The sequence below is a fragment of the Cyrtonyx montezumae genome, unplaced genomic scaffold, assembly GCF_038088225.1.
Source record: "Cyrtonyx montezumae isolate F1298 unplaced genomic scaffold, pur_monq_1.0 scaffold_5, whole genome shotgun sequence".
In the NCBI taxonomy this organism is placed as follows: Eukaryota; Metazoa; Chordata; class Aves; order Galliformes; family Odontophoridae; genus Cyrtonyx; species Cyrtonyx montezumae.
In genome coordinates this window covers 3,696,382-3,766,408 of record NW_027072056.1, presented here as the reverse complement: position 1 = coordinate 3,766,408, position 70,027 = coordinate 3,696,382, and the positions used below count along the sequence as shown (strand labels likewise).

The window sequence follows — 70,027 nt, the reverse complement described above, 5'->3', positions numbered from 1 at the left end:
AATTTATGAGGGGAAGTTTCTCAGCTCTGTTCCTCCATTCAGCCACCCCTCCTCATTCTGCCCCCCCTTGTGATGCAGCCCTGTCCTGGCAGGGTGGCTGGCAGAGGAGGGGGACATCACTTTTTACTGTGGGGTGGCGTCAGCTCACATGGGTGAAGGATGTGGTGCAAGACTCACAGCATCTATTTGCTGCTTCTGAGCTGAAAGTGACAACGCTCCCAGACTGTGAGCAGCCTTCTCCTTCAGCTGATGTGAGTCTGTGAGTTATCTGTCTATTGCTTTCTTGTTACCTCATGTCTAACTCAGGCAGTCCCTGCCCACCTGATAGATTTCCAGGCTTTGTTTCACCTTAAGTACGAATGTTGCAGAGTATTTAAGCTTAAGGTGTGATACCTTGCACTTTACCTTAACAAATCCTGTATATCCCTTTGTAGCTGTCATTCACAGCTGCTTCTCTTTTGACTTGAGCACTTCCAGAAGAAGTGTCTTAAACACCTTCAAATCATCAGTGAAGATGAGAGACTTGCCCCTCTTGTGCTCCTTTGCATGTATTCCAAGTTTGAATTCTTGTTAGTAATCAAGAGTTACTTCTTTGTGGTGGTACCAGCCAGTTTGAGATGTACACTGCAAGAATTCCTCCTAGCTCTCCCTTCAATCCACTGCTCATCAGAGTCCTTGAGGGGGTTGTTTTCCTTTAGCTTTCCTCCTCAGGTTTTCTGCACTAAGAACTCACAAGGTGGTCCTCCAGGCATTTCTCTCTACGTGTGGGAGGTGGTGATGCCCAGGTTTCCTTTAGATAGCCGTGCCCAGTCTTGCTGGGTGGTAGTGCCAAGCTTTCCTATGGTTGCTGATGCCCAGCTTTGCCATGAGTGGTGATACCCAGTCATCCCCACAGGTGGTGATGATGCTCAACCTTCCCATGAATGGTGATGCCCTTACTGCCTCCCAGGATGGCAGCATCTGAGAACAGGCATTGCTGTCAACATCAGAAGTTTGTCTGGTCCTCTCCACTGCAGAGATGGGCAGCAGATGGTTTGCAAAATTGCTGCCTCTGCATCTGGACCTTGACCATGAGAAGCAGGAGAAAAAGCATATGAGAGTTTGTGCGACCTCTCTTCCTTTCCCATCCCTGTCTGAAGCCACTGATCATTGGCTTAACCTATCGTCCACACTGGTGTGAGTTCAGCCAACCTTTCCTCATTCAATGGGGTTACAATTTATTGGCGGGCTTCCACTCTCTGATGAGATGCTACTTTGCTGCCAGATCCTCCTGACAGAGGACCCATTCCTTCACACGTAGCCAAGCTGGCTCTGCCAGGCTTCCCATTGCTTTGTGTGGATCCTTGTGTTGTCCTCAGCTTTGACACCACAAAAGATTAAAGATAATACTAATACTAATCATATAAAAACGCCCTTCTGAGAATGGCCTGCTGGCTGATATTATGCCATATAAAGACTCTGTGAAATAGCTAGGGTAATTTACACTCATTAGGAGGAGAATGCAGTAGATTAAAGGTAGCAAGGGTGAATAGCTTCCCATTTTTGTCAAACTTGCCTAAGCTTTTATTCACCTGCTGAAGCCATTATTTTATAATAATAAAAAAGAGGAGAAAGAGCCTTGCATGAACTTGGGGAGAAAGGCAGAGAGTGCAAGCTAGGAGCTATTTTCTCAAGAGAGAGAAATGCAGCATTATAGATTAAAGGTGAAAAGACAGCTCTCATTTAAATCAATCCACCTCTCCGAAGCATATTTATTCACAGATTAATTAGAGTTGCAAATGAAAATGATCTGGTTGGTGGGAACATTATTGAGGCCTTTAAAGTGCGGGAGTGAAGATTAAAAGGAAGCACACTTACCCTTTCCTTATGATCTAAAGAGGAGATCAAAAGAGTCGGTGTCAAATTAACAGCCCTGATGATTTCTCTCTTCTTCTAGTCCCTCGTTCATTATCTAAGGCTCATGTTGATACATGCAGGATGAAGACCTGCTTTCCTGCATGGCTGGTGCATGATGTGCAGAGGGTCCCTTTAGGATCGGTCAGGAAGGTCCAGGGCTACCTGAGTGAGGACAGGTTGCCCACAGGAGTGCACAGGAGAAATTGTATCTTACATATTAAGATACTGCAAGGAATTGGTAAGTCTGTAGTAGTGCAGCATAGCTGAATTGCAGATAAATTTGCTCGATCTGTGGCTGAAATGGGTTTAATTAAGTGCCCAGCCTCTTGTGAGGCTATGAGGTATATTTGAGACTTGCTGTTAGGGAAAGAGATGTCATTTTACTGGGCTCAGGTGGAGTGTGGCCCCTTGCTAGACTCCACCAGGTAAGGAACTGCTGCGAGGCAATGCTATCAAACCATCTTGGAAGAAGACACTAAAGTTGAATGAGCACCAGAAAAAAAAGTAGCCCTGTTAAGGGCTCTGAACAGCTCTCTGTTGGAGCAGGGATTAAGAGTCACAAAATCCATTCTCACTTGTGGGACTGCAAATGCTCACTGGATAAAATTGTACCAGGTTGACTACGTAGTAGTGGAAAACACTTTACCGAGTGTGATAACAATAATCAGAAAATCTGACTTGATGTTTTGACAAGATTATGGATAATTTAGTTGATATTCAGCAGGGCAATTTGACTGCCCTCCAAGTATATTGCATGGTAAATTGTAAATTAAAATTGCCTGCTCTGTTTTTTGTATTTGTTCTTCATTTTCAGGCAGGTTTCCAGTCTCAGACAGGAAAGACCAAGCTCACTGCACCAAGCAAACGAGAAGAAAAAGATTAATAGCATCATTCTCCAGGAAAAAACTTCATCTTCCTGTCCTCATCTCGCCCTGTGGAGCATGTTATCAACTCAAGAAACTCCCAATAGGAGAGAAAGCAAGTTCACACCCAGTTCTCTGCAGCCCCAGGCTGGAAGATAGCTCCGCTCAGAGAATCATTGAAAAGGTAGCAGAAATAAATTTCCCTCCCTGAGTTTTTCAGAGCACAAAAGCTGCACTTAAACATGCTAGGAGGTGGCACACTGAAAAAAACAAAAAACAAAAAACCAAAAAAACATTCATTTTAATATTAGCTTGTTTAAGAATTGCCCTCAATGCCTTCTTGTTTAATTTTGAAGAATAAAGAGGAAGGAGCAAGGTGGGATACCCCAAGAATATTTTCCATAGGCACATGTAATCTATTTTCTGGATTTTGAAAGCTGGAAAAGAAACATTCCCTTCAATTTTGTATTGTTTCTTTTTTTTTTCACGTGGTGGCCTCACCTGTGCAGTGAGGACTGATCTCTCCCACTGCAGAATGGCTCTGCTCTGGTGGTTTGAATTTCTACCCAAGTGTCCAGAGAGGGAAATGGTAGCAGTAGGGCAGACAAGGCTCAAGAGGCTGTCCCCCAAATAATCAAGGTCTCCATCCCTTTGCGAGCATGCCAAAATATTATAGATGCTGCAGATGTAATGTAAATGCACTTACTGCAGTATTTATTTTTTTCTGAGTGCTATTAGAAAGAAGAAATGAGAAAGGCAAAACCAGCTGAATCCTCTGTTTGTCTGCTCTCAGTGTGGGCAATGCAGAGTGGCCCTGAAGCACTCAGGGGAAGGAGGAGAAGCAGCAGACAGATGTATTTCCCTGCTCTTTCTGCAACCAGACAAAAGCTTTCATTAAGGACTGCTGTTGGGGCAGCTTCCTCGTGCTCACTGCTTGATAAAAAGGCTGCCCATTGTGAAGAGGCTGACCTGAGGACACAGGGCAGCCTGTGGGCAAGTGGTAAAGTCCATCCACGGTAGAGAGGAGTCTTGGCTAGCTCTTGGTAGTCTTGCATCCATAGGTGGTGGTGAATCCAAATGTATCCATGCATTCTTGTACCTGGTTTTCTTTTGTACAGTGGATGTGCCCCCAGCTCTGGAAGTTTAATACTTTTTTAGTGGGAAGGCATGAGTTGGGTGCTAAGCACGGCACCTTTGACAGTTGAGAGATCATCAGCACTTCTCACTCGTTACAAATGGGCCACCAATGGTGCCAGCTATGCTGAGTGAGGCAGCACCTTCAACCATTTGGCACTGCTGTGGCACAGAGCAGCTTATTTCCATGCAGCTGCTGGAAAGCAAAACTGGATATGCACCCACTTCAGGCACTCCAAGCTGGACATACATACAGTCCAGGTGCACAAAGTTGGCACCAGTGGCTGTCCTGCCTGTTTCCCCATCGCCGAACAGATCTGAGTATCAGTTTGTTGTGTTAACCATAGGATGTTGGGCATATCTGTGAGTATTGATTGGATTTTGCTTGTAGCTGAGTTCTCCACCATCACATGCACTGTGATTACCCCACCCACTGTACTGGGAATGATGCAGATTTGTTGGAGAAGGCAGGATTGACCCCACTGGGAGGAGAGCCACACATCTCTTAGCCTTGCTCTGCCTCCCCCTTGCCAAATAAAGCCACCAGGGCAAGCTGGGAGTGCTCAGGCACCAGGATCCCCATGCATGTTGGGAGGTGTGCTCTGGCTATGACAAAATTTGCCTTGCAGAGCCTGAGAAAGGCCAGGAGACGCCTGTGTAGGCTCAGCAAGACTTCCTGCTCCCTGCTGTGAGGCAAGCTGGCACCCCCAGCACTTTGCTAACAAGAATGGGTCCTTCCCAAAGCCTTCCCCATCACCAAAATCTTCTGTAGTGCAAAAAAACCCAACTAGGAAGACGTCCATGGAAGGGCTTCACTCTGAGCAGTGCTGGTGACTGGGAAATTATTCAGCAGTGGCTGAAATGGCATTTTCAGTTAAAAAAGAAACACAAAACACTTTCATCCTTGAAGCAAGGTTTGCATTTGGATGTGGATGCAAATGAAAAACCCAATCAGGTTTTTTTACTCTAATTTTGTTGTCGTTGTTTCTGGTATGAGAAAGCAAAGCAGCTGTGTGTGAAGCTGCCGTTTGTGTCGGGTTTTGCTGTTCTTATTTTGGTTTTCATTTTGACCTGTCCACGTAGGACAAACAGTTTGCATCTAAAACATTTAAATGAGTCGGGAGACTTGTTCCCCTCCCAGCTCTGCTGACAGGTTCCAGGGTGTTTTCAGATGCTTTCCTGAATTGATGATTTCTAGGTCAAGGAGAGTGTTACCTTTTTTTGACCGTTTGTCTTCTGCTAATCGCTGTCAGCCCAGAGATTTATGCATTGATAGTGACAGCAGATGGGGTCACTTCTAATAGGAATTCACACACCAATGAGTGAAAGGCATCTCGGTGTGTTTGGCATGGGACTTTTTACCAGTTAGGCTACAGATACCCAGGGACTCCACTGTGCTGCAAACATTTCTGTTTTTAATGGAAGTCCACAGGCTGGAAAGTTGTTATTCTGCTTAGAATAAATGCATTTACATACACCTTTTTCTTTTTGTAGCTTCTATGGAAATTGGCCCATTTCTTGCCCAGTGTCTCTGTATGCACAGGTCTACCTATGTGCTTCGTGTGTACTCAGTGTATGTAGCTGGTCCTTCACTAGGAATGGCAAGCATGGTTCAGACGGTCTCCAGCTATACTCTGAATATAGGATCTCCTGCAAGAAAGACTTTCAAAATGGATTAGCAAAACACTCGTTTGCATCGCAGTTTCTTTTTCTGTTTGAAGGAGAATCTGCAGTAAGGACAAAGCTGGTGGTATCAAGAAAGCCAGAACAAATCACTGTGCCCAGGTGGCATCCTCTACCAGAGTAGGAGGTGTACTCTTGTTCTTACATTACTGTTCAGATGTGTGTACAATTCCTAGGAAATAGTGTCTTCATTTCTTGTGACTTTGTCATGCCAAGGACCATAGGCATCAAATTATGCTTTTCCCCACAATGAATATGATGTTTCAAAACAAACTTCCCAACTCCTACAGTCTGCTTGAGCAATTAGATCTGAGTTACAGAAATAAAAGGACCAAGTTATGGGTAAGGATGTTTTTTATGCATCTGTAGCTGTTTCTGTTCATTAAAGCAAGTTTATCTCGAGAAGCATCTCCATTTGTTGTAAACAAAGAAAATGAGCAAAGACCATTTGTCTCCACCTTCCCCCAGTCACCTGTGTCTCCTTCACCTTGTCTTTTACTTGACAAAGCATATCCTTAGGGCCCAGGTACCCTATCCATTTCTCTACATCTCATTCTCTCCTGTGGCACTGAACCATTTTGCCAGTACAGACATGGAAGCTCAGAAAGTGTGAGTTCTTCCTTTGAAGTGGCCTGAACAAATAAAGTTGAACCGACAGTCTGTATTTCAGGATAGCTTTCTGTTGATTTTTGGAGGGGGAAACTGTGATCTGTAGTTATGAAGCAACACAAGATGGGTAATAGGAGATTAAAAAGAGGTATTCCTTCATTTTCCTAATGAAAACTCCATGCTATGCATCAGCCAGCCTTGCTGCTTGCTGGGCTAATGGTTTGGCTCGGAGGGGACGTGATCCCATGGCTTTGCTCCGTGAGTAGAATTGCCTCTTTCGTGGTGGAAAACTTGTGCAGAGTACTGTGGACTTCAGTGGTTCAAAAGATGCAAAAGAAGAGGAGGGTGAGAGCTCAAACTCTTCCTTTGCTCTGGGAGTAACGGCTAAACAGGATGATTAAAACAAGCAGGTGCACCAAACCAACCCATGATTTTGCTGCCCCTGCTGCGAGCGTGACATCCAGCAGAGGACGTCCTCACCTCCTGCACTGGGGACGCAGGGCATGGGATGTCCCACCCCGAGAATGCACCCTGGGGAGAAGGAGAGGTAGGAACCTCACTTTGAGCAGTGAAAAATGAGGTGGAAACAACCGAGGAGAAACATTTTGTGAATAGACATTAAAAAAAGAAAAAAAAGAAAAAGAAAAAAAAAAAAAAGAAAGCATTCCCCAAGCACACTTTGCAAGCTCCAGAACACAGGGAGTGATGCAGAGCTCCACTTAATGGACACTCCCTGAGGTTTTTTTTTTAACCCCCCCGCCCCATGTACCACAATTGATTGCAGTGAGATTACGATGCCATTAAAATTCACTCTGCCCATAAACCAACGCTGTGGAAAATGCTGACGTTTATAGCGGCTCCTACAAGAGACATATTTCAGTATGAAAGTGAGTCCTAATGCAAGAACTTTATTTAGGTAAAACAACATCCAGGGAGGGGGGAGAGGAGGAGGAGAGGTGGTGGCAATTGCAGAGAATTTTATTTCTTTCAACTAATGGGTATACGGATGCTAAATTTAAAAGACATTTTTAATAAATCTATTGGCCTTTGACAAAATCAATCCAAACCCCATAAACCAAGAAGTCACCCACTTGGTATTAATGAGGCTACATTTGCATTTATTTTTCCTTTACACTAGACAAACCATTAATTTCGTGTTTATGCTTCCTTTGAAGTCTGAATGCTTGTAGATAGATGGCCACATCAAGTCTCCTGCTGCTACATTAATATTTTGCTATAAATGATAAATTCGACCATTTTCTACAACACCCCTTTTTTCTTTAAGAAAGCTGAGAAAATGCGAGCAATAAGTCTTAAGCCCCTGAAAGCTTAGCTGTTTTTTTAAATACTCTGCAGTCATTGATTATTAAAGCAGTCATAGCTTTAACTTTAGCTTGCATTTGATGGCATCCAGCATTTTGCTGCTGTAAATCGTGAAATGTTCGTTAACCAATCAGGGTTGGCTCTTTTTTTTTGCAAATCATCTTTCATTTGACCGACAGGAAAACTGGATGGCCGTGTCACCTCTGCTTCGCTCCATCTCTGGCGGCTGAGGTTCCCTCCTCACATCTTCTGTTCACAGCCACACAGGTGAAGTACGTCCTTGTGCCCCATTGGGATGGCAAATATTCCTTTTGCTGGTTTTCCATAATTCACATTTACTTTGTGCTATTCCCTTGAGGATGCTCTGTTGCCTGGGTAGAACTTACGATGGGAAAGGGCTTCTGAAAAGCTCACAGAAGCATAAGGCAATGGGTGGGAGGGAGTTTTAGGAGTTGGGACCATTCTCCCAGATCACAGATCCAGGGTGCAGGTGTGATGATGCTCCATGACACCATGCCTGATGTGGTCTGAGAATGGGTTTTGTTGATACGGATGGATTTGACCTGTCTTATTTCCTTGTAACCTGAAATAAGGACCTGCTCTGAGATTGATATTCACTTCCCAGACACATTCCTGGGTTGCTGGGACACAGCTTTCCTTCCTATGAACACTGCTTGAATGGAACTGACAGGGCTTGTCCAGGTCTCCACCCTACAGGTATCCTTGAGACACTCCTGGGAATTTAAGTCCCCTTATACCATGGGTATGTGGTTGGACTCTCTACCCGTGGCACCCTGATATGAAGCACGAGCACCAGTAGGGCTGAGTGAAGATGGATGCAGCTGCAGGTGAGCTCAACATGCCTCTGTGTCTGGCTTGGATGTTTCTCATGGGCCCTGCACTGTGAGGACTGGCCTGGATGTAGGTGCCTAAATTCAACCTCAATGGTTACTCGGGGGGTTTCAGATCTACCCCTGCCCATCACTCCCTCCTCTTCAAGACAAACACTTAGCTGGAGTCAGGAGTGCTGACTGGGTCCCTGCCTTGGATTCAGTGTGCCCGAGGTTCAGGGTCAGCTTCAAGGTGGGTTTTGGTTCCTTTCCAAAGTGCTTTGGTAGCACACCCCTCATCCGTGCTCCCTTTCTACTCTGCCACTGTGACCTCCTATGACTCTAGGATGCAAGCATTGCATTGGATGCAGGGCTGTCTCATGGTCCACAATGGGACTATGGCCTAGGGCTCCACGAACATCCACCTCTTCCCCTTCCTCCTTTCCACTGGCAGCTCCTGGTAGGTATCCCAGCACTTTGTGCACACAATTCCTAAACAAGGAGCAGGGACCTGAGTGTGAATTAGAGGATGGAATACCACTTTTTTTTCTTTTAATATATGTTTTTATATGATGCATCTTTTACAGCTATGCGGGGGGTTAGATTTCATATAACCCTTGTTTATTTTCTTTGCTAGATGGAGTTTATGGAGGAGGGAAGGGATGTTATATCAATAGGGGAGTGACTATTGACACTTGCTGCTATGAAGTGCCTTTATGTGTTGTCAAATGGCAGGATTATGCTCTGGATGGCTCAGTGCCTGAATTGTCTCATGCTCTATTAACAGCACAGATATGGAGGCGTGAACTGATCTTAGGGGTATGACATGAAAGAGGACTGAGTATTCGATGAACAACTTGCACCTGCTCTGGCTTATACTCTTCTGTTTGTTTGTGTGGTTGGTTTTTAATTGTAGAAACATTGTCGCTTCCACAAATATTATGAAATTCAGCCTGCTGGGATTCACACCTCCTTGCCAGCGTAGCTGGGTGGGGGGAAATATTAATGGTTAGGACACAGCTGGAAAGTGGACATGTTAGGATGGCAGGTGGATCTATTAGGAGAAAAGTGATGAGCTCCATCAGTGAAGGATGGGCAGGAACGCACCTGCAATCCTCCCAGCAGCAGCTGCTGCTGTCCTACTGGAGCATCCCACACCCTGCACCCAGGTTCTGCTGCTGGGTGAGGGCGGACAGCAGGGCTGGCTCTGGGTTGCTGTCATCTTTCCTCTCCCATCTCTTGCTTTCTGCTTCATGGGCTGACACAGCCCAGCAATCCAACACATCCCTTCCTAAGACGTTCAGTTGCTTGGTTCAGGATGTAGGAACCAAAACCTGAAGACTTTATTTTTGCAATTGCATTATAATTTCTCATCATTCACATGTAACAGTTTCTCATTCAGCTCCCATTGTCTGGGCTTGAAAGGTGCACATAGCCAAGCTTCACTCCTAACCATTCAAATGTGAATTCAGACTTAGCAGAGAAATAATATCTTCATTCAGGTCAGTAAAGGAAGTGATGTTTCAGAAGTTCATCTCACAGGAGTCCTGTTCAAGTTTCCCATGTTGGCAATGGCTCTGAAGTACATGGGCCCAAGGCAGATTTTGTGCCACAGCATCAAAGGTTTGTGCCTGGCAGGAGCTCACAGTTCTGCTTCCCTACCAGCTGCTCACATTGAGAAAACAGTGAACGTCTTCTGGATATGTCCATGGAGTTTTCCTTTTGTTGACAAGTCTGAACACACTGAAGATCAAGTAAATAGGGTAGGCTCTTCCAGTCAATAATTAGAAAGGAAAACAAGTATGAAACAAACGTCTGCGTTATTCTCACGAAAAACAGAAACCCAAATAGTGATTTCAGAAACCAGTCCCTTGCCTTTAATTTCATGTTTTGCCCTCTTTCTTTTTGTTTTGTTTGTTTCAAGGTAAATAGGTGCCTTGGACTTGGGAACCACCCCTGTCCCACACTTCTCCTGGCTGTTCACAGCTCTTCTGATGACACTGATGTCAGTGCACAGAAGGAGCTGTGTCTGGGCGCTGGGGATCCCCTCACCCCGTCTACAAGCACTGTGCTTCTGCTCAGCTGAGGAGGAGATATTTCCTCATAGCCCTCAAAATCTGCCCGCAAGTGGAGCTTTGTGTACAACAGCAAACCAAAGGAAAATTGCCAGGCCACAAAAACAAATGCAAGCATAAAGCCCAGACAGTTTTAATTATGGTGATCATTAAGGGTTTTGTTGCACATTGGACTTGGTAACTTGTACTGCTCAGGGACAACACAACGTGCTAAGAATAATCAGCCCTGCAGGAGCAGATCACTCATCCTCACCTCTGGCCATCCTCTCTGTGTCCTCCTCTGATGTTCCCACGTCTGCTCACAGATCTGTTAACAGCATCAACACAGCTTTAAGCCTTGGGAAAAGCTGGAACCTGTATTGGTTGGAGAAGAAGCAGACCCAGATCTCAGGCTACCATCACTCCCTGCTTCTGCTCATTTAAGGAAATGAAGCAGAATGCACTCTACTGAGGTGATGAGGGTGTGGCACAGAGGCCAGCACCCACTGGGATTAGGCATCAGAAGATTGCTCCCAACTTCCTGGCTATTTTTACAGAGTGGACATGATCAATAACCTTGTCATTAAATGATTCACTGTCAACTCTTGGGGCCTAGGCTGTGGCTGCTCCATTGGCTGGAGTCATCATTCATCTACTCTGTGATAGATCATGAGCAGTTTCTCTTATTCCCACTGCCCCCGTAGCCAGCACCTACTCACCTGAGGAAACTTAGGAATGGGGAAGATGTAATATAATTCAGAAGGACACGGTGTCTTTGTCCTATTTCACAGTAGATTGCTAAGTGAGAGGAAGATAACAGTTTCTAATAAAACCAAACCATTATTGTCCTCATTTGTCAGAGTAAATCCTTCCTGAGTAAATCAGCTCCTCTTCTGCAGAGCATTTCACACTGAATGGCCCAGTACTCCTGGGTCCCTTCCAGCTGGAGCAGCTCTTGTGAACCAAGAGAATTGGTCTTGCAAAGATTTTGAGTTCCCTTGTGCTGCAGGCTTTGTTCTTGTCTTCAGCTGCATGCCTGCCCAAGAAAAAGCCACTTGAGGACCACAGTGCCCCGAACCTTTCTCATCTCATCCCCAGCATCTCCTGCATCCCATGGCCTGGCTCCCTGCTGTACAACCCAGCCATGTCCCAGTGAGCATGTTGGAATCATGAGACCCCCAACCCCTTTCACTGGAGCTACTTTTTCTTGCCCACCCTTTCAAACAGGATCCAGAGAGATGGGCAGGGAGGGAAACAGGAGAGAAGAGGAGGAAGCAGAGACACAAAGACCATTGATTCAATAAAAAAAAGGAGTACTACCCAGTCTAATATCTGCCCTTTATTCTGTATTACAATGTGTTGAGACTTTAACACTGGACACGATGCTGCGGGAATCAAGGCTGAAATTAGTTTTCAGCCATTCATTCATAACTGTTATGTTTGAAAAAGAAAAAAAAAAGAGAGAGAGAGAGGGAAGGTGGGGGAAACAAAAGTAAATACAAAAAGAGAAATGTTAACATGTGTGGCGCAGAATGTATACAGCAGACAAAGCTATGCTTGTTCTTCAACAATGGCTTTGAAAAGCAGGTGTCATAGCAGCTGTACAAGGTTAAAGCACAGGGACCATTATGTACAAAATGAGTGAGTCTTTATCCAGAGTCTGCTTCAGCTCTTAAGAATGTGCTTCCTATTGTGTCGGTGTTTGCTGGAAGGACTCCATCTATACAATGGAGAAATTTTTCATTCTCACCTTCCCCCAACCTCCGTTCCACCATCCAAATCTACAGTTATGGATATAATACAGACCTCTGGCATTCAAGGTCCTCATTGCCCTATACTTCTGAAACAAAAGCTATTGTGCTGCACCATGAAAGCCTGCCTGCGGCAGAATAAAGCTGTTCAGCAGTGGACCCTGAGAGAGTATTTGTGAGGCTCTCTCTAAAGTTAAAATCCTGGTGAAAACAAAACACTTCCAATTAGAAATGTTCTCTCATTTTGTTTTGTATTTTTGGCTTCCTTTTTTTCTCTCTCCTTCTCTTGGAGATGTTCAGAGAGATGCTCATACAAAAAGGCAAGTGACCTGTCCTTGCTTTCGTTCTCAAAGGGAGAAATGGAAGGAGAAGCAGGAATGCACAGCTTGTGGGGGGGAGGCAAGCAGGTTTGTAAATAATACATATTTTTAAAGTTATAAACAAGGGCAGGACGTACATTCTTCCCAGCAAGCAGTCGGATAGGCTGATGTGCTCTGAAATACTCTGTGTGAGACATAATAGATAATTATTAGCATCATTATTTTCCTAATAGCAGGCACACAGTGCAGCAAGAGAACTATCCCATTCCTAGGTTTTCCATAGATGGAACCAGACTCACTGGAAGCATCAGCACAGAGCAGAGGAGGACAGGAAGGGTTTGTGTCTGCCCCATGCATTTGCAATGGGGCAGATCCTGAAATTAGTGAGCTAGCAGAGTGTGAGTGCCCCCGCAGTGCTGCTTCACCCACCTGTCCTCACAAATGATGAAGTGCCAGAGGTGGAAGCTGCTCAGAGTAAAGGCCAAGTGTGAGTTTGAGTTATTCTGATAGGTAACTATGACCTGAGTCCCCATGGCTCAAGTTGCCCAGGTTTATCAGTGTGTCTTGCTTGGAGAGAGAAGTGAAGATGGTGTTAAGAAATAGTTTGGGCATGATTTTTCTGAGTCTGATTATTTTCCACATCAAATTTTGCCATTAATGCAAACCTGGTGGGCAAGAGAAACTTCGATATGCTGCAACCCAGTGCAAGCACATCTTCCTGAAAGCAACATCTCCGAAATCACCACCTATCTTATTACTGGCATCAACACTCAGCTGCAACCTTTGCTTCTGTGCCTCAGTGATGCCTCAGGTGAAATTGTCTTTGGTGATGGGGAGGGTCAAAGCCCCAGGACCTCAGTTCTTGTGCTCCCACAGAGGCACAAGATCTACAGTTGTTCTTCTTCCCATGGGAACTTGTCTGGGAGCTTGGACAGTGGCTTGGAGTCCCCAGGTGGGCATCCTCCTCTGTGCTCCTTTTCATCGCATCCCATACCAATTAATTTCCTCAGAGTAACACTATGGTTTTCACAGGCACTGTTGCCCAGAGTAGTGTGGGTGCTCCATCCCTGCACGTGGCCAAGGACAGGTGGGATGGGGCCCTGACAATCTGACCTACTGGGGGGCCCCCAGCCCATGGCAGGGAGTTGGAGCTTCATGATCTTTAATGTCCCTTCCAACCCAAGCCATTCTATGATTCTGTGATACACTCTGAGGGTTATTCTGATTTCTGCTTTCCACAGTGATGGGAACATGCACCATCAGGTGCAGGTTTTACACACTAGTCATGAAGATTTGTGCATGTGCATTATCGGATAACATCTGTTGGAAAGTAAATTACCATCATCTACCACACCATATACTAGGCTCTGAAGTTATAAACTAACAAACAAACGAAAGAATGGATCATAACTCTTGTATTAACACTTTGTCTTGCCATTGCATTGGAAAATGCAGTGAAGAGCATTGTTTCCAAATGGTTAGAGGTGCTCGATCCTCAAGCCATGTGCTCCCAATTGCATTTTATTTATAATGCATTGCAGTTTCCCAACTGCTTCTTAATTATTCCTTTAGGGAGAGATTTGTGTCTTTGCTGCTGCACCTTTGTGCAGTGTTCTTCTGCATGTCAGGTCTATTCCCAGTTTTGTTTTCCTTTGGTCTGGGTATTAGCATCCACCCTGCATTAATGCTGCAGTGTGCCAGTGCAAATCACAATAGAAACAGCTCACATCACAACCAGACCACTTCACCACTGTTCTTGCACCACCCTAGAGTGAAGTAACACTTGGCATGGGAAGAAGAGAGATGTCATGGCTCAACTTCTGGACACGAAGGTCTTCTGAGTGTAAGAAAAAGGATTTGGGGCCACCAAGGTAAAGGGACAGCAGCATCCTTGGTTCCTCCATGACAAACTTCCCCCTCCCTCATTCCCCTTTTAGAGTGAGCGAGGATCTTTCAGAATTAAATTACGGTGCTGAATGGTTCACATTTGTTTCTGTCTCTTACAAAGTAGCCACTGGGCAATATCACCTTTCTCATATGTGACTTAGTGGATTCACTGTTCTCCTGGGGTTTCGAGGCAAAGGGAGAAATGAAGCCAGAAAAGCAAGCTGACGTGAAGAAATGAGCTAATGAAGTGAGATCACAAAGTGTGCAACCCCAGCCAGCGTTATCTTTCTCTCTAGTTACCTTGGTAACTGTGTAATGATATAATGTTGCTTGGTTTTGTATCCTTCAAGTGAAAGAAGCTCAAAGTACCCACCACTGGCAAAAATATTGGTATGATATCGTATTCATCTACAAAACATCACAATTAACTTATGGATTCACTAGATACTGCATAGAAGGGGAAAATATATCTTCCCTAAAGCCTGGATAAAATGACTTCTATTTTCCTATGAGCCAGCAATTTAGCACATCTTTTGATGGGATTTCTTAGGGCCAAATCAAAGGGATCACAACAGGACTACTTTTCTCAGTGGCATGGTTAGTTGAATCTCTGCATCCTTTCAGTGTCAGGCCTTTCTGCTGATGATAATGTTGGTTAACAGGAGATATGGGCTCTGGTTCAATAGAAACAAGGCTTCAACTAGATTTGCATGGGGGTGGACTTCTGTGATGATGAGCTGAACAAAATCCCAGCTCACAGTGATGTAGGAGCAGCTCTGACAGATGATGATAAGTATTGATTCACGATGGTTTTGAGCCTGGGCAGACTCGGCTCCACGATCCAGTTTCATGCCATTGGCAAGGCAGTGTGGTAGACACATCAGAGGGGTCTTGAAATGTCTACAGTCTTATTCTTTCTCCTTGGAGAAAGAAATTGAGGAATTTCTTCTCCCTAAGGGTAGGAGGAGAGTTCTACTGCATCTCAGTTACCTTCCTTGTTACTCCCCCAGCTCAATGGCTAATCAACAGCTTTAGAAAAAGTATCATGCCTACAGCTATGACACATACCCTCATTCATCCTTGTGTGTAGGAAGAAGCCTGGTTTGCTGCAGGAGGCTTTCTCAGGGGAGTTCTGCTCACAGGTGCCTAATGCTAAATTGAAGGAAGGGGGAAAGCAGATCTCTTGTGCTAAAGGGACTAAGAAGCATGATACAGAGATGTGAATTAGCACTGGCAGATACGTTAGCTACCTGCCTCTAAAGCATGCTGCAAAGCCTGCACTGAATTCTGGAGGCCAGCAAACGATAAACTCACGATTAAATTATGTTGAACAGTCCCATGGCATCCTTTGTAGATAAACTCTGCAGGGAGCCAGTCAAACTCCCTGGGACACTGAAGCCAAAAGACAGTCCCAGAGCCGTGCTCTCCTCGGTCTCTTTACAATAACTTCAGTAAACTATTAAAACGAAAGGAGTTAATTAAGCTGTGGTTTTCAAGGACATCTGCCAGCTTCTGGAATATCATCTTCCCCAACTTGCTGTGCTTTGCTCTGCTCCTTCAAACCTCCTCTGGGGACTTTTTCATGTCACCCCATTCTAACCATTGTCCTCCCAGCTGCTCCCAGGCATTAACCCAGTGCTGGCTCCAGATTTGGCTAAGGAAAGACCATCATGGAAGTACCCCTTGGTCATCAACTTGCACCTCCCCTTTTGGCTCTTTGGCTCATCTCCTGTGTTGTTTATTTCAGGAGCAAGGAGCTATGGTACTAATGGTGTTACACCTCTCGAGCTCTATCTTGCTAAAAAGTGGAAATCATCAAGACATCTGGGTCCTGCCACCCACATGAGTGTAGGGTTAAAAAGAAACCACGAGTTAAAATTGCAGTAGCACGGTCAGCCTGGGAGCATTGTCAGCTTCTTACATAAACTTCTGTTATCTTCCTTTTAAAGGAGGAAAAATAGCCTTGTTATTACAGGTAGAAGGGTGTGGGTAGAAGCAGTAGCACTTATTCTCTGAAGTTTGCCAAGTTCCCCTCCCACTACTCAGACACTGACCTTCCTGCAGAGAGAAGCCCATGGAAAGTGCTGAATGTGGATCAGGCATCAACAGAGTGCCGTAGCCAAAAGGTGGTCTGTGGCTTTCAGATGAGAGCTGGAGGAAGACAGAAGAATGGACAGACAGGGGGAGCAGGAGAATGCTCTGATGAGCAGGTTTGCAGGAGCCCAGCTGCGTGCTCAGGGCTGCCTGATTGACAGCACAGCCCAACATGTCAATAAAAAGGAAGGAAGAGCAACACTGAATCTGAAATGGGCTAGAAAGCTGGACGTAGCCAAGTTCTCCCACCGGTTAACCCCGAAGGGATGCCCATGTCCCGCTGAAGAAACCCATATGATGTGGGACACGTGTGTGTGCCCCCACCCTCTACCTCCGTGCCACCTCCCTGGGACCCCAAAGCAGGTCTCTGCATGGAAAAGCTCAGAAGATTCTTGCAGGCAATGACACGATTCCGTTTACTGTCTATATCATAGCAAGTCCACAGCCGCAAGGAGAGGATTTCAGCCAGGACCGGGGCTGGGGACCATCGATGAGTTTCTGCTGCCATCCTGTGGCTGTGATCCGCGCTGCTTTGCCTGAGCCTGGTGCGATCTCACCAGCATAGACAGAAAAGCAGGAGGATGGCCTCACGTTGTGCCAGGGAAGGTTCAGGCTGGGTGTCAGGAAGCATTTATACTCAGAAAGAGCAGTGAGGCTCTGCACAGCTGCCCAGGGAGGTGGTGGGGTCACCATCGATGGAGGTGCACCAGAGCCGTGGAGATGTGGCAGTGGGGGGCATGGTGGGATGTACATAAGAAAGTACAGATTAAAAGTAGGATGGGAAAAAACAAGCTATCTTTATGAATGTAAAAAACCCAAACAAACGACCAGGGAGAAACATGGAATTTTGCCCTGGTTTGCCTAATGAAAAGGAGGAGACGAGGAATGTTATCTGCGAGAGAGTCTTTCTCCAGGACCCTCCCAGCCTTTCCAAAAGCTTCACCAGCTTTCAAAGTCCTCAGCATGACTCTGAAACAATGATAGAGCCAGAGATAGGATGCTGCCTCTCACACCCTTGGTGCTCTCATAGCTGGCAGCTGATGCAATACTTTAGTATCTGCTCTTAAAGCTTCTCTTGTATATTAGCATCCTGTATTCATTAGACTCCATATGACCCTATGAAATGGGAGAGCATTGCATAGGAGAATCTATACTCTGCATCCCAGAACTATGCGCCAGCTCCATTTCTGTTGCTTTTCCAGCAAAATTTACTCAACAATGGAGTTGTAAAAAGTATTCAGATAGAAAACAGTACCTTTTCTTTATAAAGAGAAAGGGAGGCAGAGAGAGAGATTATCTGCTGTCCTTGAAAGAGCAGGAGACAGCAGCAAAGGATGCCAGGAAGACAAAAGCAAAGAGAGAAAGTGTGTTTTTCTTGAGGGAAACTGTATGTTTATTCGTGACTTTATTATTCAGATACACATAAGGCCAATGGATAGATCTGAATGTTTGTTTGTTTGTTTGAATAAAAATCATTGCTGATGAGTTCAAAATACAAACATACCCTATGAGGACTCTGCAGGCATGTCCCACAGTAAGCTGGAAAACGCTTCTCCTCCCTTGCAAGAAGCTCCTTGTGACACATCCATATCTCCTAAACTCCTGGGTGGTGAAGAAATCTGCTTCAAGGGTGGAAGATGATTTGTAAGTCCTCATGGCAATGCAGAGGGTGGCATGGAAGTTTATTCCTTGCTCCTCACCCCCACTGCTGGGTAGGCTTTGCTGAAGCCATAGAGGGACAAACCCCTCATTCCTCACATGTTGCATCTTCTTTCTGTTATTCACTCCAAAATCAGTAAAATCCTCTTCTTTTTTAATTTTTCCCCTTTTTTTTAATTTAAAAAATTTTTTTTCCCTATCCAGAGCAATACAATAAAAGACGGAAAGGCACCTTGAAAGAGGTCCTCCAATCTGGCCCACAAAGGCTTTCTTGGAATTAAGAAATAAGCATAAGAAAAAGCAAATTAAAAAGAGGACAATTTAGAAGTGTGTCCTAGATGCTTTCTGCCCACCAATGCTGAGGAGCACTGCCAAAGCAAATTCTGTCTGTCCAAAGAAAATGGAGACAGACACAATTGTTCTCTTCAGTGCCAGGCTTTAAGGTCTTGAGAAAGCTGGGGCTGTATCAATTGCAAGCACAATTCCTGCATTTCTGGAGGGAATCTGCTGGTGTCAAAGCAATAAGAAGAAAACAAAGGTTTGGAGAAGAAAGCCTTGAAATGTTGTTTGTGAAAGATGCATCCGAGCCTTGAGATTCTGGCCACAAAAGAAATTCACCATCTGTTCGGGCTTTAGATGTTAAAAATCACCCTCTTCCTGCTGGCGGAGTGGGTTTAATATGGTGTTCTCATATGTAAGGATGATGGGGTTGGCACATGCACAGATGCTATCTCAGTAATTCACCCACTTGCACCAGGGACCTCCTCACATGCTGGTGAGAAGTGGTGTCTCAAAATGGAAAGAAACCGTAGAACCATACAGCTGCAGAATCATTAAGGTTGGAAAAGACCTCTAACATCGTCTGTCAATCAATCATCATGGATTTGTCATGGATTATTTTCAGTATAGTAATAAGAGCAGGCAGCAGGCTCCAGTACACTGTATTGCTTTGAATTGTTAGCCTCATCACTTCTGAAGTCCTTATGCACATCACATACAGTGACCTCCTAAAGGAGTACTCTTCACTTGAAGATTGTAGGGTCTGAGTGGGTGCCACAACACGCATATGTGATGTCACAGTTCTCTTCTACTTTTAACCTCAGTTTCTGCATTTCCTGGCTTTTAAGTAGGTGAATATGCAACCTCATTGTTGTGTCAGCACAAGGGGAAGGTTTCGTACTGAGCTACAAAAATAAATACATTGGAGGAGGTTGAAGTTGTGCAACAAGTATGATATGAGATTAGAGAGCATGATTCATGTCGTGAAAGGCTAATTCCCATGCCATCTAGAAGAAAGGTAACAGAAGTGGCACATATTGTATCTATATACAAATCTGTATAACAAATTATTTAAGGTGGGAAAACAAGGTGTATCGACACAAAGCAGGGAAAGAAAGGAAACGTAGGCTGGCTGTCAGCTGGAACATAGATTTATGGCCAAGTGCATTGTGAAAAGGCTCTATGTGCTTGTAGAAGCTCATCCCTGGGGATGCTCCCACCTGCACTCCAGAATACCTGTGCAGTTTCTGTTGTCACTCAAAGCCACCAAATAAAAGGTAACTATGTCTGTTGTTTCTGGCAGCGCCCGGATCCTTCCCTGCAATGCTTTGAGCTCTGGAGAATGTCACTGCTCAGGAATGCGTTTAGTTGCACAGTTGGTTGCGCCTGAACTTAGCATTTGTTGGTGTTGGTGAGACAAGATGCCGTGTACCTGTCTCCTGTTTCTTGTCTTTCCTTGCCTGCAGTGGCCTCTGCCTGAGGTCCTAAACTGAACTCACTGGGTCATCTCCCTCCAGGGTCTTGAGTTAAGCCTAACTCCAAACACATCCTTCTCTTTTCTTTCCTCCTCTAAAAGTAATTATGTTCCTCTAAGTAAAGTTAGAAAGATAAATGCCATTTTGAAGTTAAAAGTAGAAAAGCTTCCACTTCTCAAGATCCAAATATGAAATTTTTGTCTTCCCTCTTCCCAGACTGCTTTTTAAAACCAGACTTTCAGGAAACCCATCCCAAGCTCGCCAGCAGTTGCAGCTCCAGTTCTGCGTTTCCAAGTAAGTTTGTTTCTTCCAAAAATATGGACAGATGGAGTCCCCCTTGCTTCTCAAACCCAATCCCAAATCCTAACGCAAACCCAACCCCAAACCCAAACTCAAACCCAGACTCAAACTCTTTCCAAGATAATAGTTTTTACTACTGTGTGCATAACCCTGAAAATAGTTCACTTAAGTTTTACTTGGCCATATCTTGTTTCATAGAAGCACCCGAGGCCTATACCTCTTTCCCAGCTCGTTTTTTGACCTCTAGCAGGTGCTACAGGTGGTGACTCTGGCAGTTAATCTCGTTTGCCATGTAGTTCAGCAGGGCCAGAAAGGCCAAACTGCAAACAAAAGCATTATTAGCATTTTATTTGGCTCTTAATGGGTAGAAACGATGCAAGATTCTTTTGGCACAGTGGTACTTTTCTTCCTCCAAAAAAAAAAAAAATGAAGAGGAAAAAGGACTTTAATTGAAGCCTGCAATGTTGTATAAATGGAAGATCTAAGTTTTAATTGAAAAATAATTATAACCACTTAATCATTTTAAATGAGGGCTGTAATTGCAGTCAGTTCATAATAGCCAAATACAGACACTTAGATTCCCGCAATAAAGCAGGGATGGTACAGCTTGATTTGCTAATAGCTCCTCCACTTCTCTCCTCTTTTGTCTCAAAGATTAATTCAGGCAAGGGCTATTAGTGCCGTTAATTGGTTCTGCAATTTAGACCTTGTGCTTGTGAATGAGTGACTGATGCAGACCTATCAGCCAATAATGTGAACACTTTGTCAATGTGTTTCTCATTGTCCGGCTGAACATCGCTCCCCGCAGTTCCTTTGCCACCCAGCCCCAGCTCCCCAGGGGGATCAAGAAGAGTGAGTCTCCTCCGGGGTGAGGGATTCACTTAGCTTTAGATAGGTCACCGAGATGTCTTTGAAGTTTCGGCCGACTTATGAATAAAATAATTAAGCAGACAAGGCGTCCTCCTTGGCGGGGACGAATCCTGTATTCAGGATGACTTGACTGCTGTGCTGGGGGAAGGAGATTCAGTGGGACTGTGAAGTTCAAAGATGGAGAGTGGGTGCTGGTGGTGGGAAAGGGCTATTGGCTCTGGGTAGGATCCAGGATTTTCCTTCTTTGGGGCAATAGCGATGGCTAAAGCCAGACCAGCTTCTTCAGATTTCAGCTCTTGGGCACTTCTTTTTATCAGGAGAGGAGATGCTGTGAAATCTTTGACCTTATGGAAATATTTTTGCCTCTTGCAGTTTTTCACACTGGAGGTGACAACTGTTCTGAAGTGGTTTAGGCTGTCATCTTTTAGAAATAAAAAACGTGCTGGTTTTACAGCCAAAATCTGAACAGATCTAGGGAAAAGAATGGGGGAAGGTTGTCTTTTTTTTTTTTTTTTTCCTTTCAAATTAAGTACAGAAAGTGGAGAAAATCCACCCTACATCCTTCCTTTTGTTTTTCTTTTTCTACTGGTATTTTCATTCCGCTCTCTTAAACTGGTAAAACGTGCCTGCCTTTCATACCAAGCCTCCTTTTCCCTCTGTTCACTGGAAAATGTCTCAGTTCTCCCTAGGGCTTGGGAAAAAACGTTGTCTAGGAATAGGCTTTTATGGGAAACCCAAGCAGGGCAGGATGTGCTTGATTACAGTGCTGGGAACTTGAGGAGGAAGGGCTCAGATGAGAGGTGCTGGGAAAGGTGGGCAGGGATGGGGAAGCAGCAGCAGCAAGAGCCCAGGATGGCGATGGATTCTGCTGGATAATCTGGGAGAGAGTTGTGGATGGCACTTCAGAGCAAGAAACAGCCATTAAAGGTGCTGGTGAGCTTTGAACAGGAAAATAAGTGGTACTCTCACATCAAGTTGGTAGGCTTAAGGTTGTTGAAGGAGTTCAATCCTTCACTGTTCTCGTGGTAAAATGGATTTTATCACGGTCAGTAGATAAAACTGTCCTTCTGGTTGCAGCGAAGTTGATTCTGTTTGTGAACAGTGCTACCCACGCACCTGGTTCTTGAGGCTGCTGTAAAAGTGGCAGAGGCATTGAAACAGATGGAAGGATGACTTAGCTAAGATCTACTCCTTTGCCTGCGTATAGTTTTTCTACAAGTACACATTCTCCAGCCTCATGGGTAGATCAGATGCAAGGCGAATCTAGCTTTTATTCAATTTATTCAAAGCAATCTCCATCTGCCATGGGCCTTTCCTGTCGCCAGGCAATGCTGGTTGTGACAAACACAGTGAGTGTATTTGCACTCCAGTTTTATGTTCTATATTTGGCTATGCGATACCAGGAAAGCTTTCCGTGATTAACTCTGTTGACTGATACCAAGAGTAACTACAGCCACGACATGCAGCAGTTGAGGTGTGTCACCAGGGCTGGGTATCGCTATGTCCAAAAAGGGTCAATTTTGAAAATGAACATGATTCACCTATGCTGAAAACAAGGAAAGCAGGGTAATAAAATGTTTAAACCAGTGGACTGCCGGTGAGACACACAGAGTCATCTTCTCCCTTTCTGTTGTGTCATTAGGGGTACTGATTTTCATGAAGAGTTTGGAACAAAATTCAGTATTAAGGATAAAATTGAAGTTTGAAAGTGGGATAAATTATCCTAGGTGCGAACAACATCTCCTTCATGGATGCTCGCCAAAGGCAGGACAAAGCTTTATGGGAAATAATGTTGCTATGCTATAAGCATGAGAATGGACTGGATGACATTTCAAGGTCCCTTTTAGTTCCATTTCTTCTGAAGGACCCTGCCTGGGCCCACAGGTGCACTGTGTGAGCCTAGCACTGTCAAGGCTAGGCTTGCCAAATCCTCTCCTTTGCTGCGAGCAGCTCTCCTGCAATATCCCCAGCTTGCAGGCCCATGGTAAGGCTCAGAATACTGGGGAATACAGCAATAGGGGCACAAAGGACATTAGCCCCCCCAAAAAATACAGGTCTCTAGGACAGATCTTCTAGATGCTCTTGTCTTAAAGCAATACCTAGTGCCGTAGCTGCTTTATCCTAATTCTTCATCCACACAAACAGGTCCAAATTCAGATTTGTATGAGAGGGAAAAAGCAATGAAGAATGAGGGGACGCCTTTGCTTCCATCTTTTTGTTCCCTTAGGCTGTCTGCCAAGCATGGTCAAGCAATAGATTGAGCCCTCCCTGTTCCTCTCACAGCAGAATTTAAGTTCATGCCATTCACTCTTCAGTAACTGCTGCCCTTCTCTGGGACCCAACCTGACCTCACCACTCACTGAGCTCCATCTGAACCCCTGCTCTTTGTGATATATTGTCCTCTTTTACAAACTATCCTTAGCTTAAAGCTTTTGAAGCAGCAAGAGGCAGTAGTCTGGCCCAGCAAGAGGCAGTAGTCTGGGCAATGCAACATGGGCTGCCAGTCTCTGGGAGTAAATCTGATTTGTGTGGTGAGGTGGCACATCTCCAGCCATACTGAGCCTGATCCTGGTCTCTGTGCTCCACAGCCACGTGGAGCTCAGTTGAGAGCTTTGTCCTACATATATTTGCAAACAACCCCAGGTGAAAGAATGCTAGTAAATGCCTCCCTGCTTGGTTTAGAAGCATCACCCCTGCCAGAAAAGGATTAGGTTCTCCATAATTTGTATCTGTGACATCTGACTGAAGTGTCTCTGTGCCTGAGTTCCTGGGGCATGCAGGTGTTTCTGCAGAAGGTCCCCTTGGCTGTTTCAAAGGGACCCACTGGTCCCCGTCTGCTCACGTCGTCTGCATCTCTGCTTCGAAGAAGAAGGTAAACAGAGAGCGAGGCATTCACACTGTGTGCAACCAGCAGCCCTTGGTACCGGGTGAGGGAAGTTATCTCACCGAAACAGATAAAGGGAAAGGGTAGGTTTGTACGGCACAAGCCAGGCCTCTCCCGACTCCCGTCCATGACGTAGGCTGTGCCTCCAGCTAAAAGTCCCTTCTGCCCTGGCTGCCTGCCCCAAAACCGGCTTGTGGAGGCTTGTGCACACTGAGGACCTGCCTAGCGAGCCACCAGCACCATGTCCGTCACCATATGCCAGTCCATGGGCTTCGTGGTATCGGCTTTAGGAATAGGAGGAATCATCGCGTCGACATGCATGGACCAGTGGAGCACCCAGGACCTGTACAACAACCCGGTGACGGCGGTGTTCAACTACCAGGGCCTGTGGCGCACGTGTGTCCGTGAGAGCTCCGGCTTCACTGAGTGCCGTGGCTATTTCACCATCCTGGGGCTGCCAGGTAGGCCTTGTTGGTGCAGAGCACGGCTGCCTCACATCGTGGTTGCCCAGTGCCGTGGGTGAGCGCGGGTGATATTCAGAGCAGAGAGAGGGGATCCCAGGTTTTAGCTTAAAGGGACGTGAGTCCATGGCTGTGTTTGGAAGATAGGTCCTATGGAGATACCTCATCTCAACCAAGCTGGGGTTTGTGAAGGCTCGTTACAGCTGACTGCACTTTAGGTGCTGGGGCAATGCACTGGGGCTGACTTGGATAGCACTCACATGCAGCTGCACAGTGTGTGAAGATTCTCATCAGAAACACAGATGTTCTTGGGATTGGAGAATGCCCTTTTCAAGGAGCCGTATCAGGGTTTAACTCAACACCTTTCTGTATGGGCTAACAACACCTGGCTGAATTTCTCACTAATTCTTCTTCAGTTACAGTTTTTCCTTCTGTGGGTATCATTCTCATCCCAGTTTTGCCCAGAGAATCCAGGGCAATTATGACAGGATTGTCAGGATTTCCTTCTCACTTTAATGCACCAAGGAAAGGGGCACTTGGGCTGTTCTATCCACCTGCTCTCTGTGCTCTGACAAAACAGCAAAGGGAAGAAGCCAATTATATCAGCAGATATTGCAGAAATTCTGCAAAATGGTATTCCTAAAATAGGAGTGAGCACTGTGCACAAAAATGGCCTTGCTCACAGGCAAATGTATCCAGTATAACCCAGTGTGGCCGTGTTCTGAGACACCAGCATGAGGTATTCATAAATGGGTGTATTACCACTTCATCTATCTCTGGATCCTTGTTCTCAACCAGTATCAGCTTCATGGATACTCAGGACCTTTAAGTGCCAGGGATCTCCAGCATCTCCCATCTGCTGGAACCATGTCATTCTGTGTCTTTGAACGTCCTCATTTGTTCAAAGTACAGGAAGCAGGCATGCATTTTGCTAGGAGGACACAAGTCTGATCCTGCCTGGGCATCCAGCTACACAGTCCCTAAAAAAGCCAAGAATTGCAGAACGTACAAGGGAACTAAGGATGACGTTCAAAGGGGATGTCTGAGTAGGGCTTGGATTCATGCATTTAGCAAAACTGAACAGGATCAGTTGAACTATTCAAGTGTTCAGCTCTGAGAACTGCTTTCATCACTGGGGAAACGGGAGAATTCTTGTGATCTGGGTTATTTTTGTTGCTGTTATTGTTTCAAAACACCTTCAAAAATCCCAGCACTGCCCTTTTTGTACGTCCCAGCCCCCTGTCCTCTGACTGTAGTGTATTAATATCCTAAAATGCAAATATGCAGCAATCACAGGGGGTAAATTTCCCGTATTTATCCAGCCAGCTGCTGGAAATGGCTCAACCCCTCCCAAATCCTCTAGTAAATGTGGGATTCACAGAGATCTGCTTGTCATATAGGGTCCATGGAGCATGTCCTACAAAGAGAGGTGTTTTTTTCCTTATTTTTAATGAGCAGGGCTAGCTCTTTTTCTAAAGTCCCTCTATGCTCTCCCCCCTTTCCTTTCCTGTTATATATCACCTGACACTGCCAGTCTCTGGAGAAGCTGGTGCAAAAATAAGCTCCACGCTGCTGGACTCCAAGCCCTGTATTTATCCTATGGGCATCTTGTCTCCCTCAGCAAAGGGCAGCTGTATCCCAGCCAGAAGAGGGGCAAAAAGTGATGCTAAAGATCAAATTTGCTAAGAAATTATTTAAGTGGATTGCCACCGTGTGTTATTCTAACCATGCTGGATCTCCATTAAATGCCCCTTTCTAACCTCACCGTAGTTAATGGTTTGTCAGCATTTCCATTATAAACCTCTATTTATTATTCTGACAATAGCAATTTATATTGGGAACAATAGTGCTGGAGTGAATAAAAATAATAGGACTCTGGCAAAGCAACGAGGTGACCTGAGTACATCAATGAAGTTTTGGTTTCTGAAGAATTTTTTTTTCAATCCCTCCTTCCCACAGCAAAGATTAAACTTGTCTTGCCCATCATCTATCTTCAATTTAGTTGGGAATTTTAATTTCAAATCGATTGAGGAAAAATCAAGATAATAGATGAAAATGAGAAATAACACAGGTAGTTTATGGCTCTTTGCCTTGCTGCTTGGCTATAAACAGTCAGTCTCTGGTGAAATATGTCACTTGAGATCAAAACCTGTTTGTTCTGGTTTTGCTTTCTCTTATTATTTTTCGCTGCTTGCTTTGGTGTGTGGGCAGTCCTTACTGTGATTGTCTGGAGGACATGATCTGAATTTGAACACTAAATAATAGGGAAGTTGTAGTAGCTAAGCGCTGGTAAAGCTGATCGTGTCATCTATTGCAGAAGTCACACTTTCTGCTAAAAGAAGAGTTTTAAACTTACTGGTTTATCAACCAACAGTAACCTGGTCAGTAATCTTCCCAGTCTCTTTTGTCCAGACCTGTTCAGCTACAGTTGTTTGACCATTTCTGAAAGGGCATTTAGTTCTTGAGGGAAAGCCCCTTCTGACCTTCCAGAAAGCTGAGATATTTCTCGACTCTGGAACAAAAGGCTGTTGACTTTAAAAATAAGAATATTTCAGCTTTTCCAAAAGCAAACTTGGAGTCTGAGAGCACCCCCATTAAACTTCTGTAGCTGGTAACTCTTCGTGACCATGCATGCTTTCATTCTGGGCTTTCTTCACCCTTTCAAAGTTCATTTGGACTTGTCATAAACTCTATGCTATCACAGGGCTTTCTGTGTCTCAGATTTTTTTTTTTTCCAATTAATGACATTCTGATAAGGTTTTCTTTTTTTATATACAACCAACACACATTTTGTGGCATAGCCTTTGCAAAAGCTTCGCTCTATTTGTTTCTTCTTTGGAGACTGAGCAGCCCACTGGCCAAGGAAACAGTAGCTCTCCTCCCTGGCATTGATGGACATTTGTAAAGATGGGGACTGCTAATTGCTATGTGACCGTCCTCCACTGGCAATGACCATAGCAAAGTCCCTCCAAAGCTCTGCTTACTGCTTTAAGTCCTTTAGCTCAGTTGGTTCTTCTCTACTTTTTGAAATATCTGCCATTCTAACTACCTTCATGTAAAGACAAATGCAGGTGTCCTCAATGGCCTGGGGACTTGATATAACCTACTGTCTTGCGCCTTCATACCACAGAAATACTACAGACATGGAAAACTGTCCTACAGGAACTGGTCTGAGGGACAGAAGAGAAGCACAAGTAAATTGCAGGAGGCTGTTGAGATGCAGGGCTGTGTTACAACTCATTGGCTTGTAGGGAAAGATGTAGCTCCATGCACCTCAGCTCTGCTGAGGGACCTCCAAAATCCATTTGCACCACCTGAAAGCCAGGAGGGTAGAGTAGGTAGAGTACACCCAAAATAGGATGGTGTTTCCATGACTCCCTTTCCCTGCTGATTTTCAAGAAGGCCAGTCAGCCCTTCTTAGGCTACAGACAGGTGGGCCACATACTTTTGGTGGCTGTGGTCGTCAGAAAAATGGCAGAACAGAAAGAAAGGGGTGGGTTAGCTTTGTTTCGTTCTGAATAAGTTGGAACTGACTGGCAGGGTGTGAGCTATATTTGCAATTTTTAAAGTAAATATGAGCTGTAGGTGATTTTTAGGGGAGAGGCAGTGATAACATTCAGGAGTTGCAATGGGCACAGTGAACACTTTTGAGATAATCCAGGTCTGACGCCTGGGTAGATAAAGCAAGAATGATCCGAAGAGGGGAGTGGTCAAAAAGTAGCTTTCCTTTTCCTAGTTTGGTATCCCTTTGCAGGTGTTCCCACATTCTGAGTGGGAAAAACTTGTTCTCTATTTCTTGGTGGGAAGTTAGGTCTTTGCAAGAGAAGTCTTTCCATCATGTCCCTTCTTCAGATACTGCTCATCGTTACTGCACAGCATGGCCAGCCCTCTGACCAAAGCATTAAGCCAACTTGCTGGAAACTGAACAACAGCTCATAAACACTCAGAAATATGGCTTGAATTTTTGGATGGTGCTGAGTGGAGCCAGGAGATGGACTCCACAATCCTTGTTGGTCCCCTCCAACTCAGGATATTCTGTGCTTCTATGATTCCAACAGGTCCATGCTCTGCGTCTTCCACCTTTCAACCACTGGCCTATTTGTCAAGAGTGGCTGGAGATGTGTTTCAGGTGGTAAAGACACTGAGACATGCTCTACAGGTTTCTGTCACTTTTAACCATTCCTCAGGATGTGCACTGAGCCAACAGCTCAGATAAAACCACCAGGTTACAGAATCACAAAATCACAGAACAGCTTAGGTTTGAAGGAAATTGAAAGCCCATTGAGTTCCAGTCCCTGCTGTGGGCTGGTTGCTGTCCACCAGGTCATGCTGCCCAGAGCCCCATCCAACGTGGCCTTGAGCACCTCCAGGGATGGGGCATCCACAACTTTTCTGGTCAACTTGTTCCAGTTAGTGCTTGTTACTGGGCTGGGTGCTGAGAAAATGGCACCATGAGTTGTTGTTTTTTTTTTTTGCAAAGGGAATTTTTTCTCTGTCACGAGTGGCTCAGAAACAAGCACACTGTATTTGGAGAATATGAGCCAGGAAAACAGGTTTGCGGCTTTTTGTCCAGAATTTTGCTACAGATACTGAGGAAGGTGTTTGTGGGAGCATTGTGTCCCCAATGTTTACAAGCACAATGCTGATCAAAGCATGAGAAATGAATGGCAAGCAGCTAACACTGGGTTGGCTGGATAGCAATTTAGGCAATAAGCTTAGCAATGAGCAAATAGAAACCTCTCCAAAAAAAGCAAAAATCCTTCAAACACAGCATTGTCTGGAGTGTGGAGCGTGGCTGGGCATTCATTTGTTGCAGTACAACCTTTGTTACTGAAGTTGCTTGCTCAGCCTCATTTTCTGAGGGAGCATGTGTGAGAAGCTGAGTGAAAACGTGTAATTCTGCTCTGGTTAGAACTCTTCAGAGACATGGTTCAATTTGAGCCCTCAAAATCAGAGGCAGATGGGTTCATCCAAACGTTTTTACACAACTGGAGGCTATTGGTGATAGTCCTGTGGGGCTTCTCTGTGCACGTGGGGGTTTTGAAACCCCTAAATGATGAGTATGAGAAATAGCATTCCCCCATCAGCAGGAGAAAACTGCATCCCCAAGGAAAGTTTAGTGAGCCAGCACTGCTTGGTAGCAGAGCATGAGGTCAGGGCACAAATAGGGAAAATCTGATGGATTGTATGGAGTGAGAGATGGGGGTTGGGGACGTGAAATAGTGGAGATGTAGTGGAGAGAATTTTCTTGTTGACTCTAATTGCTGCCCCAGCTGCACACAGCTGAAACCAGCAGAAAGGATCAGAGGAAGGAGTGGTTGTTCCCCTCCCAGCAAAGCAAGTGCAGGAAGGCCACTCCACCAAGGGACTGGAGCTTTCCTTGGGGAAAAAAATCTGGAAAACATTATTGGCCTTTTGCATTCCCCCCACTTTTTTTCTTCCCATTCAAAGGTTATCTTTAGCTGTGAGCAGCCCTTGGGTCTTATTTTTTTTTTCTGCAGCCCAGAAAGCTGTTGTACACAAATGCTGCAGGGGGACACCAACCTTGAGGGCAGGAGTTATGTCCCAGAGGAACGTCAGTTCTTGGGTTGTGGTTTGAAGCATGGAAAAAGAGCGATGTGGACTTGAGGCAGAAAGATAAAAGCAGGTCCTGGAACATGAAAGGGAAGAGAAATCCTTCAGTCCTTCTAGGAAGCAGAAGGATTGGGTTCACAGCTCCTTTAGGATGATGCTCAGGAATGGGGACAACAGGATGGGAGGCCATCTCTTTCCTCTGTCCCCACCTACCTGGGGTGGAGAGTTGGCTACATTGCTTGTTTTAGCCTTATTATCCTTCTGGCTTCCTGCTGCTCCTAGCCCTGATTTTTTGTAATGAGTTAATCCACACAAGGTGTATCTATGAGCATGTCCTCTCCCTCAGTCAGAGAGACCAGCTCCTACCATCCCTGATTCTTGAGTACTCATTTCTTTATTTTTCATTCATGCCATCATTTTTGCTGGCAACATTTGTGCTTTAAATATGTTGAAACTAGCTCTCTCTCTGTTTTTTTTTTTCCTCTGAATTCAGTAGAAATGACTAAATTCAAATAAAATTTCCAGAAGAAATGACATCTTTTTCCTGACCTGAGGAGAGCTTTGGTGGCTGTGATTTGTAGCTCTATGAGAGATATGAATAGAGCTTTGCCTGCTTCAGGAGGAGCTACCAGAAAAAGCATTCCTGTCTGCTGTCCAGCACTCTGCACATTCCCAAAAGCAAAGGAAGTTTCCTGGTGGTCATTCTCCAGAAGGCAGAAGCAATAGCTGATGTGCAATGACCCCAGTGTAACTCAGCTACTCACAGAAATCAGCTTCTCCACCCTGCCTGGATGCTTTCATGCAGCTCCACAACCAGGCAGTTGTATTGATGGTGTCTGTGGCATGGAGTGCTATAGGCTTGGATAAAGGAGGAATGTGTTTATAGGTTGGGGCTGAAGTAAATCTCAAAGCAGGGGCTTGGATCAGAAGGGATGAGTGTGAATTCTGAAGGGTCTTTGTACTTCTGCACTCCACTGATAGTGGAGTATAATACATCCATTTTAGTGGAGATGTATTACAGCCCCGAGCCCAGCACTTCTCCACTGTGTGAAAAGACAATCGTTTCCTAATTCTTCTATCCCCTGCCCCATTTTCCAGGACTACTGCTCTAGTTAATGTAGTCCTGTGTCCTTGTGTCCTGTTTCCCTGTGTCCTTCTTTCCTCCTTTTCACACATGGATTTCATATGTGGTGCTGAGGACATGGTAGAGAGGAGATATATGTGGGGGGACTTCGTTGGGTCACTTGTGGGTTCTTGAGTGTGTGTTAAGACTCAGTGATGCTCATGGAGGCTGCAAGGAGCAGCAACTTCTCTGTTCTCTGGGTCAAGCCAGTAGCCCCTTGTCCTCCCACTGAGCTCACTGCCAGTGTCCCTATCTACCACTGTGCATGGATAACAAGCAATAGAGCAGTCCCTATCTTGTCCCAGTGGCAGATTTACCACTCCATTGCAAAAGCAGAGAAAGATGCAGCCAGGGCTATGAGTGCTGAGCTCCCCCAGCAGTGCTCTCCTTCCTTTGTCCCTCTCAGTGTGCTCACACCATTCCAAACACACAGCAGGAGCCCGATGGGCAGCGGAGGGTTTTGGTAGGGCACAGTTAATGCTCCAAGTGGGTTTCCCAACACTTGACCGAGCGTGGCCGCACAGCCAGGGAAGGACAAGCACTTCTAAAGGACAAAGGCTCCTATCTCGGGCCCTGCCAGCACGAACCAACTCAGCGAGAGTGAAACTGGACTATCTTGCAAAAACACTTTGAGCAAACACACCGCTCAATGGAAAGCATCTGATAAGGGTTGCTGCACTTCTGGCGGTGCAGGCAGGAGGACTTCGGTGCTCGCATTAGGTCTGCGGCGTTGCTGGGGCTGTCTCATTCCTCTCACCAGGGGAGACGCCATGTCCACGACCCTCTGCCAGGTGATGGGGTTCCTTGTCTCATCGCTGGGCGTTGTGGGGTGCATCATGTCCACTGCCATGGATATGTGGAGCACACAGGACTTGTACGACAACCCGGTGACGGCCGTCTTCCAATATCAGGGACTGTGGAGGAGCTGCGTGCGGCAGAGCTCCGGCTTTACAGAGTGCCGGCCGTATTTCACCATTCTTGGGCTGCCAGGTAGGGCAAAAATGCACCAGGTTGAACCCAGGAGCTGCTCTGCACCCCCCCCAAAAAAAAAACCAGAAACAGCGATCTTAAAGCACTTTGCAAGGAATAAAATCTCTGGGTTACTCAGTGTACGAGCGTAAAAATATGTGCGTATTTGCTGCGAAAATAATAGCTTTGTTCGGTGCAGGTCACAACCTGGAGAGTGCATAGGTGATTTCTGGATGAGTGCCATGGGGTTCAGCTCCGTTACTGATGTGAGGATATTAGACCTGTGGGTATTCTGTCCCTTTGAATTGAAGCAGAAGGAAAGCAGCTGCGTGCAGTTCTTGCGTTGTTATCAGAATAATGCATTCTACCAAAAACAAATGAAATATTTTTTATAACAAGATTACAAAAGAAAGCTGCTCTGGGCAGAGTAGGTAAGGCAAGGAGTGCAGAGGTGTGTTCAGTCACTTTACATTGAGTTTTATGGTGGTTGCTGTAGTAGGCTGTAGAAGGGTACTACTTTCTATATTGCTTGCTATTTCTTCAGTGTCATGTATAAAAGGAGATGTTTTCCCACCCCACTGCTGTTGAGGGTATCCTGTGCTCTTTAGCTGGTTGTGTGCCATGGTAGCTGCCAGCTTGGCTCTCCATGCCTCCCTATGACCTACTGCACCTGTACCCTGCCAGCGAGTAATTGCAGTTCTGAGCATGGTTTTCACTCTCGGTGCAAGCAAGCACCATTGTATGTAGGCCTTTTTCATCTACTGAGTGGTGTAGTAGAAAACAGAATGCAGGCTCTCAGGCCTGTATCCTCATGGCTGCCTGGTACCCTGCTCAAAAGCTCTGCTGAAGACCAGGGCACTGGAAGTGGTTGTCCATATTCTTTCTTTTTTCCCTTCCCCTTCCCCTTTCCCTTCCCCTTCCCCTTCCCCTTTCCCTTTCCTTTCTTTCTGTTATATAGTAACAAGGAAACATGCATGATGGTCACAGGCATTTTTTATTGTACCATAGAGAAATTCTGCCTCTTTTATTATCTGTGCTTATTTAGTTGATTGATGAATACCTTAAAACATAAATCAGGAATGGCCCAGCTTGAATTTGGTTAACTTAAAAATCTTATTTTTCTGCTTATGTTTCAATATTCCATTGATTCTAATCAGCAATGAGCTTACTTTTCCACTTCTGTATTCTGCATTAGTATCAGAAAGATTAGCTTAGTAGACCTTAAGGTGCTTTTAACCTCTCCTCCTCACAGCAACACTAGGGGAAAAGACAGCTCTTCATTTCCACCCGGGACTAGGAAACATAGGTACCATGCAGCATATGTTTACTTGTCTATGGGGTTGATTTTATGAAACTTTCTGTGCACACCATCGCTTTGTGTGGAAATTGAGCGTGCAAAATGAACAATTCTATGTATCCAGGTATCACGCACAGCTGTATCTCATGCAAAGTATGTAAGTAAAGAAGGGCAGGTCATTTCCATGCTTAGCTTTAACCATAGAGCAGTATGCTAACTCATGTTCGTGGTACAAATTTTTTCTTTAGTCTCCTGTTTTGTTTGTCTGAGACCTTCTACTCCTTTCTTCTATCAGAAGTCAGTGCCCTTTGAAAGCTGCTCTGTTTGGAGTACTTCTGACGGCTGCCAGAATCCACTTGACATTGCTGTGCTCTCATTACGAAAGGCCCTCACTTCAGGTCCCATGATCCAGGTGAAGGGGCTTAATGCCACAGCAGAGCTGGCAGCACTCTCTTTTCCTTCCCATCCCTTCAACAAAGATGATGTACACATCAGCCATGTGGCACTCACATTGAGGAGCCACTGCCAATTGCTTTGCCCCGTGTTGTGTCCCTGCAGTTTCCCTCTCTCACTTTTCACAGCTGCCCATTTTCAATTGCTATCCATCACACTTGGTCTCTGATGCTCCAGAAGTCCTGTCTCTGCAGGAGGTGCTCTGTCCTTCCAGGGGCACTTAAAGCAATGGGAACGTCTCTACTGGGAGCCCACGATATCTGTGAGGTCTTGGCTTAAGATCACCTCTTCGTTAAGGGCTCAGACCACTGTAGTGATGGTGCCTAAAGATCATAAGGTCTGTTGGAAACACCTCAGGAACATAAGACTGTCTTGGGGACAGATCCTGAGGGCTACAAGGACTGTTAATCAGGATCCGTTGTATCTACTCTGCCTTATCAGCCCCTGCTGTCCTGAAACCAAAGCAATTGGAAAGAACTTTCAGTGACTGTAAAGACAAAGAGTATTGTGATTTTCTTCTCTTTACAGCTTTCTGTTCTGCATCAGGTGCTGCACGAACACCTTTTGAGGGCTGATAAGGCATATCCGCCAGCTTCTTGTTCTCCAATGAATAATAACTAGTGAGCTTGCACCTGGGGGCTGATGAATGGGAGATTGAAAACCCCAGGCTCGTTAGCACTCTTATCAGCTGATAAGGGCAAATTGAGTCATAAGAGCAGCAGCCCCAGTGGGACTGCTAGATGGGAAAAAGTAACGTAGCTCCTGTTAGTGGCTGGTTCATTCATTTTGGCATCGGCATGGTTTTGTTCAAGCTCAGGGTCCTCCATCAGCAAAGAGATCTATGCAGGCACTGCAGCATCCACCTTGCCATCCTAGGGAGAGTTTATAAACATTTCTCTTCTCCATCCCTTTGTAAAGCCAGGAGGTCTGCTCCTTCCTCTCCTGCGCCAGCTCCTCCTGCTCCAGATGGGGAACCTGACACAGTACACCTGAGTGCTGCTGTCCTCCTGTCCAGCCCAGCAGAAGGGTGACAGGCAGGGTTAACACAGGTGCTGGGAATGGAGGATGTGTTGTCTGCTCCTCTTGATCACTCATAAGCTTTCATCATCTTTCTGGTATGGTTTACGGGTATGCTGAGGGATTATCAAAGCTGAACCCGGGGTCATGAGAGCTTGTTGGAGGAAAAGAAGAGGCTGCAAAGTATTCTGGCCAAGTCACAACAGCCCTTGAATTAGTTTCGACAACCCTCTCCCGGTGCTCTGCCAGCACTGCTGCCTTTCTTTCTCTGCCAGGCTGGGGAGTGCCGGATTGTAGGCAAGTTGAGATATGTGCCACCTTATTAGAAAACTGTGCTGCCTGGTCTTTTTCTTTCACTTCTTTGCTTTAAAAGGTTCAAGTTTCCCTTTGCTTTCCTCTTTTCTACTTGAGCTAGGAGGAAGCTAGGTGCTGTGGTTGCTGCCTTTGGTCTGATGGTCAGCAGTGCTCATGAGCATGACACACGAGATGCTCATGAGCATCTCATCTTGCCTTCAACCAAGCAACACAATCTGGATGCTTTGCCAAAGCATTGTTGCTATCCCTTGGTCTGCATGCAGCGTTTTTCAGGAAAACTTGGAACTCTACTTCACAGGATGGTTGGAAGTACCATGGATATCTGAGTGGAGCTGTCTGAGCTCGTTGCTGCTTGGGGAAAACACATGCTTTCTCAGTCATTTCAGTTATGAAACAATTCCTGCTTTTTAAACTGGATCTACCAAGCAACAACACAGCAATAGTGCGATGTATGTTACAGGTGCAGCAGAGATGCACTTAAATACAGGGATAGATAAAACAAACAAATCCTTACATATTAAACCAAGAAAATAAGGTTTCTATTTCACTTTGAAATGTGGGAAAAAACTTGTGACATTTTCAATAGTACAGTTTGAGGTTCTTTCGGTGTTTAAATAAAGGACCTGGCATAATCCTGGAATGTTAAATATCCACTCTTACGCTGAGAACTAATAGGAATATGAGCATCTCTTTAGCAGAGCTCTGCTGTGATAGCATCAGGGGACATGGTTTCAATCTAAAAGAGGGGAGGTTTAGATTGGACATAAGGAATAAGGTTTTTACAGTAAGAGCAGTGAGAGACTGGCAAAGGTTGCCCAGGAAGGTGGAGGATGCCCTGACCCTAGAGACACCCAAAGTCAGGCTGGATGGGGTACTGAGCACCTGATGGAGCTCTAGGTGTCCCTGTTCATTGCAGGAGAGTAGGACTAGATGACCGTTAAGGGTCCCTTCCAACAATTCTGTGATGGCTCTTGTTGATTTGTTTTGCAGCAATGTTTCAGGCTGTGAGGGCCCTTATGATCGTGGGCATAGTCTTGGGGATCCTTGGCCTCTTTGTGTGCATTTTTGCTATGAAGTGCATCCGAATTGGCACCATGGAGGATTCTGCAAAGGCCAATATGACTCTGACCTCTGGCATCATGTTTATTATTGCTGGTAAGTAAGGTGTGTCTTTCATACACAAAGCTTAGTGTCTGAAATTGAGGACTGAGCCAGGTATCGTGCACCTCTACAGGCTTTTCTGCTGGTACGAGTTGGAGTTTTATAGTGTAAAATTTTATTCTAACTTCTGGAATGTGAAATTGTAGAAATTGTTGCAGAAATGAAAACAGGCTGTGCCACCCAAAAAAAAACCAAGTTTTGCTAAGTGGGTCTCAGACCACCTTTCTGTCCGATCCCAGGTCTGTGTGCCATCACTGGAGTGTCTGTGTTTGCCAACATGCTGGTCACAAACTTCTGGATGTCCACAACCAACATGTACCAGGGAATGCAGAATGTCCAGAATAGGTAGGTGCTCATCTGGCTCAGGAGCAGGGCACGGGGCAATCAAAGGATCAACAAACACTGGGTGCGTATTAGTCTGGTCCCAGGACATGGGAGATTCAACAAACCTCTGTGTTTGAGATAAGGATAATTTGTCCAAGAAAACTGAGTGGGATGTCTGTGTTCATGCAGCTCAAGAAGGGACTGGGGAACCCATCAAAGACTGTTCTGCAGGTGGAGCCGCATTCATGGGAACTTCAGCAGGATCAGAGAGAGAGAGAGTTTTCAGTGTTTCAGAAGAAATAGCCTGGACCACTGTGACAGCATTAATCAGACACATTACTGTGTTTTGTAGGTACACCTTTGGCTCAGCCCTCTTTGTTGGCTGGGTGGCGGGTGGCCTGGCCCTCGTGGGAGGCATCATGATGTGCCTTGCTTGCAAAGGAATGATTCCAGAAGAATCCCGGTAAGTCTGGTGTGGTGGACACAGGAAGGTACTGTGTGAAGCCTTGGATGTCAGGATAGCATGCATCCAGCACATCATAAGAGAGGCCTAGGCATAATGCCCTCATTGCAGATGTTACAGCAGATGATACATCTGCTTGCCTTGTATAAATGGGTCACAAGTGGCCATTTCCCTTCCCTAACTGCATGACTTGAAAACAAATATGAGGTAGGAGAAATCACCCTGAACATCCAATAAACCATTCTAACACTCGCATCGTGCCGGCTAGGTCGGCCCTATTAACTGCAGATTTGATTGCAGATGGTGTAACAGATCACCATCAAGTGAAGAATGCATCAGCTGTGCTATGATTTACTTCAGGCAGGGCTTTGGACACCTACACTGTTGGTTATTGCAAGCAAGTCATTCACTCAGACAAAGATTTACTCAAGGAAGAAAGTATAAATTTATGAGAACACATGAGAGAGCCCTATAGCATGTCTATGGATGGTTGGCTCTGAGCAAGTTCAGTGGGCAGCAACTGATGATGCACTAAAAGTTGCCTGAAATCCATCAGCAAATGGGAACAGAAGGTGCAACACTGGGTAGACACAGTGCCTCCAGTGGCTAATGCCATCTTTCCTGTCTGTTTCAGTTACAAGGCAGTGTCCTACAATGCATCAGGACGGAATATCTCCTACAGAACGGGACCGTATAAGGCTGGTTCAGGGTATGAACCTGAAACGAAGATTAGGAAGGGTCCAGGGTATGAAGAAGCTCCTCGGAGTGAGGATGCAGGACGCTCATACCCTTCAAAATACGACTATGTCTAGTAGACCTCCTATGCTTGAGATGTGCTATATTTTATAGAACATTTTTCATTTTAAACACGTTAAGTATACATGAATAAGGTGTCTGTAAATAGGATTTTTTTCTATTGTTTTTCCCCTACTCAATAGTGGTTCCCTAACCGTGTTTCTTTTATTCTGCTCCCTTCTGGTGCACCCATCATGAGGAAGCCTGTAACAAAAGTAATGTCTTTTTTCTGTTCTCAGAATACAACTGTTTCCTCATGTTTTACATACAAACACTGACAGTCAGGGGCAGGATTCTGCCTTGTGCCATCTATTATTCCCTCTAATAGGTTTAAATTCTCATTTAGCGATGACCCTGATAGAGTTTATAGTCAAAACACAGTCACTTGGATGTCTGTGGCTGAAAAGTACATAATGATGTTGCATACAAAAAAGCCTTGAATTCTTAAGAAGCCAAATCAAACACATTATGAACAGCAGAAATTACAGTCTGGAAGTCCTATGTATTATTTTGTTGTGTATTGTAAGAAAAGCTGTGTCCCATTGGCTATGGCCAATGCATACTGAACCAGTACTCATGACATTTTCCTTCCTGGCAGTTTTTCTAATCAGACACACCTTTATTTTGCTGGTGGTACTACAGTGCTAATCTGCTGTGATATTTAATCTGATTTATGTTACTTAGACATTTGCTATTACCCGTGATACCAAAGTGTATTTATTTCTTCTGATCTCATTGGGGAATATATATAATCCATTGTTATTCCCATGCTAGATATTTGATACAATAGCTGAAAACCTCTGTGTGTGACCAGGGTTCCTGCAGATGTCATCGTTAATGAAACCAGAAGAATTTCTCATTTAGAATTAATTAGAGTTACAATTGAGCAGGAATCCCAGGGAGCATTAGATGTGAAACTCTGCACTAACATCGGGACTTTCTGTGTTAATTCTTCTCCAAATGATGTGAAGATTAAGTCCTTACTGAGACACTGCCTCTTCTAGCCAGCCTGCAAGAGAGGATGTTTATTTGAAGGGGTACGAGGAAGAGACACCAGTGGTCTAGGAGAACACCTCAGAGCAAAGGGCACTGAGAGATAAGTTAGGGAAAAACAGTTGTCCAAAACCTCCAAAGGAGCCTTACTTAGATAGACTTCTGCAATGGGTTCTTGTCCCACTTGTAACAATTATAAGTTGCCAAGAATTTGCTGACAAGTTTGATTTGGCCAAACACTGATGTTCCCTTGGCTTGCTTCACATTCTGGAAGCATCAAAGTTAGAGCTGACCTCTGGTAGGTCTCCCTCTCCAGCTAGCATCTCCTGTGGCTTGTGGAATACCAGGATGGGCCATCCTGCTTAACACCAGTACTCCCAGTGAGCACAGACTGTATTCACCAGCTCTCCATCACCATCAGTTATCCATCACCATCATATCTCCATCACTGCATGGAGACATCTCCAGCACAGGTCATATGGAGAAGGGGGGAGGCTGAATCTCAGGAAGCTCAGCAAGAGGTGGAGGGAGTGACATGAGCAGCAGCTGGGCTGGTGGTCACTGGAGATGACCAATGTTTGAAGGGAGATGGGAAGAGCTTCTATCCAACAAGGTGGTCTTGGCCACAACAGAGTCCTAGGAGTACTCTGGTCCTTGATGCTGCCTGGATAAATAACTGCCTCTGCTGGTGTCAGTATTGACTTCCATTTAAACCAGCACTTGTTTTATGGATTTGTTCTGAAAGGAGACCGATTCAGTTGTGCAGAGGTGAATCCTGTCCTCTTTAAAAGTGCTTACTCTTTTCAGCGTGTTTTTCCCCATTTCACACTATAGACTTAGATTTTTGCATTTTATTTGCATGCTGGATTTTTTTTAATCTTGTTTTGTTGGTTGCTTTTTTTTTTACTTGAATATTAAAAACAAAAGAAAATGCCTTTATGACCTCAAATTGTTGTTTTCATTTGTTCTCTTCTTGTCATGAATAAAAGCTGGCAGCTTTGCTGCTCAGCTAAACTTGTACTACGTAGGAGTACTTGCCATCACTACAGACAAATGTCACAGAATCAGTCACCAAGGTTGGGAAAGACCTCCAAGATCAACCAGCCCAATCATCCACCTACCACCAGGATTTCCCCACCGAATCATGTCCCTTAGTACAATGTCTAAATGTTTCTTGAACACCACCAGGGACAGCAACCCAACCACCTCCCTGGGCAGCCTGTATGTGGTTGAGCTCAAGAAAAATCCCAAATGATGAGGTGTTTTGTTGAGGGGCAGCTGTTGGGAGGGCAGTGTTACCATGTCAGATTTCCCAGGGTTTCTCTTTTCCATCTACTATACGTATATTTTTTAATTTGCAGACAACTCAGTTCTCTTTAGAGTAGGTGCTACGACTGCTACACCAACACCATCCATGACCATGTTAGAAAGATCTGTGTGTAGATGCAGGGGTGTATATCAAAAATCCACTGTTTCCACTTCCAAAAGCAAACTTTGACCAGATCTGAGGAGAGGTTGCTCTAAAACCTGGGAAAATCCTGCAGGAAAGCAGCGAGGTCTCCATGCAGGTACCTCACAAGCAGCAAAGAATTAATTAACAGACAGCTCTTTCACTGTGCTAATGTGGAGGAGCAGCCATGCAAAGCACAAGGGAGGTTCCCCTTGCCAGGATAGGCCAGACAGCTGTTCTCAAACCAGATTCATCTGCTTAAAGCATTTACTGATCCTTCCTAGCTGGAATACCAATGGATTTTCCTGCCCTACCCGAGCAGCTCGGCAGCACCCAGATTTTCTGGGAGATGGGGTCACTTTGGTCAGCCTAGCACCTGCCCAACTTCAAGGGGATAAATAAACACTTCTAAATACCTCATTGTTCTTAGGAGGGACAGAAAGAAATGGGTGGTATGCTCTCACTCCTGCCAGCTTTAACTGGAAAGGGGCTGAAAGGCACAGGAATGTTTAATTTAGATATGAAACCCTTAAGTGGTGGTTAGGTGGAGGTACACAAGGTAATGAAAGATGCAGAATATCCAGGAAAAAAAAAATATATTTTTCTCACTGAAAGAAGGAAGGAAAGGCATGCATGTAAAATTACAAGGATGCAACTTGGAAAGTTACGTTTTATTTTTATGCAATGCAGATACTCCAACAAATGCATCGAGCTATCTCTCAGTCTCACTCAGATGTGAGCTAGCATATAGATGACAAGATTGCTGTTAGGAGCACGATGCGGAGTGACAGAGAGCTGAAACACAGCTGGCTCCTCCGATTCCTGCCCTCGGTAGATTTCTAATCTTTCAGCACCAGTTTTCATTTCCTTACCCTGGATGAAAACAGTATCAAAAATGTTAATACAGTGAACTCTGCTGGATAAATAAAATCCTGAAGACAAGACTCGTGCATCTGCAAGCCTGTGTTTTACAGAGCAGCACCCACTATTACGGAAGCTCCCTCCCACTCCTGAGTTGGCCAGGATGGACCTGGTCCCTTGGTGGGTGCCACCAAAGTGGTGATCTTCATGCACTGAGGGAGAACCAGCACCCACGGCCGTGGAGCTGCCTTCGCTCAGCAGAAATCACTCGGGGTTTTGCTGCCTTAAGAGCTGAACCCAAATATCTCCTCCCAAATGGATCTGTCTTCTGGAAGCACTGTGGCTGAAGCCATCTGCTAAGGGAAAGCTCTTGGTGTTTGGTGAGAACAAAATTCCTGTTTCCCAGCTTTCCTCTGCAGACTAGCTAAATATATAAATATATATATGCTGAAAATTTTCTATTCTTGGGCTTTGAGTATATAGGGATATCCAAAAATCCCACATTGTCTTGCTGGCAGTACATTGTGTTCCAGTACTATTGTGCTGCCATGTCCAAGTGCAAAGAATGCAAAATCCTCCTCCAAGTGCCCAGCCCATGACACTGAGCAGACACCACATAGATGGGGAGGAATGCCCAGTTCATACTCAGCCTGTGGCCAGCCACCCAAAGCACATCTGCAAAGGAGGGAGACACTTTCCCCTAAAGGATGTGAGGACCCAGCAGCATGTGCAAAACTGCACCCTGTTCTTATCTTCTCAGAAACAATTGAGGAGGTTTGCTCCCCAAGAGCTTTTGGTTGAGTAAAACCTTGTGCTATCTGGAGCCCAACTTCTCCATACCTCTTTCTCTGACAAATAATCATTGAGTTGTAGAATCATTAAGGTTAGAAAAGACCCCTAAGATCCCCAGGTCCAACCCCAGCCCATCCCACTGCCCACGTCCCTCAGTGCCACATCTCCACTGCTCAGCAACACCTCCAGGGACAGTGACTGCCCCACCTCCCTGAGCAGCTGTGCAGTGCCTCACTGCTCTTCCTGAGAAGAAATTCTTCCTAATATCCAACCTGATAATAAAACAGGGAGGGAAGACCTCCTGCCCATTTTATGCCTTTAAGGGATGGGACAAAGGATGTCTTTTGCAGAGGTGGTTGGCAGTGTGAGCGTGCACATGCGCATACACTCAGAAATGGTTTTGTTTCCATAAATTTCATCATCTTCTGAAGGTGCACATTCTCTCTCACAGCAGCTAATTAAATATAGGCTTGTCTAATAAAGCAGATGCTGAAAGGCTGCGGGCATTATCTGCCAGCAGAGCTCTGTATAGGTTCTTTCTGAGCTTCAGCAACATTTATAAGTATATGAGAGCACGGCAGATTTGCGTGGACTTTGACCAAGGGAAGCAAAGACCCATATCTGAAGCTACAAATTGGACTATGAGATAAGAACTCTCCTGAAATCTATATGCAATTAAAAGCCCAATCTTCCTTCCTATAGTGACAAGGTTATTGCTTTTATATAGCTGAACAGAGATGAATGAGTCTACGGATTAATAACACTAAGATTTATGACACTGTGCTTGCCCCAAATATTACAGGAGAATAGCTCTCTGGGTGAGATATTACACTGAATAAATTTGACAGGATTTTTCTTCTCCTTTATTTTTTTCAGCTTTGTGTTATTTGGGAGAGTTGCGTTGCAGTCACTCCGTTAGTGCCTTGGTTTGGTTCTCAGCTGTTCCCCACACGTTCACGCTTTACAAGAGTATTATTAATAAAAGGAGTCCCACTAAAAACAAAACACAAAATGCATCATTTGAGGAGCCTTGCATTCCAGTGTCACCAAACTCCAGGCAAAGGCTGGCTACTGCTGTGCATCTGTGCTGCATTTCCCTTTGGAAAGGGGGTTGTGCCTGCTCCCCGAGGTACCTGCTGTGTGGATGCAGCTCGTGCAGGCAGAACTTGGCTTTCTAAATCCGACCTTAGCTTCCCCTTGGACCCTTCAGTGTCCCTTGGCAATGTCAAGATCATGTTTTCAGAGAGGAACACTGCAGGAGCAGTTTTGTGGTGGGAGGGATGCAGGTAGGGTGGGGTGGTGGGTCACAGCTGGGCAGGATTTGCCCTGAGGAGGAGGTGCAAAGGATGGAGAGGGAGGGGATGCATGTGGGTGCTCTGCAAGGTGCTGCTGGAGGGCAGGACACTGAGATTTGCACAGCTGCAGACAGCAGCCTCCCCATTGTTTTCACTGTTAACAAAGTCACATCGGTTCACAGCACGGTAGCATCTCATCCTTACAGGGCAGGGGAAATGAATTTTGGAGTCTGCCTTCATTTTGCTGTTGCTTTCCCATGGGAGAAGGCGAATTTGTTTTCTTAATGCAATCACAAAGAAATCTTTGTGCAGAGGAATCATCAGAACACCTGTCTGCCTATTGAAACCCGACTGCGAGCCAGAGTCCCCACTTGGGCTTGTGGCATTCCCTGCTGCTGCTGCACGTATCTGCCGGCTTTGTTTCTGTTGGTTTTCTTTTACATCCGCCTGCTTGGGAGTATCCCTGCTGCTTTGTGAGTTCAGCAGTATGCAGTACAGCGTGAGTGCATGGCAGTATCAATGGGCACAGGGAGCACGTTGGGTCCCCACCAGTGCAGCCTGGTTTGGCACCAGCAAGAAAAGGTCCTTCCCCTTCCCCATTTTCTGGGAGAGGGAGGTGTTGGGCAGGACCTTGGCTTACAGTCCTTATCCTGCTGCTTGCTCTCAGGGGCAGAAAATATCTTTTCCCATCCATTTTGAATGACATCAGCACAGTCCATAGGTATATGGGCCAGTTTTCCTACTACCCCTTACATGGGAGCAAAGGTTCACCCCGACCTGCACCTATTTCACAGGAAAATGGCTCATTTCTTCCTCTGAGACACCAACTCCAGGTCTATGAATGAGCTGAAAACATCTCATCTTGATTTAATTTATTAAAACCAGTGTTAACTACAATCAACGCCCTCCAAAAAGCAGAGCCAGCCTTACTCGGTGATGTATATGTACAAATCGTCATCTGCTGGGTCGTGGTTCCCGCTGACTCAAGAAGGGGAGGAGGAGCTGCAGCTGGGGCTCTGAGGGCTCCTGGAGCTGTAGGATGCTGTTGCAGCTCGTTCCTGGTCTTGTGGCACCATCCAGTGGCTGCTGGCAGAGGACTCCCATTTCCTTGCCAGCACCAAGCGTCCTATTGCATGGTGCTTGGCTGAATGGGGAACCAAAGCGTTGGTCCCTCGTGTGTCACCAGCCACTGGGACTGGTGGCCAGGTGTATGGGAACTGCTGAATCACGGCCTGAGCCACTGATTGGTCACCTGAGCTGAGCACCAAGTCAGCCATGGGGGCACAGGTGGAGGTGATACACCTGTGTGATTGGAAGGGGTGGAGCCTGGCTGCACCTCTCCCAAACCCCATTTAAGGGCTGACCACCACCAGGGAAGGATCTCTTCTTGGAGATCCCTCCTACGTGGAGTCCCCTGTGAGCCTTGACATCCTGAAGGTGAGCCATCTTCTCTTTTGTATTATTTGTATCTTATCTATATAGAACTGCTCAATATATATAATCATCTATACTATTTCTTTGTAAAATACCGTCCTTGGGAGTTATTTACCCTGCACCAGGTCCTCCAGTCAGGTCTCCAGGTCACTGCTGGCACCTGCATGCAGAGCAGAGGGAGGGTGAAAGGGAACGGTGGGGCAGGATGCTCTACTCATGTTTGCCAAGAGGTCAAAACTCAGCAGTATCAGGGTGCCCCACAGATCTTTTCTCTATTTCCACGGCTTGCAAACTACTGCTTAAATCTCAAGCTTCTTTTTTCACTTTGTCTGCTGAGGGCCCAGAATTTCATCCTCACTGCAATAGAAACATCTGGGAGGGGGGCCAGTGGCCAAGTTTCCATTGGTGTAATTCTCCTTGCACATGGACTACCTTGTGGTGCTGCTAACGGGTATGAAGAAACTATGGAAATTATGGAACAAACTTGTGGCCATTCACATGAGGTACTTGGAGCTTATTGGTGGGCTGGCTGGCTCTGGGGGGGATGTTGAGCTCAGGGCTGGGATTTCATCCCACTACCCGATCGCCTTGTGGTCACATCCAGATGTCTCTCCAAGTGCTTCTCTTTCACGGACACAGCAGTCCCTGCATAGAGCATGGGAGGTTAAATGAGGACTTGGTGGTGTCACAGCTCAATGGGAAGGGACACAATGGCCAGCTGCCCAGGTGTGGCTGCACTGGATAAGGAAACAGCATCCCATAGACATCAGTGGGTGGCCAAGGGTCCCCACGGCTGGCATCAAGAGAGGACAGGTCACCTCACCTGGGATTATGGAGAGCTGGCGAGGCAATGGAATGCTGGGCTTCTTGAGTTGCCTGACTCTGCTCATCACCACTTGGATCAACTCATCCCTTAGGTGGAAGAGACCAGGAATGTTCTTAGCCTTCTGCTGCTGCTGAAGCCTGAGCACAGTCCGGAGGTGTTGGTAGGTCTGGGTGGAGATCCCCATTGCAACCTAACACAGAGGGTGAGAGGCCCAACACTGAGAGTCCTCACCAGCACTGTCTGCATCTCACAAGCAACCTGTGAACCCCACCCAAGCCCTACCCACACCCCGCTGTTTCCCCAGTGTAACATTCCTATCCCACTCACAATCAAACCACGAGGCTTTAGCTATCGTGTGCCCTTGCAGCAGCTCTGCTGGGTGCTAGGTGGTGGTATTGCATTGCAGCTAGGCAAGGTGTAGGAGGTACTGTTTAATATGCTCAGCATGAAAAGATCTCAGCCAGTGAAAGTCCCCTTGAAATCCCTGTGATGGTGGCTGCCGTGCCCTCACACACCCTCCCTCCCTGAAGACAGGGAGCCCTGGCTGATTTAGCATATGAAAGGCTCCTTGTGATAAAGGCTTGCTGGATATTTATTAATAACCAACCTCAGAGGTGTGAGCACAGCAGTTTATTCCTCGTGCTACCATCTGGTTGTGCCTCCACTTTCCCATCTACCTCTCAGGGTGTGTGTGCTGCAGGCAGGGGTTGTTTCACCACTAGTTTTGGTTGCCTCCAAAAATTGAATCCGTTCAGAGCAGTCTTTGTACCCCCCAAGGTTAGCACTGCAAATGCTGGCAGTGAAAGCACAGACTCACCCTGCTGACCCCCATGCTCTCCACCTTTTCCTCCAGCATTTCCTCCAGGATGCGCCGAAACTTCTTCAGGAGGTTTGGTTTTCTCCATAGGGCTTCCAGCAGTCGTCTCCTCCTACTCTGAGCATCATCTGCTGTGTCTGCGTGTGCTCTCAGTAAGACTACATCCCTCTAATTTGCATTTCCCAGACACAACTTTTCCAAAGTCCCACCCACAGCATGCAGCTTCCCAAGTCATCTTTCTGGGCTGAAGCATCCAACTCAGGGCTAGTCACGGTGCTGTCATACTTGGCATGGAGATGACCAGCAAGGTCATCCCCTTCACCCCCATCCTACCACCCCATCCCCACTGCTTTGCCCAGTGCCCTTCACTGCACAACGCACCAAACCAAATCCCAGTTTCATCCCGGTGTTCCTTGGATAAAACTGATTGCATCTCCAGTACCCACCTCCTTCTGAGGATGCTTTAGAAACCACCACTTTGGCCACCTGCTGTGTCACTGTAGGAATGGAAACAGCCTGTGAGGGCCACAGAGATGAAGCTCCAGTGCAGAAGCGAGCTCCATCACCACCTTTTTTGGCTAAATGGAAGGCACAGAAACATTTGTCCCTATGGGGATCCAGGGATGGCCCAAGTCCAGTGCCTTGGAGGGCATCCTTGAGGGAAACCCTGTGGTGCACTGTCACCCTCTGAAGCCACCAGCTGGAGCATGTCAGTGCCATCCCTTTGGAGGGTGGATGATGAGCTCCCTGGGTATCTACTAACAGACATCCTTGTTTTAAAGGCCTTTCTTTTCATTTTCTTCAGAGCGTTCGGAGCTGAGAAGTCCCCCGTCTCCCTTGAAACTGATTATAGAAAACCCAGGCTGCAAAGAAGAAACCACAGCATGTCTCAGCTCCTTATTTTTATGCAAATAACCACTGGTATCATCTTTGAGGAGGCAAGGTCATTGCTGTGTGCTCTTGATTGAAATCTCATTCCTTTGGGGCATGGCTACAATGCAAAATGAGCTCAAGAAGCAGGTGATTTTCTGCTGGCAGCTGGAGCTGTGCCCAGTGCTGCTGCAGCAGGCAGTCAGGGGGTTGCGAGGTGCCCACCCATGGCTTCGTGTGAAAGGATAGGCAGCCCAGCTCCCCGAGGAGGTCCCCACAGCACAATTTTGTAACAGGAGACTGAGAAATAGAAGTGCTCGGAAGGACTTCATGAAAAATGTATTCAGACTCAGATTGATTCACTTTTAAAAAGCAATCATTACCTTTGGGCTTATTTGCAGACAGCAGCTTGGTCTGTAAAGAAGAAGAGAGACCACAAGGGAAATGCCCAGGCCTTTTCTGAGCGAGGTGCCAAGGCGTTGGCACAGGCTGCCCAGGGAGGTGGTGGAGTCAACATCCCAGGAGGTATTCCAGAACTGTGCAGATGTGGCACTGAGGGACACGGTCAGTAGGCAGTTCTGACAGACATGGGCACCTGATTGCACTTGTGCTTGGAGAAATCCAGCTTTGCCTTGGTCCTGAAGGACATCTGCTATTGTAAAGGCAGTGCCTTTCCCAACCCACTCAACTCTCATAGATGTTGCCACGTTAAAAGCTTTTTCAGATGTTTTACAGGGCAAAAAGGCAGCTAATGCATGGCAACATGCTTATTTGATGCTGTAAATACTTTTCCATGCAGTGAGCTGCCACAGAGCTCCAGTTAGGATGCACGAATTGGGACCATGGCATGCCCTTGGTGCTTTCCTTGTCCCATTTCTGGACTTACTGCTATCCAAAACCAAGCTGACACCAGACATGTCCAGAGAAGGTACACACAGAGGTGATGGATGGAATGGGTAAGGACATGGGCTCACCTGCACTGCTGTCCTTTCCAGCTCAGAGTCATCATCCTGCAGGGTCCCCAGGCTAGACACCACTGCTGCTCTGGTCTGCAGCTCCTGTAGCTTCTGCAGCATGGAAGGAAGGAGCTGTATGTCCCAGTGGGTCTCAGGAAGCTGTGCATTCCTCCCAGGCCTACCTTGGCCAGTTGCTTCCTCTGGCTACAAACTGTGTGCATGTTTGTGCACAACCCTTTGGGCTGTGAACCTGCAGGACCACCTGGACCTGGTGGGGCATCAAGCCATTTCTCCTCACTGTCCCCTGGCTCACCCTTTCCATGGCACTGCTCCTGCTGGCAACATCGTGTAGCTCTGTGAGGAAGCACTGCCTCAGGCCATCCATCTCCAGGTGCAGTTTCATCCTCTCCTCCTCCTTCCATCTTTCAAAATCTCTCCTGCCCTCCACTTCCCACTGGTGAGCTCTCATCTCTTCCTGAAGGGAGTGGAAAATGGGAGCAGGAGATGTACAGAGCAGCAGTGCCCAGGTTGGGTGAAGGTTAGGACACCACCCACGGGCAGTGATGGGAAATTTGGGGTGCAAATTTTCCAAAGAAATAATCACAGGTCCTGCCATAAAATATTCTTTGCCTTTTTTTCACCTGTGCTGTCTCATCTCTTCCCTCCTTCCTGCCGTACCTGCTCCCTGCGCACCTTCTCTGCCTCCCTCCCTGCTGCCAGCAGCTGCTGCATCTCACACAGTTTTGCCTTCAGATCCTCAACCTCCTCCTCCATCCTCTCCACCTTCTTGGTCTCTGCAAAGCCTGGGGAGCAAAGACAACATGAGTGAGGGTGTGATCTGCTTGCTCCAGCAGCGCCCTGCAAAAGCACTGAGCAAAGTCACTGTGGGGTGTGAGGCTGACAGGTAAATTCATGAGAAAAGTGGCCTCTGCATTATTATTATTATTATTATTATAGAGATTAGAGGGCAGAACATGGATCTGTGCTGTGCTGGTTCTCTCATTCACCCACAGTACCTTGCTTGGATATTGCTCAGCCTTGCAACAGTCCCTGCCAACAAATAACAAAAGCTTTTTGATCTGCCAACTCAAAGATCATCAGCTCCTTGCCAAAAAAAGGGGCATGGGAAGATGAACTGCTCTCCCACTCCCAAACTCCCCTCTGTGGCTCTATCCCCGTGAGTAAAGAAGGTCCTTAAGGAAACGAAGGAGAGAGATGGGCTGTAAATGTGGATGCACAAACATGCTCCCCGAGGGGAAGGCAGTGAGCAGCAATCATCCATAAATGTTCATAGAAACACAGAAGAAATACTGAATTGTAGGGAATCACCCCAGTGCTCACCCTCCTCCAGGTGCCAGCGCTGCGTGTGGGCTTGCAGGAGGGCATTGCTCGTGAAGGCTTTGTCACAGAGGTGGCACTGGTGGGGGGAGAAGGGTCAAAAAAAGCACCGTGGTCACAGAAAGGGGCCTCCCATGTTCCTGGCGTGGCAAAGCTTTGCTGCTATAAAAGCAGAAGGGGAGACCTCAAGAACGGCGGCTGTTGTGCTGGAGGTGCACAGGTGTCAGGAGTGTCTTCTGGCAGAAGCCAAAGAGAAGATATTAGGGGTCAAGGTGAGGATTGAGTTTAGGGTCAGGGTTAGAGTTAGAGGGTGAGATGAGGCACAAGCCATGGCTTTCTCCAGAGACCAGGAAACAAAGCAGCAGCTCAGTGCTGCCTGTAGCAGGCTCTGCTCCTGCCTCAGGTTCTTGCATGTTGAATGAACCTGGGCTAACTAGTTTGGGTGGGTTTTAGTCCCTGGGAGCATACGAGCAGGTTCATTCGGCAGTGGAGAAGAAGTGGACAAGGAGACTTGACCAGCAGGTTGCAAAGACCTCAACGGGAGAATAAAAACCTAAATGGGCACCAAAACCAGAAGTCCATTACTGTGCCAAAGGATGTCCCAAGTCACCGTGGCACAGACATCTCCCGGGACACTTGAATCTCTGGGATCTCCCAAGCCAGCCCTCTCAAACCCTCCTCCACACACCTTGCAGCAGCCACTGGGTCTGGCTTGCAGGAGGAGCTGGGTGGCCACCAGCTTCTTCCACCTCCTGCTCTCCTCTTTCTCACCCCGAAGCTTTGCTGTCTGCTCTGATGCCAGGCCCTGAGCACGGGCCAGCTGGTCACGGGCATCCTTCAGGTGCTGGGCATGCACAGCCAGGCTGTCAGCCAGGCACTGCTGGCAGTGCAGAAGGTACTCGATGCTCAGCTGGGCCAACCTCAGCACCGTCAGCAGCACGGGGTCGGCCGGCTGCCCGCAGTGGGGACACCTCTCCCCATCTAGGTTACAGAAGGTGATGTCTGAGATGTGCTTCTGCAGCACAGCCACGTCCCTGTCCCGCATCACTCGCTCCACATCCACAGCGCTGAGGCGATGCCGATCCACGCCAATGCGGCGGGGCTGGAAGCAGAAGGTGTCAGGCAGGATGGTGAGTGCTGAGGGTGCTGCCAGCATTGCCATGGCTGAGAAGGGCTGGAAGGAGGAAGGGATGTGTTAAGACTGAGCACGCTGCTCCTCCAGCTCCAGCGCTGTGGTGAGGGGCAGTGGTTGTCACTGTGTTGCCAGCTGGAAGGGTGCAATTTCTGGCTATAATCTTGGTCCACAGAAGCCAAGTGGGATGCTCCTGACTCTGTGTGCTTTCCCAGGGCTCGGTCTCACCAGGCTCATAGGCAGTAGCACGGGCAGGGCAGAGTGATATTGACACCATTAGCAGCTCTGCATTGTCAAAGAACCCGATTCCTTGCATCAGACAAAGTGTATATACCTGAGCAGGTATGTAGGGATACATGTATATATAGGTCTAAAAATAGCCCTGACTCATAGCTGCAAATTGCGTAGATCTGCAGGGGAGCAGCACAGGGCTCCTGCAGGTGAGGCTCCGTTGCATGAATTAACCTCTGCTACACCAGACCAAGCTTCTGCACCACTGGAAACGCAGAAAAGCGACCAAGAAACGGCAATGTTTCTTGGTCCACACCCCAAGTATTTCCTTGTTCCTGGAACACTTTACAACCCTTTAACGATCCCCTAACGATCCCCTAACCGCAGGCTGTGTTACACAACCTCGTTAATATTAACAAGGGTTTCACGCACCAAAGGAGCTGTGTTTAACCCGGACCTGCTGCTTAGCAGCCTGCCTGAGACTGCCCCACCGCCTGCTTCAGGCATGCCTGATGCGTTTTTCCTCCTCCTCGTACAAAATGCCAGGTATGGGGTCTCTGATGGAGCAGCCACAGCTTTGTTGGGACACTGGTGCAGCAAAACCACTGCAGCAGGCAATCCAGGAACCCAGCTCTGAAGGTTCTGTCTTGAATTTGCCTGGGATGAGTGCAAAGTTGCTGTAAAAGTACTCTGACTTCCATTCTGCAATGCAACGCAGCCCCCACTGATGTGATGGTCATCACCCCCAGTGGAAGTGCTGTGTTCATCCACCAGGACTCAAATTCTGCATGCTGGGTGAAGAAGACACACCAGCCTTGAGGGATGCAAGTCCATTCTCAAGGTAGCAGCCAGGGCCACACAGCCAAGCTTACACAGCCAATGCATTTACATGCACCACTGCCACTCCACTGTGCAAAACCCAACTCCATCAAAACGCTGATGGAGACAGCTCTCAGAGAGCTCACTGTCCCAGCTCATGGCTGCCAGACCAGTCTATTGCTTGGACCTCTTGCAATCCTCAGCCTTTGGCAAGGACTTTTCTCCCCTTTTGCTCCTCCACCCTTCCTCAACTCATCAAATGCCAGCATCCCTCTGCTCTCTGCTTGGGTTTGTCTTATATGGAGCAATGCTAGGAGACCCAGACCCTGCTGACACCCTCGGGAGCATCTTCCTTCCTCCTTCAGACCTTGTCCACAGGCAGCGTTCACTTCCCTCCCCTCCTCAGCCTCTCCTCCTGCAGGAAAGCGGCTGAGCCTCGGAAATGTTTTTCGTGTGAGCTAAGGTGCTGATAGCTGGAGCAGCACAAGTCCAAGCACGTCCCCCAGTGCCGTCCCTCCCTTCCCATATGTGGGAATTTCGAAGAGTCAGTGCAGAAAAATGCCATAAATAAATAAATTAATTAAAAGGCCAAATACTCACTTGTTTTATAGAGACAGAGAGTGGAACTGAGGAGCAGGGACAAGGACAGGGTCAAAGATGGGACTAGAGTAGTGGCCAGGAGTAGTGGGAGGCTGCCTGAATACCTGCAGACAGGAAGGATTTCTGTGCTGTAACCCTACACTCCTGCCCTGCTCCCCCCCAGCTCGTGACACTTGAAACCACGGAGAAAAAGCAGCTCCTGATGCCCAAACTGAACCAAACCCACTGTCCATGGGCAGCACCACGAAACTCTGCCCTGTGCTGAGCAGTAAAAGCTTCACCCTAGGGAAGGGAGCAGCAAATTATTCCCCCATGCCACGATGCTTCTCTGATGGTCCTCAGCACGGCTTGACTCCTTCTGCTCATACACTGAGTTGTGCTCGCTGGAGGATGGGGCTGAGCCCACGTGTGCGGTGAGCTTTCTTCTCCCGATCAATCCTGCTGCCACTTCTAGCTGCAGAAAGCAGGCTGCAGATTGCAGCATGCTCATTAGCTGCTGTGTTTACAGAAGATAGCATTGTACAGATGGCAAACATTCTATGACGGGCAAGCCATCCACCCCCGCCTTTCTGCTCCCAACCTAAAAACAGCTGCTCAGGCAGACGTGGAAGAGATTTGCAAGCTGGGCTTTTCAGGGAGTAGGGAGGATTTGCATTACTCTTGAAGGAAAAAATAATTAAAGACAGTGCAAGGCAATGCACTGCTTTCCTGCAGAATTCAAAGTTGCTGGGGTTAAATGGGGTCTCCCTTACTCTGTTCCCCTCTGGATGGCCCCAAAAGTGGGAACTCAGAGAGGCTGCTGGGGGACATGTGGCCCATGGGAATCCTGGCTCTTGGCAATGGTAAGCCCTGTGGGAACCAGCACCTTCAAGGTGAACAGGATGCTGGTGAGAGAGAGGGAGACAAAAATGCAAAATGGGAACCCAAAAGGGATATGAGGAAGAAATAGGTGACAGCTGGACAAAGGTGACCTTCCCAGTGCCTCCTGAAAGGGCTTCTGGGGCTGTTCCCCATTTTACTGGTAGCAGAAACCCATTGATTTCAGTGGGACTTGGGAGTGCCAGCAGGAGAGTCCCATCAGTTCTTAGTGCCTCCTCTTCAGGAGATGCGACGCTTTGCAGCCAGAGCTGACCCCAGGGGCTGAGGAAGGGCAACCCCATTCTGGAAGTAGCAAATATGTCAAAAAGGGGAATCCTTTTCCAGGGGAGTTGTGGTTTACTATCCATTTTATTTTAACTTGCATTGATTTGTCCCTCTCAAAAATGGAGGGTATAAAATCTGAGTGAGGAAAGCACAGATTAATGAGAAGACAGTAGTTTGGGCTACTCCTCCTACTAACTGGCAGTTACTAGCATCCATCCACTGCCATACACGTGCATTACACCTGCTTGGAAGCCTCAGCCCACCCCAAGGCCCATTGCGTTGGCAACTTGTCTGATAATTCTGTTAAGAAGTGTGTCTGAAATCCCTCCCAGGGACACAGCAGGTCTTTTTATGAACATCTCCTTTCACAGAGCTCAGTAGAAAGGTCCACAGATCCCTTTGACTCCTTCAGGTTTGGTTCACAAGCATCTCTGAAGAAATAAAACCAAATTTCCTAAACCTCTCATGCAAAAGTGTTGTTATAATGTCTGTACAGGCTACATCCAATGCATGTGTTCCTTAGCATCCAAAAGGAGCTCGGACAGTGGTTATGCAAAGGTCTTTCTACTGCAAAGCCAGCTGCTGACACCAAGGGGGACAGTCTGGAAGAATCACTCCTTCCTTCTTACCTACACATCACACAGAGTCCTCATAGCTTGTGAAGTCACTCAGCTCTGCATTTTGGATCAGGTCCTCATATGTGCTGGGGCAGTAGGTTTTGTACAGTTTTTCAGCCAGCGAGTTGCTCCCAGCAACCACAGCTTTCCTGTTGCGGTTCATGAAGTTCCACAAGTGCAGAGCATAGGAGTGGTTGAAGTCAGGGACTTTGTCCCATACATCGTAGTACCGACTCCAGGCTGGGTAAGGGATGGGGTAGAAACGCTGTGGGTTTAGAAAGGAGATGTTCTGGCAGCTGTGGTCCTCAACACCTTCGAAATCTGTGAGATTGCAGATGGCTTTAAGCATCCTTGTCATTAAAAAGGGCCCCTGGTTCCCCCAGATGTTCCCATTGTACTTGAGTACAAAGTTCTCCATGCAGTCCCAAATAAATTTGTGGTGAGCAGGGAAACCAAAGATCCCATTGCTGGAGAACCTTGACTTTTGTGCTGCCAGAAAGCTTCCCTCAGGGATGGGCCTGATGGAAATAACATCTGTGTCCATGTAGATACCCCCATACTTCCAAATGAGTGCCAGTCTGCTGGCATCGGAGCTCACATGGACCCAGTTCTTCTCCTCCTCGGGGTCTACCTGCAATCAGAAAGGCAAGACAGTAATGCTTGGAGAATGACCACCCTTCCACCCATCCTGATATATGAACTGTGCCGTAAAACACCCCTGCACTACAAGTCCGTGTGCCTTCAAATGTCACCAATCATCTTTTCTTCCTCCAGCTATTGAATTTTATTGGAAAAAAATGATAATGGTGCAGTGCAGAACAATGCTTTGTGAACATCGGAACATTTCACTTCATGTTTTTTGGGCCTCGCAATGTTAAATCAATGATGCCATGAATCACTGCTTGCTACATCAGTGAAGCTGAGAGCACTTTAAATGTTCCCTTCCTTATCACTCTCAGATCCTCCAAACAGGCCTCCAGGTTTCCATCGACTTTATTAGTTTGGGGAGTTATTTCTTCCTCAGGAAAAGGAAGAGTTTGAAGGAAATACAGCTTCATCACACGTCCTGCAGGGAGATGGAGCCAAACAAATCTGACAAAAGCTTATTGCAAGTGGTTTGCCAGGAGCTTGTTTTCAGGGTGGAGCTTGCAAGATATCACCTTGGGTTTGGACATTGCGGTTACAGAAACTGAAATCTCTCTCACATCTAATCTCCCGTGGGCTGTATCAGTGTGTGGCAGCCTTAATAAGCGCTCAGAGGACTCAGGCAGACTAGCTTCTGTTGAGCAAGATTATTAAGTGCTGTTTTATCAAAACACATGTGCAATCTATTTTTACCAGTGCTCTGTTTGCCAAAAATCTGATTTTCCAGATAGTGGGAAAATGCTGATATTGCGTTCAGTAAATAGACGGATGAATACATTGCAAAACATGGCAAAAATAAATACTTTCTGAACCAGAACAATGGAAGTGACTGATTTCTCATTGCCAGGCATGTGCTCCTCCCTTCATTTCAAGCCTCCTTCAGAGTTTTCCCAACGCCGTTTTCAATATTTTCCTACTTTCCCCTCCTTATGACCCTCACCTCATTGTACCACTGCAGAAGAGGGGTCTCCTGGAAGACGTTTTCCATCTGGAGAGGAAAAAGGAAGACATTCTTCATAGAAGATAAAAGCGAGAAGGCCGTGTAGCTGGAGTTTGAGTCCAACACAGTGTCATTTGTCAGCCCCTTCATGAAGAGGATGATGGGCCGGTCCTGGTAGATCCTGGCAGCAGATTCCACAGCACAGGACACCAGTGGTGGCGGTTCCAGACGCTCCGTTGTCTCCAGGAAGATGATGCTTCTTCCCAGGTTGAGGACCTTCTCAGGTGTCAGGAATTGCTTGGGCATAGGCATACAGGAGAAGAAGCAGCCAGATAGCAAAGAGATCTCATACAAAATGCCCGAGATGAAGAAGAAGCAGAGGCATATGTGGATTTTCTTCAGCATTCTTGTTCTCCCTTGGGCTTTGAGGTGATGCCTCAGACATATATGCTAAGGAGAGACAGGGGAAAGCAAAAATATGTCAGTGTTATGGCTTTGCAGGACAGGGAGTGACTGGACTGTCTTTGGAAAGTATAGCATAAAAGTAGCATGCTCATGCCTTTACTCTTAGCAGGAAGGCAGCATAGTGACACTCATGTCTTTCCCCATAGAATGAAGTGGAGGAGTCACTGTTCCTGAAGGTGTTCAGGAACCATGGAGTTGTGGTACTGAGGGATAGACCTTGTCAGTGGGCATGGTGGAGATGGGTTGATCCTGATGATCTCAGTGGTCTCTTCCAACTTTAATGATTCTATGATTGCGTGAAGGCAGCACAGTAATGTTCATGCCTTACCTATAGCATGAAGTCAGCAAGGTGATGCTCATGCCCTTCCCTAAGACAAACTTGACAGGAGACCTCTCAGTGCAGAGGGCTCTGCCTGAGGGATGAAGCGCTGTGTGGTCCCACCTCCTCACCCCAACCAGCAACTGAGGACCTGGAGAGGTCCTGAAAAAGGGACATGTGCCTATGTCCTGTGGCACTGCTATGCAGTTGTTGAGTTGGAAAAGACCCAGGGTGAGATCAATTGAGGCTTTGGCACTGTACCCCCGGGGTGGGATGGTGTAGTCAATGGTTCTCAAGCTTTGGAACATCATGCCAGCACATGAGTAGATGTCCTTGGGATGTGAAGACCAAATCTTGGGCGTGGTAGAGTTAGGTAGCTCAGCGGCAATACGAGTGCCAGCAGTGGGAAGGCCATGATTACAGCTTTTGATGTCTAAGACAAAGGGAGCATGACCTCATAGGAACCAAAGTCTTTCTCCCAACCTGCTCACACCTCAGATTTTACACCAAAGACTGTGAAGGAATCAGGTCCTGCAGGAATATAGGGACCACCAAAAGGCAGATGCATGACAGAAAGCACACAGCTTTGTGCAAGCAAAGAGTTAAAATGTACCTGGATTATAGTTCTGATAAATCCACATTTCCAAATTCGTCGTTGGCCATCAGGCCTCCTGGCAGCCCAGCTCCTGGAGGAAGACACCCAAACTGTCTGGATCATGCAAGGAGACTTCTGAAGGCAGCAGAGAGATGCTCAAAGAAAAGTGGCTTTACTGTGTGCCACACCTCAGTCCAAGAGATGGTATGAGGCCAATGGGACCCACCTAAAAGGACCACAAATGGACAGGTTTTGGGTGAGACATCTCCATCCTGTAACACTGTGGCCCATCTCCTCAATCCTAGTCTCAGTGCAGTGTAAGCCTATACAGCACCAGGGAGCTCTGGCTGGTGAGAGGCAGGATTGAGCCTTAGCTGAACTGCATCTACAGGCTCATGGTGTAGGGAAATCCCCTCCTGAGATGCCACCAGGTTGCATGGGAGCAGCTACATCTGCTTTGCAAGGACCAGCTATCTCCCTGGGGCCAGGGTCTGATGGAAGGAAGATGCACTGAATGACAACTCAGCATCCAAGCGATCTCCTGAATGTGTTTGAAGACTGATTAATTAAAAGGAATGGGAGGAAATGAGACTGTGTGCTTAGTTAGTTAATAAGACACATTACCATGTCACCCAGCCAGAATGTAGATAAGTCCACAGTATAGAGAACCCTATGGAAATTCCCCTGGAAGCATTGAGCTTGAAGCTGTGGCAGCTTTTGCTCCATTTTTTCAGAGCTACATCTCATCAAATTAAATATTAAAGCAATGGCTGCTCCCATCAGCATGGCTTTCCATGCTGCATAGCAAATTTGGCTGTTTTTCATTGCCAATGCATAGAAAACAGAGGGATATTTTTTGTTTATTTATTTATTTTTTGCTATGCCCCTGGTTGCTGCAACAGCACAAGAAAAAATACCAGGGTGAAACAGTGAGGTGCTACAATCACCAGCATGGCTGGGGGGACAATCTTCTGGCCAAGGCCAGCAAGTTTGCATCCTGCAGGGGTGATGCTGCTGCTTTTTCTTTAATGATTGTTTTTCCCTTCTTTTTCTGACTTTCTCTCCTCAGCGCTCTGCAGAGGAGACCAACCCCCACCTCCAGGGCCTCTGCAGATAGGGAATGTGGACGGAAGACAGGGAAAGGAGAGCAAACACAAAGGTTCGGAAACGACGTGTTCCTGAGCCTGCTGATAAAGCCAGCAGTGCTGCAACGCTGAATTTCCTTCCACATTCCCCTCCTGCCTCTCTCAGACAGACGTATTTCCAGTCAATTGAATATAAAATAGGAGAAGTTTAGCAGCTCTCTCGCCAACCTCAGCTTGGCCAGACTTTCAGACTCTTCTTCTTATTATTTTCCCCTCCAAATCCCAGCTTTGACCCAAACCATGCCTGCAGCTTCTCTGCTGTTTCCATGAAGTCTAGAGACCGGTGCTCTCTCCCAACCTTTGGAATGTTAAAAATCTTGATGCCAATCTGCTGGCAAGGTTTACTCATAGCCAAAAAAAAAAATCCAAGCTTTGGTTTTGATGAGAGATGGGACCACCCAAGATTTCCTATTACTGGTTGAACATTTCTTCTCTGATGGCCTCGAGATCCAACATCTCCTGTCTGTACGAGGAGCCCAGCAGTGCCATGGTCACAACAGTCATTCAGATTTAGAATAGTCCAGAAGGCATTTTATTTGCAAATTGTGGAGGGAGAATAAGTAGACCCTCCAACAGATACCAGCTCCGTGTACAACACTGTGCGGAGCGACGCGAATCTTCATCGTCTCATTCTGGGAAATTATTTTGCTTGGTTGGTTTTCCAAAACCCACTCTGTGGCAAGTTAGAATTCTCATCACATTTGACCTGGAGGCTGCTGTTATCAAAATGTTCACTTCTCTGCTCAAGTTAAAAGGACTGCAGAGCTGCGTGTTAAAAATAAATCCCAGCCATTGAATAGATTACCCTGCTGAGTGGGCTGCTTTTCGGCTGCAGCAGATGGCACGCTGGCTTGATGGCCCTTCTTGTAAAGATATTTCTTTTCTCCAGGCAATTGCAGCATTTCAAGTGCGGGATGAAAACGGGTGGGAGACTACAAGTGAGATTACGAGATGTGCCTCGCGCTACAGCACGGCTCCAGCTGTGCGATAACTCCTCTGCTGTGCCCACAGGACACGTGCAGCAGGAGGGTGCAGTGGGATTTTGGGGCTTCTTCTGAGAGCCAGTGGGTTTGCACCCAGCAGACAGGGTGACTGTCCTTATTCCTCCTGCTGGGGAATAACTGTGTGGAGTTCAGTGCTGATGCAGTCATGGCATCGCTTGGGTTTGCGCTGCTTTACTCCTGTGTCTTTGCAGAAGCAACTGTAGCTGCTATCAAGTCAGTGCATGTGCATGCACTTCAAAGGCTGTTCCCTGCCTGATTTAACACCAGAAACCTGTACTGAATGGAAGTCCTACAGAAGAACATATTCGTTGTGGACTAATTCATGCAGATGTTCCAACTTCCAGCAGAGCACACAAGCAAAGGCGCTTCCTCCCACACCACTTTTCCCTCTTTCCAATTCCCCAACCTGGCATGCTTATAGATGAAACAAAACTCACCTTTTGGCTGGAATAACCCAACAAAACACTTGATCCTCTGGGAAGCAGAGCCAAGCTGGAGCAGGCAGGAAGGTGCTGGAGGAGCTGTGCTGCCTCTCCTCTGTCTTCACCCCTGCCAGGGCTTGGAGCAGCCTCATAGCTTGCTCGCTACCTGCTCCGGTGTTTGCATTCTTGGTGCTCTGAGATAACACCGAGGAAGGAACTGGGGCTGTTCTCATGAAGGTACAGGCACACAGCAGCAGGCAGCGCCCTGCTTGGGTCCCAGGGGGTGGGGGCAGAGCCAAGCAGCCTCCAAAACCTTGTCTGCTGCACTCTGTGGGGTACTGCTTTATTCCCAGTTGCTTGGAAGGGAGGTGGCTTGCAGTATCTTCAGTGTTTTCTCTTTGTATCCAGAACTGCCCTTGTGGAAAATACTTTGCACTGTAGTTTAAGTCTTTGCCCTATAACAAAGATGGGGTTTTCCAGAGTAGCATGCAGTGCTGTTGCCTTGCTTGGAACTGTTCACAGCACAGCCCCACACAAATACATCCCAAATAGCACCTTGTGTCCTGAGCTCTGTGCTAGCATAGATTGGGTCCATTTAATCCAGGCCAGGCTGGATGGGGCACTGGGCAGCCTGATCTGGTGGGGAGCAATAGAGATTGGAACTGGAAGGGCTGTAAAGACTCTTCCAACCTAAATTATCATGTGTTTCTATGAATCTGGGTAGCACTTCACCAGCAGCCCCACACCCATAGGGCTGAACTTGCTGCATGTTAGTGTGGAGGGTCATCCAAACCGTGGTCACCTCAAACCCTGAGCAAAAAAGGCTGAGGGGTTTGATGTTGCTTAATGCATCTCTTTTAAATCTCATTGCAATGCATTGCTTTTAGGAGCTGGACTTGATCTTAATGGTTCCTTTCCAACTTGGGATAGTCTATGATTCTAAATGCATGCAGGTAGTTTGCACTGAGAGTGGCTGTGTTTACAGAATACCATCGGAGACCTCAGAAAACCCTCTGGGAGGAGTGCAGCAATGACTTTGCTCTTAACAGCCATCTTGTGCTGAGTCAGCAGGATTTGTAAGAGAGAGGGAGACACAAAGTCTAAAAGAAACCTCAGGCAGATCCCTCATGCACCAACCTGCTCTGGTCAGTGCCAGGAAGCTAGAGCGCTCTGCTGAGATGCAGACCCCCAGAAGTGGATCTTTGCAGCATCCCTCCTCCTTGCTCCTTTCCCCTCTTCTCCTTATGATTTCTGGTGAGGCTGCAGGTTCAGGGCAGACTTACTAGTGGGGCAGAATGCTCTGTGCAGCCAAAGTGTGTCATCAGCCTTTCACACGGTGCAGAAGGATTTGGGATGAGTGATCCAAGGTCTTCATCCTACAAAAGTTGAAGTACTCTCATAGGAGCACTCTGTATGACATGGCAGACCCAGGCAGAAAACCACTTTTTGCCACCATCAGCAAGCCACTAGCACCAAGAAACCACTGAGAAGTGCTCAGTTGAGGCAGCAAGAAGCCAGCCTGCCTTCTGCAGCCCTCCACTAAGGAGGCCAGGGTGTGCCTGTTGCTAGGTGCAGAGAGCCCAGCCTCCTCTGGCTGTGTTTGCACTCCCAGGTGCAAACAGCCTGCTGCAGGCAGCTGTCGGGGATGTGGAAGAGTTAATTCTGTTGCAGCCATGCAGAACAAATAGTTCCATGGAAAGCTGGTGAGATATCCCAGGCTTAATCAGCAGATAGAGCCCAGGAGGGCATGTTGGGAGGGCTCTGCTCACAAAAAGGTGCCTGGGAATGACGTAGGAGCAGCCCCCGTACCCGACACTCCTCGGCTCTCCCCAGGAACCCTCTCCTTTGGCGAACACTTCACTCGGGTCCATCTCTTGCAGTATGTCCTGCAGGGGAATAGGGTAACATGCTTTTCCAGGGATGAATGTGTCCATCCATCCCTTCCTGATGCATAGTGCTGAACCTACGTTGTGCGCTGATGCATAAATACAGGGACAGAGATGCCATCTGCAACAAAAAGCTTCAGCCTTGCTTTTTCCAGGAAAACATCCCTTTCCTGCACCACCACCACCACCCAACACCTCCTTGTGCCACCAGCCCCTCAGCCTGCGAATTTGCTGCAGTTTGTAGGCTGGTGGAGCATGTGCCACCAGCCTGTAAGAGAATGGACAGGGTTGGAGGGGACCTGACATACCCTGATGACTGGTCCAACCTCCTACAAGTGCTGCCAACATAGAGCATGTTGCCCCGGGTGCCAAATGTGCAGGTGCATCCTGCAGTATGGAAAGAAAGACATGAAGAAAGCTCACTTGGCTGCTTGGTGGGAGCAATTGAAAGAGCACTTTAAGGCAGAAATGGGGTTATTTGTCCTAGGGGATTCTTCTGTTTGCCCCTTGCACCTCTGTGGGTGAATATCAGCATTTGGTTGAGCTCTGATCTCCTGAAGGAGCATCTTTACCCCAGAAAACTGCCTTTAGTGGCTGGACCCATCCTGACAGCAATATGCTGGATGAATGGAGGCAAAGACACTCCCATGTGGATGCCACCATCTCCCTTGGACTCTCTTCTCCTTCTCTGGGTTGCCATGGTTCAGACACCACTGTGATGGTCTCACCTGTGTTCCAATAACCAGGCATATGAGTTAGGTCCCTGAAAGCCATTCACAGATATTAAATGTAATCAGGGGCCGAACCCTGCTGCTGCTCTGCATTGCCTTTTAGAAGAGTGTGTTTTTTGCTTCCCTGAGTGGAGAGCACTAAAAAAGGATCTGCAGGCAGAAGTTGGTCCACACCTTGATGGCCATGGGACACTCACTCTGCCCATAGAGAAGATGATGCCTCAGCCCATGCTCTGCCTGCTTGGATTTGCTCCACACACAATACCAGTTGCTCCTCATGACACACAAGCATCTCAGGTTGAAGGTATTCAACCACTTCTGATGCTTTGCAGCAGGGATGGTGCTCACCAAAGCAGCCCAGCTTTTTGCTCTGGAACCTTCGCAGATCTCCATCTTCTCCATAGCAGAGATCTTGTGGGGATTACTCTCTGTCCTGAACAACCTTGCAGACAGCCATCCTAAAAAAATCACCCACGCTGTAGCGTAAGGCCCTTGGTGTTCCTCTAGAGTCCTTAAAACACTACAGCATTTCCATACGCTCTGCATTGCTCAAAGCAAGTTATTAAATAAAGAAATAGCTTGCTTACTAAGCCTCACCAAAGGGCTGTTCAGCTCCATGCTTATGATCACTGCCAAGCATGGAGCTTAGTTAAGCTCCCTGAGGCTTATCAGCTGTTCATACTTCCCATATCTCCCTTCTTAGATGCTCCAAAATGAGACAGCTTACGCCATTGTTTACCAAGTTGTCTCCAAAACCTTTCTAGAAAATTCCAGCCCAGGCGACGACCATCTCAGGAGGTTATGAAGGTTAAAAGTCAAGCACTCTTCATTCTGCATGCTGGTCACTTCTTCACCCTGCATGCTGTTTTTTACCGTCAGCTTATAGGTCTACCTATAAACTTTTAAATATGGATAGACAGCAACTAGACCCCCTTCATCTCACATGTTCATGTATTCTGTGTTAAGCAAACACTGTCTCTCCTTGCCCATCCTCCTTAGCCATTTAGGTGGCCCTCCATTATACCCTCTGGTTTTCCAGTGTGTTTTTTAACCAAGGTGTCCCCAACTGGATGCAGTGTCCAGCTGTGGCCTCGAAAGGGCCTAGAAAAGGGGACCCCTTCCTTCCTCCCAGTGCTTGTTCTGGAGCTGGACCCCCAGAAGACCAGTCTGAATGTTCATGAACATGGAGAGAAACTTGGTAGGAAACTCATTTCCTCCTTTTGAGAAACATAAGCTACAAAATAAATGTTTTTTGTTATCCTACTATATTTATTATATATATATTAATAGCTGTTGGTGAAGAGCAAGCGCAGTTGGTTCAGAGGAGGGCAATGCCATAGGGACTAACACTGAGAGGAAACAACATGGAGAAAGGAATGCAAGGAGCTGCATTGTGCCAAACTTCAAGCACTTGTAAAGCAATACATCTGTGCTTAAGAGTTCCCATGTTTGTATTTCTAACCCCTATAATATCCATACAGCTTTAGGGAGAAATCAAGTGTAACAGCTGAAAAGATAGCCAAGCATATCTGCAATAAGGATGCCTGATTTTACTTCCAGCTTTTTGCAATTGCTCAGCTCCTGATAGCTTAACTTCCTGCAGATACCTGTACATTATCATAGCCTTCCTCTGTTTTAATTTAGTCAACCTTTGCAATATTAATTCATACATTATCATTCGGTTCCTCAAAGTGCTGATAGGATTTGCAATGTTTTCTGTATTGGACAGCCTTTATAAAACAAAACTCAAAACCACAAAAACCAAAGGTTTGTCACCTGATGGCTTAATGCTGTTAGTGCCATACAGAGGAGAACAGTCTGGTTAGTGAGGAGCTCCTAAGTCTGCCTCTACATCACAGAGGCTTTTTGTGCTGGTGTTTGGAAAGCAAACACCATTAGAGTTCGTGGGAAAATTATCTGCTATGGATTGTATTTCAGTAACCAAGATTCAGACTCTGCCAGTCCCTCAGTCCCTACGAGGCAAGATCCCAAAAAGCAGAGTCCTCCAGCTCCTCTCCTGCACCCAAGTGAGGAGGTCCAGAGCAAACTTTACAGGTCCCAGTGCTGCAAGCTGGACCCCACAGCACTTCCAGCCCCAAGAAATGCTGGGAAATGAGAAAACTCCAGACACTGCTCCTATAAAAATCCATCCTCTGCATCACTGAGCTGTCCTCCCAGGCGTTGTTCTAGTGCAAAGCATTCATAAGCACTCTTCTAGCTCCACGGCTTGAGCAGGAAGGTCTGTCCCATGTTGTGCCCTGATGCCACCCCCTGTATAACACCAGAAGACATCACCACCTGCACCCAGCACGAGCAGGTATGGCCCTTCCATCACCACTGCTGGAGGGCTGACCCCTTCAGATGCACTTCTGGAACAAGAGTGCTGGCAGCCTGCAGCAGGAGCCTCTCAGCTTGATTTTATTACCATTTTATGGACAGCCAGCACCAAGAGCTTTCTATATTCATGAATTCATCAGATCTGTATTTCAAAAATAATAGATGTTGTTATTATTATTATTATTGGAATGAATTTCTCTATTATGTACTGAGTGATTGTTACTACTTACTGCCTCCAGCACAGGAACCATCTGAAGAATAATACTTCTGTAGTCGTTGCTACAGGCTTGGGTGTTGGTTTTTTGTTGTTGTTGTTGTTTTAAGTGAGAAAGGTAATAACCAGAACAGCAGCAGCAATCATAACAGAAATAGAGCCATTATGAGACTGTGTATAAATACTAGGATTTTTTTTTCAGGTAAAGCATGACTCATGCTTCTCCCTGGGATTTTTCTTGATTGCACGGGGTGCTGCCTCTAACAACAGCCTCACACTTTCTGCCTGCTTTATCCTATGTACAGAGGCAAGAAAGCAAAACAAATCTCAGCAAAATGACTTTCTGATCTATTGATTGTGAAGGAGGATGGCGGGGCTCTTTGCTCCAAGCCCCAGAGCTCCTCCACAAAGCCCTTATCAATGCCTGTTTGCCCAAGTGTGCCTCTTTCACTTGTGCCTATGATGTGTACTTTAGAGGTGGGGCTCCCACTGCCCTGAGCAACGTCAGAACTGCAGGTCTTTCCCCTCAAAAACTAGTCCATGATATGCTGTGCATTGGCAAGGAGCAAAGATGAACCAACTGACCATAAATTATGCACTCACTAGCTAAATCTAGGTAGCTGGTGGATAGAACCTAACAGCCGTTATCGATGGCTTTCCTCCAGCTAGCAAACAGCCTGGGGACTGCAAAATAAGGCAGAAGGGATTGCAGAGCTGCCTGGGAGGCTCTCCAGGAAAAGTCCTAGCATGGATTGCTCTCCTCTTCCATCACAGCAGGGTTTAAGGTCAAAGTTACGAATCCCTCTTCATCTGAGTTGTTTGGTTCCCCCATTACAATTAGCAAGTGGCAGGCTCTGTCCTGACCTCCCTTTTCATGTGACCCATATGGTGCTGCCATCCAAAGAGCTTCCACAGCATTCTGCACAATATGCGCTGTCAGCGTATTTTGACATGAGTCCAATAGCATGGATTCAAAAAAGATGGGATCCCACCATGCCAAAATACAACATTTGGTTGAGCATCTGCCAAAGCCTAACTAGCAGACTGCAGGGAATGTTGCATTTTCCTTTTTCTCTCTTTCTTTCTCTCTTTTTCTTTCCTTCTTTTCTTCATTTGTTCCTTTCTTCTTTCTTTCCTTCTTAATTTCTCTCCTTCTTTCTCTCTTTTCCTCCCTTCCTCCCTCCCTCCCTAACACCCTCCACCTAGAACTCAAACATTTCCCCTGTGATCTTCTGGAATAATTCTGCAAGGCACAGACCCTGGATCTGTCACATCAGGGACCAGTCTCTTCCACATGACCTCCAGCTCAGTGATGTCATATCATTATTTGATAATAAACAATTACAAATACATTTTGGTGGCTGAAATCCACAGGGAACTTGCCCTGCTGGCCACATGCATGCCCATGGCATGAGGGAGAGTGAATAAAGGAAGACATCTCCCAGGGAAAAAAATCATTCCTGCGAGGACTTGGGAGTTTCAGAGTTGTCTCTGAGCCATCTTTGTGACTCAGACACTGTCTGGTCTTCCCAATCAACTGGTGATTACCACTCCTGCCTTCTGTCCATAGGGTACTATGACATTACAGGAGTCTCTGAGCCATCCGTGGACCTTCTGTAACTCCAACCATTGATCCTACCTCTCTAAAACCTATACTTTAGATTCAGAAACCCTGATTTTCTCTGAATAACAGAATATTCAAGGTTGGAAAGGACGTCCAGAATCCCCAGGACCAACTCAATCCATCACACCATTTCCCTCAGTGACACAGCCTGCTCCAGTGTGGTGAAGGTGAAGGCTCATGGATTCAGTTTTGGATGAACTTCACAGAGGTAGGTTTCCTTCCCAGAGGGAGGCTAACACAGCATCAGCATAGTGACAGGGTAGGAAATATTGGAGAAAGTTCGAGAGAAGTTCATGCCACCTCCTTTCTTGGTATTAGCATATATGGATGTTAGTAACTGGAGAGACCCAGAGAAACTTCAGCCACAGTCTGAGATCACGAATGTAAATTCCCAGCTCTCTTCAGGTTTGATATTTTCTCTTAAATGCCCTTGCTTGTCCCAAAGCATTTTCTGACCAATAATTCCCAATTTCAACTTACAGGCATTCCATGTAATCATCAGTTTCACTTACCCAAGCTGTTATCCATAGCACAATGTCACAAGAGCTGTGAAAGTACAGAGGACTTAGCTTTAGTCTTAGTTTCAATAGAAAGTTTGTCCACTAAAAATAACTTTGTCCTGATGAACTGAAATCTGACTGAGTTCATGCCTTTTATTTAAGCTCCAAGGAAGCTTGTGCTGATATGAAGTACTGAGATAAGCTCCGGATCTCCTTGGTAGGGAGAGTGGATGGAAAGATGAGATGGATGGGCAAAACCAGGGGGTCAGCAAAATGAGATGTCTTCAAAGTGAGTGGAAGGCTACGACAGTGTGTGGCCATGTATGTAATGGGGACTATGATAAAAAAGATAGCATTACATATGAAAATACAGACCTTATACTACAAAAGCAGGGCTAGGGTGAAGAGTAATCAGAGCATCTTCCCCAAAATTACACATTACCTTCAAGCGATATTGACTGGGGAGTGGGGACAGATATTGCCTGAAATAAGGGGAGAGGAATGAAAGCATTGATATTGGCAGCGGCAGCCGGGCTCTGGGGTGCACTGAGGTGAAGCCTGAGGAGTTGGGGAATTCTCCCTCCTGTGTGGAGACAAGTGGTGCCTGCTGTGCATAGGGAAAGGCAGAGATTTCTAATGAGCCTTGTGGGTCAGGAAGCACTGATTGAACCCCCAAAAGCAAATGGATTATGAGAAGAGTAAAGGGAGATAAGGAAAATGAAAAGCATGAGCTCGCCAGCTATGGATGTGTTAACCCATTTTTAGTTATACACGAGATCGTAGGACAAATTCTGAAGGAAACATTAATTAAAGGCACTGAGAAAAATGAGATAAAGTGCAACACAGGTTTACCAAAGGCAGTTTGTGCCAGACCGTGCTGACATCTTCCTTTGATAAGATAATTGGTTTTCCAGACAAGGGAAATTTGGTAGATCTAATCTATCTAGAGTTCAATAAAGCATTTGATATGGTGCCACATGGGAAATTATTAGTGAAGCTTGAGAAAATGAGAATTAACAGAAGGTCTCGAAGCAGAGTGCAGGAACTGGCATGGGGGGCAGCTGCAGGGTGGGCGAGGGGCTGTTGGTGGACATCTGAAAACTCTGTTGTGACATCAGTCCCAATAGTGGCCCCCCAGGCCAGGCCCAAGGCTGGTTGTGGGGCAGTGGAGCTCCTGACTTACCTGGTTCTCTCTGCATCTCAACTCAAGAGCATTTGGGACTCATGACCTTGAGCTCTGGGGTGGGAGCATCACTGCAGACTTTGTAGGGATGCTTCTGTACCATGAGATGGCAATGTTGTTCCACCGAAAATCATCTCCCAGCACGTTAGCTGTGTCTGGACACATTTCAGTACGTACTCCAAGAAATATCAGTGAATGCAACTGTGAAGTGACAATGATGGCAGAAGCTAAATCAGTCCCCGCATGGCTCAGGCAACGTGGCTCCAGACCATGGCCTCCATGTCTTGGGATAGGAACACATGTGTGACATGGGAAGGAAATGTGTTACATTAAGTCAGCTAAGAAAGAAGGCATCGCTTTAGATCCGGTTTAAATCACTTTTCCCAGAATAAACAACACATAAAATAGAAATACACAAAGTTGCTCAGGGTAAGTGTGAATGGGTACGTATGCATGCATGGCAGAGAGATTAGAAGACAATTTTATATAGAAATAAAATCTGCTTATCCTTTCCCTGTATTTTTAGTTTAAATTATACCCAAATGCCATCCGATCAATTCAGCTGAAATGAGCCCTTAATCCTAATAAATCTTGATCATCTTTTTAGACCTTTGGCAACAGCAGAGAATGTGTTTGCATTAAGCATTAACACCTTGATTCCAGCTACCTCATCAGGTATCCTACTCACAGGAGTGTAGAAATGCAGCTGTTAATGTCAAACAAGAAGTTGGAGAGAGACAAAGAAATGCTTTTGCCTACTTTGTCCCCACACATCATCTCTGATGGATTCACATTCTCAAAGGGAAAGACACGTGCTTCCACCTGTGCTGCAGCAGAGATTTAGCCTAGGATAACATTCTGGGTTTTCTTTAAATCTATGGAGGAAAGGAAAGGGAAAGGGAAAGGGAAAGGGAAAGGGAAAGGGAAGGAAAGGAAAGGAAAGGAAAGGAAAGGAAAGGAAAGGAAAGGAAAGGAAAGGAAAGGAAAGGAAAGGAAAGGAAAGGAAAGGAAAGGAAAGGAAAAAAGGAAAGGAAAGAAAGGAAAGGAAAGGAAAGGAAAGGAAAGGAAAGGAAAGGAAAGGAAAGGAAAGGAAAGAAAGGAAAGGAAAGGAAAGGAAAGGAAAGGAAAGGAAAGGAAAGGAAGGAAAGGAAAGGAAGGAAGGAAAGGAAAGGAAAGGAAAGGAAAAGGAAAGGAAAGGAAAGGAAAGGAAAGGAAAAGGAAAGGAAGAAAGGAAGAAAGAGAGAAAGAGAGAGAAAGAGAGAGAAAGAGAGAGAAAGAGAGAGAGAGAAAGAGAGAGAGAAAGAGAGAGAGAAAGAGAGAAAGAAAGAAAGAAAGAAAGAGAAAGAAAGAAGAGAGAAAGAAAGAGAGAAAGAAAGAGAGAAAGAAAGAGAGAAAGAAAGAGAGAAGAAGAGAGAGAGAAAGAAAGAAAGAGAAAAAAGAAAGAAAGAAAGAAAGAAAGAAAGAAAGAAAGAAAGAAAGAAAGAAAGAAAGAAAGAAAGAAAGAAAGAAAGAAAGAAGAAAGAAAGAAAGAAAGAAAGAAAGAAAGAAAGAAGAACCTCTTTCTGTTCATTATTCCTTAAACCTAGAACAATCCTGTCATTTTAAATACATTTTCAGGGTGATTTATAAATAGTGAGCTTGCAAAGGGTATTGTTTTAGAGAAAGGCTGCTCCAAATTTGCGTAGGCCCCAGTGCTGTAAATCAAGAGGTATTCATTTGAATACAGCCATGATTATTTCTTCCAGCTGAGCATTGGTGGGGGCTTTCTCTAGTAACATGCCCGTTGTCCTTTGCATTCATCATGGTGTGGATAGCTGCCTGTAGTGAGTGTTTTTTCTCTCCCGATGGGAAAGGAGAAGTACAGAGGGATCCTGAAGGTGGTAGCATTGCCATTGCTAACTGGGAGCAGCAGTGAGAGCATCTGAAATAAAGGACAATGCTGGACATCTCGCCCTGCAGAGAGTGGCTCACAGAGAGCAC

The 70,027-nt window shown here is 46.4% G+C and overlaps 3 protein-coding genes across 4 annotated transcripts; 1 reads left to right on the top strand and 2 right to left on the bottom strand.

The window, feature by feature from the left end:
- Nucleotides 1-24,152: 24,152 nt before the first annotated feature.
- On the top strand, nt 24,153-39,795 carry CLDN18 (claudin 18). 2 transcript variants are annotated; one of them, XM_065748170.1, is made up of 5 exons: nt 24,153-24,372; nt 36,111-36,275; nt 36,521-36,626; nt 36,958-37,068; nt 37,703-39,795. In XM_065748170.1, exons 1-5 carry the CDS (start codon nt 24,153-24,155, stop codon nt 37,878-37,880), a joined length of 780 nt encoding a protein of 259 aa, XP_065604242.1. In that variant the 3' UTR covers nt 37,881-39,795. The 2 variants fall into 2 exon arrangements, with proteins under 2 accessions (XP_065604242.1, XP_065604241.1); XM_065748169.1 differs by lacking the exon at nt 24,153-24,372 and adding an exon at nt 31,750-32,059.
- A 5,036-nt stretch (nt 39,796-44,831) lies between these two features.
- DZIP1L (DAZ interacting zinc finger protein 1 like) lies at nt 44,832-52,292 on the bottom strand. Its single transcript, XM_065748154.1, has 10 exons — nt 52,278-52,292; nt 50,184-50,669; nt 48,836-49,015; nt 48,471-48,632; nt 48,176-48,268; nt 47,585-47,615; nt 46,778-46,828; nt 46,332-46,468; nt 45,512-45,704; nt 44,832-45,333 (listed from the first exon to the last, which is right to left on the bottom strand). The coding sequence occupies exons 2-10, from the start codon at nt 50,655-50,657 to the stop codon at nt 45,242-45,244; spliced, it is 1,413 nt and encodes a 470-aa protein (XP_065604226.1). The 5' UTR covers nt 50,658-50,669; nt 52,278-52,292; the 3' UTR covers nt 44,832-45,241.
- Nucleotides 52,293-53,508: 1,216 nt separating this feature from the next.
- Nucleotides 53,509-57,169, bottom strand: A4GNT (alpha-1,4-N-acetylglucosaminyltransferase). Its single transcript, XM_065748139.1, has 3 exons — nt 57,020-57,169; nt 55,623-56,072; nt 53,509-54,668 (listed from the first exon to the last, which is right to left on the bottom strand). The coding sequence occupies exons 1-3, from the start codon at nt 57,122-57,124 to the stop codon at nt 54,057-54,059; spliced, it is 1,167 nt and encodes a 388-aa protein (XP_065604211.1). The 5' UTR covers nt 57,125-57,169; the 3' UTR covers nt 53,509-54,056.
- Nucleotides 57,170-70,027: the final 12,858 nt, after the last annotated feature.

Excerpts from the sequence above, each read along its gene's own strand:
- CLDN18 (XM_065748170.1), top strand. The coding sequence starts at position 24,153 with ATGTCCGTCACCATATGCCAGTCCATGGGCTTCGTGGTATCGGCTTTA. Across the intron at positions 24,373-36,110 it reads CACCATCCTGGGGCTGCCAG|CAATGTTTCAGGCTGTGAGG; the intron begins GTAGGCCTTGTT and ends TTTGTTTTGCAG. Across the intron at positions 37,069-37,702 it reads ATGATTCCAGAAGAATCCCG|TTACAAGGCAGTGTCCTACA; the intron begins GTAAGTCTGGTG and ends TGTCTGTTTCAG.
- DZIP1L (XM_065748154.1), bottom strand. The coding sequence starts at position 50,657 with ATGGCAATGCTGGCAGCACCCTCAGCACTCACCATCCTGCCTGACACC. Across the intron at positions 49,016-50,183 it reads GACCCAGTGGCTGCTGCAAG|GGCGCTGCTGGAGCAAGCAG; the intron begins GTGTGTGGAGGA and ends GTGCTTTTGCAG. Across the intron at positions 48,633-48,835 it reads AGAAGGTGCGCAGGGAGCAG|GAAGAGATGAGAGCTCACCA; the intron begins GTACGGCAGGAA and ends CACTCCCTTCAG.
- A4GNT (XM_065748139.1), bottom strand. The coding sequence starts at position 57,124 with ATGATCCAGACAGTTTGGGTGTCTTCCTCCAGGAGCTGGGCTGCCAGG. Across the intron at positions 56,073-57,019 it reads TTATCAGAACTATAATCCAG|CATATATGTCTGAGGCATCA; the intron begins GTACATTTTAAC and ends GTCTCTCCTTAG. Across the intron at positions 54,669-55,622 it reads TTCTGCAGTGGTACAATGAG|GTAGACCCCGAGGAGGAGAA; the intron begins GTGAGGGTCATA and ends TTCTGATTGCAG.